Source organism: Meriones unguiculatus, chromosome X, assembly GCF_030254825.1.
Source record: "Meriones unguiculatus strain TT.TT164.6M chromosome X, Bangor_MerUng_6.1, whole genome shotgun sequence".
Classification (NCBI taxonomy): domain Eukaryota; kingdom Metazoa; phylum Chordata; class Mammalia; order Rodentia; family Muridae; genus Meriones; species Meriones unguiculatus.
The window spans coordinates 34,142,101-34,214,189 of NC_083369.1; the positions used below are offsets into that span (position 1 = coordinate 34,142,101).

The 72,089-nt window shown below is 38.6% G+C and overlaps 1 long non-coding RNA gene across 1 annotated transcript; it reads left to right on the forward strand.

Moving 5' to 3' along the window:
* The first annotated feature begins 25,107 nt into the window (after positions 1 to 25,107).
* On the forward strand, positions 25,108 to 52,081 carry LOC132650144 (uncharacterized). Its single transcript, XR_009588532.1, has 4 exons — positions 25,108 to 25,322; positions 26,262 to 26,398; positions 27,685 to 27,819; positions 51,843 to 52,081. It is a non-coding gene; the product is annotated as an uncharacterized LOC132650144 (long non-coding RNA).
* Positions 52,082 to 72,089: the final 20,008 nt, after the last annotated feature.

The window sequence follows — 72,089 nt, forward strand, 5'->3', positions numbered from 1 at the left end:
GAGAGAGTAGGCAGCCTTGACTTGTCCCTGCTTTCAGTGGGATTAATTTAAGTTTCTCTCCATTTAGTTTGATGTTGGCTATAGGCTTGCTATATATTGCCTTTACTATGTTTAGGTATGTGCCTTGAATCCCTGATCTCTCCAGGACTTTGAACATAAACGAGTGTTGGATTTCATCAAATTTTACAGCATCTAAGGAGATGGTCATGTGGGGTTTTTTTTCATTCAACTTGTTTTTATTGTGGATTACATTGATGGATTTGCTATCTTGAACCACCCATGCATGCCTGGGATGAAGCCTACTTGGTCATAGTGGATGATATCTTTATGTGTTCTTGGAATCAGTTTGCAAATATTTTGTTGAGTGTTTTTGCATCAATGTTCATAAAGGAGGTTGGCCCGAAATTCTCTTCCTTTGTTGGATCTTTGTGAGGTTTAGGTATCAAGGTGACTGTGGCTTCATAGAATGAGTTTGGGAATGTTCCTTCTGTTGGTAATTTGAGGAAGAGTTTGAAGAGTATTGGTGTTAGCTATTCTTTGAAAGTCTGGTGGAGTTCTTTGCTGAAACGATCTGGTCCTGGGCTTTTTTGTTTGGATGGGAGAATTTTGATGACAGTTTGTATTTCCTTAGGGGACATATGACTAGTTAATTTATTTTTCTGGTCTTGATTCAGCTTTCATAAGTGGAATTAATCAAGAAAATTGTCCAATTTAGATTTTCAAATTTTGTGATGTGTAGGCTTTTAAAATACAACCCAATGATTGCTTATGTTTCCTCAGTATCTGTTGTTATGTCCCCCTTTTCATTTGTGATTTTGTTGATTTGGATAGTGTCTCTCTGTCTTTTAGTTAATTTGGCTAAGGGTTTGTCTACCTTGTTGATTTTCTCAAAGAACCAGCTCTTGGATTCATTGATTCTTTGAATTGTTCTCTTTATTTCTAGTTTATTGATTTCAGCCCTGAGTTTGATTATTTCTGGCTGTCTACTCATTTTGGGTCTGTCTTTTTCTTTTTTTTTTTCCTAAGGCTTTCAGGTGAGCTGTTAAGTTGCTTGTATGAGCTGTTCCGAATTTCTTTATGAATGTACTTAGAACTATGAAATTTTCTCTTAACGCTGCTTTCATTGTGTCCCATAAGTTAGGGTATGTTGTGCCTTCATTTCTATTGAATTATAGGAAGTCTTTAATATCTTTCTTAATTCCTTCCTTGACCCAGTTGTCATTGAGTAGAGAGTTGTTTAGTTTCCATGTGTGTGTAGGCTTTTTGCTATTTCTGTTGTTAAGGTCCAGCTTTAGTCCACTGTTGTCTGATAAGATACAAGGGATTATTGCTGTCTTCTTATATCTGTTGAGACTTGCTTTGCGACCATCTATATAGTCTATTTTGGAGAAGGTTCCACGAGGTGCTGAGAAGAAGGTAAATTCTTTCATATTTGGATAAAAAGTTCTTTAGATGTCTGTTAGGTCCATTTATTCATGACATCTGTTAGAGTCATTGTTTCTTTTTTAATTTCTGTTTTGTTGACCTGTCCTTTGTTTAGAGTGGGGTGTTGAAGTCTCCTAATATTAATATCTGGGGATCTATGTGTGGTTTAAGTTTTATTGATATTAATTTTACAAATGTATTTGGGCATAAATGTTCAGAATTGTGAAGTCTTCTTGATGGAATTTTTGTTTGATATAAAGTAACCTTCCCCATCTCTTTCGATTAATTTTGATAAAAAGTCTCTTTTATTAGATATTAGAATGGCTACTCATGCTTGCTTCTTGGGTCCATTTGCTTGGAAAACTCTCTTACAGAACTTTACTCTCAGGTAATGTCTATTTGTGTGACTTGGGTGTGTCTCTTGTAAGCAACAGATTGTTGAGTCTTGTTTATGCATCCGTTCTGTTAGTCTGTGTCTTTTTATTGGAGTATTGAGTCCATTAATGTTGAGAGAGATTAATGACCAGTGGTTGTTAGATCCTTTGATTTCTATGTTGGTTGTGGTAGTGTGTTTGTGTGCTTGGCTAATTTTAGTTTTGCTATAGTGAAGTTATTTATTTCCTGTGTTTTCCTGAATGAAGTTAGCTTTCATGGGTTATATTTTCCTTCTAGTATCTTCTGAAATGCTGGATTTGTGGGTACGTATTGTTTAAATTTGTTTTTGTTGTTTAATATCTTGTTTTCTCCATCTATGATGATTGAGAGTTTTGCTGGGTATAGTAGCATGGGCTGATAAATGTCTTCTCTCATGAACTGCATTATATCCACCCAAGCCCTTTTGGCTTTCATAGTCTCTGTTGAGAAATCAGGTGTGATTCTGATGGGTTTTCCATTATATATTACTTGACCTTTTTCCTTGCACCTTTTAGTATTTTTTGTTTGTTTGTTTCATATACTTACTATTTTGATTATTATGTGGCAGGAGGATTTTCTTTTCTGTTCTAATTTATTAGGTGATCTGTGGGGTGCTTGTATGCTTATAGGCCTCTCCTCTAAGTTGGGGAAATTTCCTTTTTTTATTTATTTTTTATTTTTTTAATTTTTCATCAATTACACTTTATTCATTCTGCATCCCCCCATAAACCGCTCCCTCCTCCCCTCCCAATCCCACCCTCCCTCCTCCCTCTGCATGCATGCCACTCCCCAAGTCCACTGATAGGGGAGGTTCTCCTCTCCTTTCTGATCTTAGTCTATCACTTCACATCAAAAGTGGCTGAATTGTCCTCTACTATGGCCTGGTAAGGCTGCTCCCCCCCCCCAAGGGGGAGGTGATCAAAGAGCAGGCCAATCAGATTATGTCAGAGGCAGTCCCTCTTCACATTACTATGTAACCCAATTGGACTCTGAACTGCCATGGGCTACATCTGTGCAGGGGTTCTGGGTTATCTCTATGAATAGTCCTTGGTTGGAGTATGAGTCTCTGGGAAGTTCCCTGTGTTCAAATTTTCTTGTTCTGTTGCTCTCCTTGTGGAGACCCTGTCCTCTCCAGCTCTTACTATTTCCCAGTTCTTACATAAAATTCCATTTCACTCTGCCCAACAGTTGCCCATCAGGCTCAGCATCTGCTTTGATAGTCTGTAGGGCAGAGGCTTTCAGAGACCCTCTGTGGTAGGTTCCTAGGTTGTTTCCTGTTTTCTTCATCTTCTGATGTCCATCCTCTTTGCCTTTCCAGATGGGGATTGGACATTTTAGTTAGGGTCCTCTCTCTTGCTTAGTTTCTTTAGATGCAAAGGTTTTAGTGGGTTTCTCCTATGTTGTATGTCTATATGAGTGAATATATACCATGTGTGTCCTTTTGCTTCTGGGACAACTCACTCAGGATGATCCTTTCCAGATCCCACCATTTACCTGCAAATTTCATGATTTCCTTATTTTTCATTGCTGAGTAATATTCAATTGTGTAGATGTACCACAATTTCTGCATCCATTCTTCAGTTGAGGGGCATCTGGGTTGTTTCCAGCTTCTGGCTATTACAAATAAAGCTGCTACAAACATGGTTGAGCAAATGTCCTTTTTGTGTACTTGAGCCTCTTTTGGATATATGCCCAGGAGTGGTATGGCTGGATCTTGAGGAAGCGCTATTCCTAGTTGTCTGAGAAAGCACCAGATTGATTTCCAGAGTGGTTGTAAAAGTTTACATTCCCACCAGCAGTGCAGAAGGGTTCCACTTTCTCCACAACCTCTCCAGCATGTGTTGTCACTTGAGTTTTTTATCTTGGCTATTCTCATGGATGTAAGGTGAAATCTCAGGGTTGTTTTGATTTGCATTTCCCTAATGGCTAGTGAGGTTGAGGATTTCTTTAAGTGCTTCTCTGCTATTCGGTTTTCCTCTACAGAGAATTCTCTGTTTAGCTCTGTTCCCCATTTTTTAAGTGGATTACATGGTTTGCTGCTTTTCAGCTTCTTTAGTTCTTTATATATACTGGATATGAGTCCTCTGTCAGATAAAGGGTTGGTGAAGATTCTTTCCCAATCTGTAGGCTGTTGCTTTGTTTTGATGACGGTGTCCTTTGCTTTGCAGAAGCTTTTCAGTTTCATGAGGTCCCATTTATTGATTGTTGCTCTTAGAGCCTGTGCTGTTGGTGTTCTGTTCAGGAAATTTTCTCCTGTACCAATAAGTTCTAGGGTATTTCCCACTTTTTTTCAAGCCGATTTAATGTGTCTGATTTTATGTTGAGGTCTTTGATCCACTTGGACTTCAGTTTTGTGCAGGGTGATAAGTATGGATCTATTTTCATTTTTCTACATGTAGACATCCAGTTGGACCAGCACCATTTGTTGAAGATGCTATCTTTTTTCCATTGAATGGTTTTGGCGTCTTTGTCAAAGATCAGGTGTTCATAAGTGTGTGGGTTTATTTCTGGGTCCTCTGTTCGGTTCCATTGATCCACCATTCTGTTTCTATGCCAGTACCATGCAGTTTTTAAAACTGTTGCTCTATAGTACAACTTAAGATCAGGGATGGAGATACCTCCAGAAGATCTTTTATTGTAGAGGATTGTTTTAGCAATTTTGGGTTTCTTGTTATTCCATATGAAGTTGAGAATTTTTCTTTCCAAGTCTGTGAAGAATTGTGTTGGTAATATGATGGGCATTGCATTGAATCTGTAGATTGCTTTTGGGAGGATGGCCATTTTTACTATGTTAATCTTGCCAAGCCATGAGCATGGGAGATCTTTCCATCTTCTCATATCTTCTTCTAATTCTTTCTTCAGAGATTTGAAATTTTTTTCATACAAGTCTTTGACTTCCTTGGTTAGGGTTACTCCAAGGTACCTTATGTCATTTGTGGCTATTGTGAAGGGTGCTGTTTCCCTAATTCTTTCTCAGCCCTTTTGTCTTTTGTATACAGGAGGGCTACTTATTTTTTTGAGTTAATTTTTTATCCGGCCACTTTGCTGAAGGTGTTTATTAGCTGTAGGAGTTCCCTGGTAGAGTTTTTGGGGTCACTCACGTATACTATCATATCATCTGCAAATAGTGATAATTTGACTTCTTCCTTTCCAATTTGTATCCCCTTGATCTCCTTCAACTGTCTTTTTGCTCTAGCAAGGACTTCCAGCACTATGTTGAAGAGATTTGGAGAGAGTGGGCAGCCTTTTCTTGTCCCTGATTTTAGTGGGATTGCTTTAAGTTTCTCTCCGTTCAGTTTGATGTTGGCTATAGGCTTGCTGTATACTGCCTTTACTATGTTTAGATATGTGCCTTGTATCCCTGATCTCTCCAATACTTTAAACATGAATGGATGTTGGATTTTGTCAAATGCTTTTTCAGCATCTAGGGAGATTATCGTGGTTTTTTTCTTTCAGTTTGTTAATATGGTGGATCACATTGATGGATTTCCGTATATTGAACCACCCCTGCATACCTAGGATGAAGCCTACTTGGTCATAGTGGATAATATCTTTGATGTGTCCTTGGATTCGGTTTGCAAGTATTTTATTAAGTATTTTTGCATCAATGTTCATAAGGGAGATTGGCCTGAAATTCTCTTTCTTTTTTGAGTCTTTGTGAGGTTTAGGTACCAAGGTGACTGTGGCTTCATGGAATGAGTTTGGCAATGTTGCTTCTGTTTCTATTTTGTGGAATAGTTTGAAGAGAATTGGTGTTAGCTCTTCTTTGAGGGTCTGGTAGAATTCTGTGCTGAAGCCATCTGGTCCTGGGCTTTTTTTGGATGGGAGACTTTTGATGACCGCTTCTATTTCTTTGGGGGATATAGGACTATTTAGTTGATTTACCTGGTCCTGATTCAGCTTTGGTAAGTCAAATCGATCAAGAAAATTGTCCATTTCATTTAGATTTTCAAATTTTGTGGCATATAGGCTTTTGAAGTAAGTCCTAATGATTGTTTGGATTTCCTCAGTGTCTGTAGTTATATCCCCCTTTTCATGTCTGATTTTGTTGATTTGGGTGGTGTCTCTCTGCCTTTTAGTTAGCTTGGCTAAGGGTTTGTCGATCTTGTTGATTTTCTCAAAGAATCAGCTCTTGGTTTCATTGATTCTTTGAATTGTTTTATTTGTTTCCAATTGATTGATTTCAGCCCTGAGTTTGATTATTTCCAGCCGTCTACTCCTTGGTGTGTCTGCTTCTTGTTTTTCTAGGGTTTTTAAGTGAGCCATTAAGGTGCTTGAATGAGCTGTCTCGAATTTCTTCTTGAAGGCACTTAGTGTTATGAACTTTCCTCTTAGCACTGCTTTCATTGTGTCCCACAAGTTTGGGTGTGTTGTGTCTTCATTTTCATTGATTTCTTGAAAAACTTTAATTTCTTTCTTTATTTCTTCCCTGACCCAGCTGTCATTTAGTAACAAGTTGTTCAGTTTCCATGTGTGTGTAGGCTTTTTGCTATTTCTGTTATTGTTGAGGTCCAGGTTTAATCCATGTTGATCAGACAAGATACAAGGGATTATTTCAATCTTCTTGTATCTGTTGAGGCTTGCTTTGTGACCCACTATATGGTCTATTTTGGAGAAGGTTCCATGAGGTGCTGAGAAGAAGGTAAATTCTTTTGTGTTTGGGTGTAAGGCTCTGTAAATGTCTGTTGGGTCCATTTGATTCATGACCTCTGTCAGACACATTGTTTCTTTGTTTAATTTCTGTTTTGTTGACCTGTCATTTGTTGGGAGTGGGGTGTTGAAGTCTCCCACTATGAATGTGTGGGGATCTATATGTGCTTTAAATTTTATCAATGTTTCTTTAACAAATGTGGGTGCTCTTGTATTTGGGGCATACATGTACAGGATTGTGATGTCTTCCTGGTGGAATTTTCCCTTGATGAGTATGAAGTGTCCTTCCCCATCTCTTTTGATTAATTTTGGTTGAAAGTCTATTTTATCAGATATTAGAATGGCTACTCCTGCTTGCTTCTTGGGTCCGTTTGCTTGGAAAGTCGTCTTCCAACCCTTTATCCTCAGGTAATGTCTATCTTTGTGTCTTAGGTGTGTTTCTTGTATGCAACAGATTGCTGGGTTTAGTTTACGTATCCATTCTGTTAATCTGTGTCTTTTTATTGGTGAGTTGAGTCCACTGATGTTGAGAGAGGTGAATGACCAGTGGCTGTTAGATCCCTTGATTTTGATGTTGGCTGTGGTCGTCAGGTTGTGTGCTTGGTTGCTTTTTGTTTTACTGAAGTGAGGTTATTTATTTCCTGTGCTTCCTTGAAAGTAGCTAGTTTTCTTGGGTTGTATTTTCCCTTCTAGTGTCTTCTGTAACACTGGATTTGTGTGTAGGTGTTGAAATTTGTTTTTGTCATTGAATATCTTGTTTTCTCCATCTATGAGGACTGAGAGTTTTGCGGGGTATAGTAGCCTGGTCTGACATCTGTGTTCTCTTAGGGTCTGCATGATATCCGTCCAGGCCCTTCTGGCTTTCATAGTCTCTGTTGAAAAGTCAGGTGTGATTCTAATGGGTTTGCCATTATATGTTACTTGGCCTTTTTCCCTTGCAGCTTTTAGTATTTTTTCTTTGTTCTGTATACTTACTGTTTTGATTATTATGTGGCGGGAGGATTTTCTTTTCTGGTCAAATTTGTTGGGTGTTCTGTAGGCCTCATGTATTCTAATTGGCCTCTCCTTTAGCTTGGGGAAATTTTCTTCAATGATTTTGTTGAAAATATTTTCTGGGCCTTGGAGAAGTGAGTCTTCTTTTTCCTCTATACCTATTATTCTCAGGTTTTGTCTTTTCATATTGTCTTGGATTTCTTGGACGGTCTGTGTCAGGAATTTTTCAGATTTAACATTTTCTTTGACAGATACATCGATTTCTTCCATTGTATCTTCTACACCTGAGATTCTTTCTTCCATCTCTTGTAGTCTGCTGGTTATGCTTACCTCTGTAGTTCCTGTTTTCTTCCATAGATTCTTTCTTTCCATTATTTCTTCCGTTTTTGTTTTCTTTAATTTTTCCAATTCTATCTTCAGGTCTTGAGTTGTTTTGTTTACTTCCTTCACCTGTCTGGTTGTACTTTCCTGTTTTTCTTTTAGTTCCTTCAACTCTGTTTCTTTTATTTCATTCAGTGCTTTAAGCATTTCCTTTCTAAAGGCCATAAACTCTTTGGCTGCAGCTTCCTCTATTTATTTATGGATGGCAATATTCTGTTTGAGTTTATCTTCCTCTATGTCTTTATGTATCTTATTTGTTTCCTCTGTTATCATCTTCATGAGCATAGTTGTTAGGTCATCTTCTTGGATTTCAGTTATGGTGGGGTGTCCAGGGCTACTTGCCCCTGGGTAACTGGGTTCTGGAGATGCCATATTGCTCTGTCTTTTGTTGCTTGAGCTTTTATGCTGGCCTCTACACATTGTGCTATCTTAGGTGTTTGGGGTTATTTTCTGGTGGTTCCTGGGGATCCTGTGGTGGAGAGAATCCCCTTTGCAGAAAGCTGGTTTTTCCTGAAGGATGTCTTCTCAGCTTCTTGGGTATAGTCCCTGGATGGCTGGTGTTTTTTCAGGAGTTGCTCACCTCAGGGATATAGACCTGAATGGTAACTGTGGTCTTTGTTAGTCGAGAGGGTTCTCCTCTCACCCAGGGAAGTCCTGAGGGCAGCTGCCCTGTTTCTGGGTTTCTTGTTGTAAATTTAATGATCAGCTTCTGTGACCCAGTTGGACATCAGGCGAACAGCAACTTGTTTGTGCCTGTGTCTGGAGCACAGCTGAGTGATCGCGCCTCGGCCCCACTGGTCTGCTAGACTTTTTCTAGGGAAGGATTGGGTGATTTAAGTCAGTACAGTTTCCTTCCTTCCCTGTGGATTCTTTGGAGACACGGACTCCCAGTGTCTTTTTTTGCCCTGGTGCACCCTGCTCAGTGTCTGCCAGCTGGCTGGCTGCAGAAACTGCCTGTGCCTGGAGCATAGCTGAATGATGGCGGCTCAGTCTCTGCCAGCTGTCTGGTGCGCAGAAACTGCCTGTGTCTGCCTTTGCGGCCTTTGGGAGCCTGGGTGCCTCCCTAAGGTGGGTAATTTTCTGGGGACCTTTTCAGGCTGGGGGTGTCGGCTGAGTGCTCTGAGATCAGACCAGCCTTTTCCCTCCCTGTGTGTTTGCACTGGACAATGAAACTCATTCGCTGGTGCCCTGGTGCCCACAGTTCTATCTCAGGCGGCGAATCAGGCGTGCAGGCAGGCAGGGCTCTGTGCCGGAGCCTGGGTCCCCGGCTTTGGCTCCGGGTTGGCTCCTGGGGTGCCCGTGGAACCCGAGTCTTTTCCAGGGGATGTCTGGGTGACCTAAGGCTGGTCCCAATCGTTTCCTGTACCCTGGGGTTATCTCTTGACTGAAAATTCCCGTCTCTGATAGTGTGGTGCGCATGGTGCAGTCTGGGACCATGACCAGAGACACTGGCTTGTGGCTCTGGGCTGGGGCTGGGGCTGGCGGCTGGCAGCCAAGTGTCTGGTGGAACCGGGATCTCTTCCGGGATTTAGCCGGGTGAGTTAAAAGCTGAATGAATCCCCCACCATGGGGTATCCTTTCACCTGGGAAACTCAATGACTGTGTTTTATGGCCGGGAGTTCTGATTACTGGTCACTATGCTGATCCTGCTGCTGCTGCTCAGAATGAGAGTCCTCCTGGCGCCGCCATCTTGCCCCTCCTCCTGCCCCTCCTCCGGGGAAATTTTCTTTTGTGATTTTGTTGAAAATATTTTCTTGGCCTTGGCGACAGGAATGTTCTTTTGCCTCTATTCCTATTATTCTTAGGTTCTGTCTTTTCATATTATTTTGGATTTCTTACATGGTTTGTGTCAGGAAATTTTTTTTTAGATTTATCTTTTTTTTTTTTGACGGATACCTTGATTTCTTCCATTGTATCATACACACCTGAGATTCTTTCTTCCATCTCTTGTAGTCTGTTGGTTATGCTTGCCTCTGTAGTTCCTGTTTTCTTCCCTAAGTTCTTCCTCTCCATAATTTCCTCCATTTTTTTTTTAAGTTTTCCAATTCTATTTTCAGATCTTGAAATGTTTTTTATTTTGAATTCCTTTATCTATCTGACTGTATTTTCCTGTTTTTTCTTCAATTCTTTCACATGTTTATTTGAACAATACTCTGTTTTTTTTTTTTTCTTTCAGTGATTTAATGATTTCCTCTCTGAAGGCCACAAACTGTTGGGCTGCATATTCCTGTATTTCTTTAAGATGGCCATAATCTGTTTGACTTTATCTTTCTGTTTCACTTTATCTTCCTCTATTTCTTTATGTATTTTATTTGTTTAATCCACTATCCTCTTCATAAGTGTAGATGTAAGGTCATCTTCTTGAATTTCATTATATTAGGTTGTCCAGGGCTACTTGCCCCTGGATAACTGGGTTCTGGAGATGCCATATTGATTTGCCTTTTGTTGGTTGTGGTTTTATGCTAGCCTCTACCCTTCTGGCTTTCTCATGTATTGGCTGTTAGTTTCTGGTGCCTGCTGAAATCCTGGGGTGGGGAAAATCCCCTTGGCAGGAAGATGGTTATTCCTGAAGGAGGTATCCTCTGCTCTTAAGGGATGGTCACCAAATGGCCAGTGCTTCTCAGGAAATTGCCACAGCTCACCTCAGGTGTATGGATCTGTGTGATAATTGTGATAGTTGGTAGTCATAGGGCTCTCCTCTCACCATGAGAACTCATGGAGACAGCTTCCCTGCCGCTGGGTCTCTTGCTCTGAATTTAGAGAGCTTCTGCTGCTGATCTTACACTGTGTTTGCTAGACTCAGCCCTCTTGAAGAACCTGGGAGGGCAGTGGTTAGGTCAGGTTAGGTAGGGAGACAGATTGCACCTTGGAGCAGTGTCTGGGGGCTGATCCTGTGGTCCCCAAGTTTCTGTAGGTCTCAGGTTGGAGCTCTGTGCCCCAGTACCCAAGTGGTAATCAGTGGCAGGAGGCGAGAACCCAGAGCCTTCTGGTACTCAGGAAATTTTCTGGGTATTAGCTGGTTGTCCTAAAGTTGGATCTGAGGTTTCCTTCACCATGGAGTTTTTTTCTGATAGGGAAACCCAGTTGCTGGTGTTGGGGGGCCCACAGTTCAGTCTGGGATGGTGATCAGAGCACTTAGGTGTGTGGCATTGGGCTGATATCTGAGAGTCTGCTGGACTGGGGAACTCTTCTGGGGTTTATCTGGGTAACCTGAGAATGGATCCAATTGCTTCTCACACCGTGGGGTTTCTCTCACCTCTGAAACAAAATCCCTGGTGTTTTAGGGCCCACAATTCAGTCTGTTGGTTGCTGTGCAGTCATTGCTGTCCTTCTCATCAGACACAATGATCACTCTTCACTGTCGTCTTGGATCCCCCCTAGCACTTGATTTTTTAAGTGCACTCATGGTAGACAGTGTAATCAATACTTTCTGCTATGAAATAATTTCTCGACCTCACTACCCCTTTACACTCTCCAGGTTATCAAGCCAGTATGATCAGATACACCTATAACAACAGGCTTCTTTGACATTATTATTATAACTTTAGAATGAATACCCTCCCTAGGCTAAAGAGCATTGAACCACAGAGAGGAAGAAGGCTATTGTCTTGCTAGAGTAGTACAGCCTGTGCTGGCTCTGTGGGAAGGATAGATAGTTAAAACAAGCTTTCAAATTTGCATGCTTCTCAGGTTAGTAGCAATTAAGGTAAACTAGTTTAAATTCATTCTGAAAGCAGGTGAGAAGAATGGAAACTGGAAGTTTAGGGCATAAGGAAAAACTGGGCTTCTCTGTATGAAGGCTTATCTTTTTAACTCCATCAAGATACATCTATACTTTTTGGGACCTGAACGGCTACAGTATTTTACATTGGACAGTGTGTACCCCTTAGTGGGCTGCCACCCCAGTGTGCAGAGTGGTAATAATAGGGGGTCATCCATGAAGAAAAAGACATGGTAAGACATATATTCAACTTCTAAGGCAGATATGAAAAGACAGTTCTTGAAATTAAGATTCTGTATACAGGCATACACACATTTAACACCTAAAGAGATATAGAAACACATAGTAGTGATTGACTGGAGAGGTTTCTGAATGGTGGCATTATAGATGATATTCTTCCCCATTTTTATGACCTTTTTATTATGGTTGGGGTTTGTTGTTGTGTGAATTAATAGCACATTTCATTATTTTGCTTTCATTTATACAAAAATTTCATGTAATTAAAAATCTAATAGCAAAACTATAAATTGTTATAAATAAAAATGAAAATCCTAACTGTTCTATTTTACCAATAAAGACTCAGGAGCCAGATTCTGGGGTGTAAACCTGCTAGCTCAAAGAGTCAGATAAACACACAGCTAAGAAGAGGGAGGGAGAGAGTGATTGGAAGGAGACGAGGGAAGGGGCTATAGTTGGGATACAAAGTGAATAAATTGTAATACATTTAAAATAAAATAAAATAAAATAAAATAAAATAAAATGAAGCAGAAAAAAGTTGCACACAGCTGACTTCCTTCTCAGCTCAGGTCTGGATGGAAAATCCCAAAAAGCTCACTAACTCAACTGACAGCCCAGGAGGAAGAGGCCAAAAAATTCCCAAAGCCAAAGGCTTGTTAGCTGAAAGTCCAAAAAGCCAGGATGCTGAGGAGCTGAAGTGGAAGATAAGCCAGAGCTTGAGCTAAAAGCCTTTTTTCTATATCTCCACACTATTTTAAATACCCCTCAACTCAAAGTCTCTCCTGCTCTTTAATCCCTGTCAGCTGGTTTCTTGCTCTGCCTCTTGATCTAGGGTTATCTTTATTAAATCTGGTGTACAGAAAGTTCTTGGATTAAAGGTGTGTGCTAAAGTGGGTGAACCCCTCCATAATCACCTGTTTATAAAAAAACAGAAAGTTCTTGAAGTAAAGATATGGGATAAGGCTCAACCACACCAAACAAGAAACAGAGACACCACCACTGCTAGTTCTAGAACTGACGCAGATGTTCCAACGAGGGGGTTAAGGCTTCTCATAATATTTCCTATAAGCCCACACCTGTTTGTTTATATCCCCTATTTTTATTCATTATTAGCCAGATAGAGCCAAGTAATTGTGGTAATGATACTTGCTTTTTTGCCCAATGCTGGAATGCTAGTAAATTTACTAGCTCGTTACTCGCATGCCTTGCTGGGTGCCTGTGCCCGTTGATGCCCCTCACGCTATGACTCTCTTCAGACAGAAAAGGGATCTTGGAATTACAGCCGCCATTGTTACTGCCATCTCATTGGCGGCTGTTGGAGCTACCACCGCGGCATTAGCCAGGAGTCATACTATGCAGACTGCTCAGACCCTAAATAATCTTTTACCCAATGTAGCTCATGCCTTAGATGTACAAATGCTCAACTAAAAGGAGGCTTGATGGTGTTCAATCAGAGGATTGACCTCGTGCAGGAGCAAATTAATACCTTATGGCAAATCGCTCAACTTGGCTGTCAATGAAAGTATGCTGGACTTTGAGTCACTAGCATACAACATGAGAATTTTCCCTGTGCTGCAAATCTGTCTAAACAATTGTCTAGCTATATTTTAGGTAATTGGACTGGAGAATTCAATACTACGGTGGAGCAGCTGAGAGTGACCATTGTCATGGCAAATTGTACCAGAGTGGACGCAGGACTAGCCACAGGATTATCATCATGGATTGCTGCAGCCATGAATCATCTGAAGGAATGGGCGGGCATGGGAGCATTAGCAGGCCTTCTGGTGTTGGTCTCCTTGGTTTGCCTGTGGTATATATGCAAGATTAGAGTCTCACAACAGCGTAATGCAGCCATGACCATTCAGGCCTTTACAGCCATTGAAGCAGGACAGTCTCCCCAAGCATGGTTGGCTACCATAAAAAGCTAAAATGTTATGCTCAGGATGCGAGGCTAAGCACTGCACTCAGGGTCAGCCGCTTTGGACCCAGAGAAGAGCATGTCTGATTGCATGTGGGTTGATGCCCCAGGTCCTGCCTCTGAGAAAAAGGTATCAGACGGGTCTGATGAACTTTGGGTGGATGACACCTAAATGAACATCAGTACAAAGTCCCAATTTATTTTTAATATCAGAGATCAGACCTCTACTCTTGCCTGATGCGTCTAAAACAAAAAGGGGGAACTGTAGAGAGCTGCGTAATGCCACGCCTTAAAGATGGAGCTGGTTTCTGCCTTCCACCGGATGGTGAGTGCTCTCTGTCATGAACAATTCCACATTTGGCTAAGGCTGAGGATCTGGCTTGCTTCCATGTATGTGGCCCTATCTGCATTGCCCACGTGGCATGCTGGGGTTGGCTACCCAGAGGCTATTTAAGCTGTGGTCTGGCTTTCCCCAGGGTCAGATGATTGTTCAAGGTTCCTGAATAAATTGCATTAAAAAAAAAAAAAAAAGAAACAGGGATTTAGAGTTCACAATTTTTGGATTCACAATGGAATTTCAAATATCCTGAAATAACTGTTGGCTCTAGTTTTCCCATCTGCCTCTAGGGAACTACGCTTTAATTGTCATTGTATACTTAGTGTACTAGTTTACTTCTCTGTTGTAGTATACAGTGGCCAAAAGCACTTTGGGGATGAAGAGGTGGTAGCCAGGCCTATGGTTGTGGTAAAAAGCCATTGGTTCTCTCTAGGGAGAGTCAGGAGACCATTGCCAGCTTATTACTCCCTCCCCCATCTACAAGTGATCTTGAGAGATGCTAGATATAAATAGGAAGTGAAAGGTTACTGAAAGTGTGACTCCATAATGCAGTTTTTATAAAGTCACATCCATTATGGGGTAGGACTTTGTGGTGATGTAGCTATTTGGGGATGACCTGTACTCATGTTACTACTCACCAGTGCTCTGTAAGAAAGCTAAATATACTCATTGATCTCACAAAGTTGGAGTTTTATGAAAACATACTTTTATTGTAAAAATCAGACTGTCAAGAAACTCAGAGAGTAGGAAAGCTCAGTTTTATTACATTTGTGGACCCAATTCAACTATCTATGAGAGGCTTGGCCCCAATCCATGTTTTTACATTTTTGGGCTCTTCACTCTAAGTTTCTGCCTTTCCTGTCACTGGTATGTTAGAATTTTAGCCTATGCAACTGAAGACCCTGAACAGAAGTTTCATTATGCCAAACATGTTTCAGAAGGAGAAACTGTTGGTTTAGAACATCTATTTTGTTTCTGTTTCTCAAAATAAGGAAAAATGGGTTTTAGCTAATCAAAACCAGCAGAAAAACAGAAGAGCACAGCACATAAAGTACATAGCAAATGTCACCTTGTTTCAGTCTTCATTATTACTTTAATCTGTCATTGGTACCCATTAGAGATACATGTGTGAGCGCATTACCAGAGAGAATTAGCTGGAGATGTTAACACATTAAGATTATTTCCTTCCACACTTACTTTTAATTTAAATTCACTCATCACATTAGAATCATGTTTCATTTTTTAGAATCTTGAGTGTCCTAGCTGTAATTCACTTTTTGTCAACTTGACACCAAATGGAGTCACCAGGAATTTAACACAACACTAGATAATTCTGTATCCAGTCAAGTAGAAAATGGAGATTACCCATCACACAAATCTAAGATAGAAACCTGTTCTTAATGTGAAACAAGCTCTCTGTGACATATTTATGGAATCAGATATATTGTTCCCACAGCAGCAAAATTATCTTTCCTCTTTCTACTGCCTATTATTTACTGTCCATTCAAGTTTCCATTTTCATTTCCATATACAAGGTTCCATTTCTTAGGAAGCCTTGCTAAATGAGGAAGGGACCTCAAGTTATGTATTATGTCCTAATTTCTTTTGTCACAGATATCATGCACACATGTTGTAATTCCTTTTATGTCTGTCTCTATTAACAGAATGAATTGTATTTATTTCTCCATCAGAGCACAATGCTGACAGGAACATTATGAAAATACTATCTTCTTGATCCCCAAAAGCTAACATAAAACTTTTCATGTAATATACATTAAAGTAGTTTTAAAAGCAGTAGAACAGTTGACATTTTACTTAATGAAAGATGAGGAGCATAAGCTAAGACTCAAAAAAAAGTTGTAAGCTGGGCATGGTGGTATATGCCTGTTATCCCAGCACTCGGGAGGCAGAGATCTGTGAGTATGTGGCCAGCCTGGTCTACAAAGTGATTTGCAGGACAGACAGGGCTACACAGAGGAAACATGTTTCAAAAAAAAATCCAGAGAGAAAGTGTTGTAAATCAAAAATCAAACATGTGGAGAGGAAACATCAGGACAGTGGTAACTTTTTTTTTTTTTTTTTTTTTTTTTACTAGCAGCTTTTTTCTTTTTCTTTTTTTTTTTTTTTCAATGCAGTTTATTCAGGAACATTGAACAATCCTCGGACCCCGGGGAAAGCCAGCCCACAGCTTAAATAGCCTCTGGGTAGCCAACCCAGGCGTGCCACGGGGGCAATGCAGATAGGTCCACATACATGGAAGCAAGCCAGATCCTCGGCCTTAGCCAAATGTGGAGTTGTTCGTGACAGAGAGCACTCACCATCGGGAAGGTGGAAGGCGGAAACCAGCTCCATCTTTAAGGTATAGCATTCCGCAGCTCTCTACAGTTCCCCCTTTTTGTTTTAGACGCATCAGGCAAGAGTAGAGGTCTGATCTCTGATATTAGAAATAAATTGGGACTTTGTACAGATGTTCATTTAGGTGTCATCCACCCAAAGAGCATCAGACCCGACCGATATCTTTTTCTCAGAGGCAGGACCTGGGGCATCAACCCGCATGCAATCAGACATGCTCTTCTCTGGGTCCAAAGCGGCTGACCCTGAGTGCAGTGCTTAGCCTCGCATCCTGAGCGTATCATTTTAGCTTTTTATGGTATCCAACCATGCTTGGGGAGAATGTCCTGCTTCAATGGCTGTAAAGGCCTGAATGATCATGGCTGCATCACACTGTTGTGAGACTCTAATCTTGCATATATACCACAGGCAAACCAAGGAGACCAACACCAGAAGGCCTGCTAACACTCCCATGCCCGCCCATTCCTTCAGATGATTCATGGCTGCAGCAATCCATGTTGATAATCCTGTGGCTAGTCCTGCGTCCACTCCGGTAGAATTTACTGTGACAATGGCCACTCTCAGCTGCTCCATCGTAGTATCGAATTCTCCAGTCCAATTACCTAAAATATAGCTCGACAATTGTTTAGACAGATTTGCAGCACAGGAAAAATTCTCATGTTGTATGCTAGTGACACAAAGTCCAGCATACTTTCATTGACAGCCAGGTTGAGCGATTTGCCATAGGGTATCAATTTGCTCCTGCGTGAGGTCAATCCTCTGATTGAACACCATCAAGCTTCCTTTTAGTTGAGCATTAATTCCTTTATGTACAACTAAGGCATGAGCTACATTGGCTAAATGATTATTCAGGGTCTGAGCAGTCTGCCCAGTATGACTTATGGCTAATGCCCTGGTGGTAGCTCCAACAGCCGTCAATGAGATGGTAGTAACAATGGTGGCTGTAGTTCCAAGATCCCTTTTCTGTCTGAAGAGAGTCATAGTGTGAGGGGCATCAATGGGCACAGGCACCCGGTGAGGCATGCGAGTAACCAGGGCATACCTAAATTTACTAGCATAAAATTGGAGGAAAACATGGAGTTAGTCAATTGGCATGGAGCACGTCTCGCCCCTGGGGGCAATGGTCTCCTGAACCTACTCAGACCTCGGACACCACCACTGCTAGTTCTAGAACTGACGCAGGATGTTCCAACGAGGGGTTAAGGCTTCTCATAATATTTCCTATAAGCCCACACCTGTTTGTCTATATCCCCCATTTTTATTCATTATTAGCCAGATAGAGCCAAGTAATTGTGGTAATGATACTTGCTTTTTTGCCCAATGCTGGAATGCTGGTAACTTGCTTCTTAAAAAAACAAAAAGGAGAGGAAAGCTGCCTTTTTTCTGCTAGATGAATTTGTGTCTGGAACACATTGCAGAGAGAAGCAATATAACACAAAGACTTTTGGTATCAGAAGTTTCTTTACATGACACTCAAGAGGAAGAAAGCAACTACCATACCATAGGGAACCTTTCCATTCTGAGGAGTACTCAGTCAAGAAATCAAGACTGCCTTCCTAAAGAAGCTATCCAAACTTGGATAGTTGTACACTAGAAGTATGGACTTAGAGCTGATATTGTTTGCTTTTGTCTCGTCACAGAAAAAGCAAAATGATGGTACTTACTGTATTTCCTCACAGCACAAATTTAATGTAACTTTAGGACTTTATTATGCAATTGGAAGTGAGGTGATAAAAGCAGCAATGATGGTGACACCAGCTGCATATCTCCTAGCCCTGACTTGTAAATAGGGTGGAAATCCAGTTTGTCCCTTCACACAGGTGTATTGTAAGACAGGCCCTGTGAGTCTGTTTTTCCTACAGTTTAGCATTGGTCCAGAAAGAGAGGGGGAGTATTACACCTTACTATAACATTCTTGTCAAGTGTATTGGGTCCAAATGATAATGACCTGTGTTTTTGTCCATGGCAAATAAGACCTATTTCTTCAGAGATAATGCTGGACTTCACTTCAAGAAATATGAGCTTGGAAATATCCAAATATGTCATTGTTATGAAAACCAGAAGAGATTCTCTCTAGTTGCCATTAGTTGCTAACAAATTAATAACACATTATTAAGCTATAAATGTGGGTATAGGTAAATCTAAAACTGTGCCCTGTGAAGCCATGTGTTAAGTATTGTTGATAATTGTAGAAATGACAATCACTAATATCAATAATTTCTCACTCACTAGGCACTGAGCTAAAGTCATTGTATCCAGTTGCATCATTGTATTGACACACAATTAGGAAAAGTTTATGAAAATTATCATAACCATTTTATAGATGAGAAAACCAAGTCCCAGCAAGGGATGTTAGAGTATACAAAGAACTCCTTAGAGATGCAGGGTTCCTGTTTACTCTTAACACCCTGTTCTTTCAACAGGTGGGTGTTCACCTTTCTTACCTTGTAGATTTACCTGCTTGGTGTTATGGATTGAATTTTCTTACTGAGTGCATTCCCAAAACCAAACACAGTGGCTGACAAATTGTCAAAATAAATCATGTGATATATGAATTGACAGAAGCTAGAGTTATTTAAGGAAAGGGAACCACAATATAGAAAATGTCTCCAAGAATACTGGCCCATATTCAAGTCTGTGGGGCATTTTCTTAGTTGACAAATAATGTGGGAAATTCCAGCCCAGTGTGAGCAGTACCACTCCTGAACAGAAGGTCCTGCACTGTATAAGAGAGCAGGTTGAGCAAGTCACGTGGAAAAATCCAGTGTCTTAGTTACAATTCTATTTCTGTAAAGAAATACTATGACCAAGGCAACTCTTATAAAAGAAATCATTTTACTGGAGGCTTGCTTAGAGTTTTAGAGGTTTGCTTCATGGTGGGAAGCATGATGGCATGCAAGCATGCACTGGAATAGTAGCTGAGAGCTATATCCTGATCCATAAGCAGAGAGATTCTTGGCTTGGCATGGGCTTTTGAAACTTTAAACTCCACTCTCAGTGAGAAATCCAACAAAGCCACACCTCCTAATCCCTTTAATCCTTTCATACAGTGCCACTTCCTGGTGACTGAACATTCAAATGTATGAGCCTTTGGGGCCAAGCTTACTCAAACAACCATATTCCATACTCTGGCACCTATTACCTTGTAGGCATATAACAATACAAAAAAAAAATGTTCGCTTTAACTTCAGAAGTCCCCATAGTCTACCATAGTCTCAACATTGCTTAAAAGCTTAAAGTTCAAAGTCATGGCAATCTCTTAAGTGTAATACCCTATAAAAATCAAAATAAAAAGGAGCCTTGATTGTCCTGGAACTTGCTATGTAGAGTGGGCTGGCATCAAACTCATAGAAACTGACATGGCTCTGACTCCCGAGGTTCCTGTGTATACCTTCATCATGGGGGAGCTGGTAAGGAAGCATGCCTAGGCTGAATAAAAAAAAAAGTGCTTGAAATTGCAGCTGGATCCAGTAAGAAAAGTTTTGTCTGTCTGTCTGTCTCTCTCTCTCTCTCTCTATATATATATATATATATAGCCATTACATGCTTGTTTCTGAAGGATCTTAAATGGTTAATATGCTCTGTATGTCTTGATTATAGACTAAGAGTTATTGGATATGCTTAACGGTTAGATTCAAACTCTTGTTTAGACCATATATATGTGCATATGTGTTGATAAGGTCTTAAGAAGGATAAATGTTTTTAAATAGCAACCATGTGGTTTGCCATGCCATATGATGTGACTTTACCATCTTGAGATTGCCATGTGGTATGGGGCAGAGCAAAGAAAGATTACAGAACCTCTTAGTAAAAATGAATTTTGTCTATCATCCTATTTTCTTTTAGACTAAGAAGACAAGTCTAATTTTAAATTGGTATTGATTTTAGAGATTGAATTGTTTGCACTGGTAAAATTTGGTTTTAAAATTTGATTTTGACTTTTAAAATTATGGTTATGTTTTGTGACTTCACTTAAGGAGTGAAGTCTTTTAAGGAAAGAGTACTTTATTTTGATATTGCAAAAACAGATTTTGGAAAATGTTTAAATGTTTAAGGCTATGAAACATTTTAAAGTTTATCAGGGATTTTAAATAATGACTTTGGGCAATCTAACAAAGAATTTGGAACAGTTTCTTAATCCTTAGGGGGAGGACAAAAGACTTTGGTATTTATTTTATTAATTTTATCAAATGAAACCAAACCATAGTGTTTGAGCCAATTAAGAAAATTGAAAATTTTAATGAAGCTTCTTATGTTGTCTGAAAAGCAAGAGACTGGGGTATTAAAGGAAAAATATAGCTTGTCTAAAGTAAGAATGTCTGGTTAAACCGAAAGAACGGAGCTAGGAAAAGCTAACCTAAAGGTATATAGAATGTTACAGAAGGTCAGAGTGTGTATGGAAAGCCAGAGGGCATATGCACTGTATTTGCTTTGGTTCTTCATACCTGCAAATATGATTTGAGAAAAAAAAACTGTAAGATATGTTTCTTTTCATTTAAAAGGCTGGTGATTCTTCAGTGTAAAATGTTTTCTTATACTCTTTATAGAGGGAAGAAGACTGAAGCTCCATGTTAATCCAAGGTTATACAGGATTGTATTCAAGTCATTGTTAACTATTATATGATATATATTCCTGACTACCAGTTCCTGATTGAATGGATTAATACTGTTTCTTTCTGGCTGATAGGTTTGGTACAGCCAGAATAGTCTAAGTACAGTTTTAAAATTTTTATTCAGTTGGTTCTAAAACTTATTTGATTACAATGTTTGGACTTTTGGTTACAGGAAACTGTAAATGTTCCACAGTGCTTGCTATACCGTGGGAGGTAGCATTACCATCAGCAACACCTAATGGCTATGTTTTGAATTGCTGGCCTCTGCCTATAGCAATATGTAGCTAGCTGCCATAATGGTTCAGAGATGAAGGTGGAGCCATGGTTTTGCCGCTATCTTTGTTTAGGGATGCCAGCTGTGTTCAGTTCCCTTGTTAGTGCTAAGTACAACTTTTGTCCTTTAAGTTTTTTGCTGTTCAGTTTTACTGCAACGTGGTAGGATCAGCAAGATTTGCTAGCTCTTCTATGTACAGTATCTGATTGAAAGTTTTGCTTTGATCTTAGTTCAGAAAGAGCAGATTTAAAGTTATGCTAACAACTGCAATTGAGTACAAAATTGAACTTTATCTAGTCTTTTGTTTATTTTTAAGGTTAAGCCTAGGATGGGTAACTATGAAGTTTGCCTGTGTAGATGCACTTGAAATGTAGTCCTAAAACTAGAAAACCAGCCCATATGACCAGGCCAGAACTGATTGTAGTCTTGGCCTAAAGTGGACCAATCATTTCAAAAGTCAATTTCCTTTACCCAATCATGTAACTCAAAGGCACGTAAGTCCCTACTTGTGGTTTTGTCTTTTAAAAACCTTGTTTGCCTAGACCATGGGGCCATATTCCTTGTGAACTGTGTTCTAACATGTATACAATTAAAAAACAACAACAAAAATAAAACGCATGTATTTACAGTGGAGTCTACTCCTGGTCTTTTGGGGTCTCATGAACTGGGCACAACAGAATAAGCTCTCAGTGATACAACCCAAACTTAAAACCTGAAAACTCCCAGGTCAATTACTGTCCCTTTAGGAGAGACTCTTAAACAGGCCCAGGAGCAAAAAACAGCTGACTGGGGGCTGACCTGAAACTTAACATAACAAAACTGGCTGCCACTACAGTCTAACAGAGGGGTACACAAGCATGACTTCCTTGTACTATGGCTGGCTCAACTAAGCTCAGAGCAAAAACAGCAACCATGGCTGGAAATACAGGAACTGGAGGGAGACAGACCTCTAGACAGAGTTTGGCCAAAAACTGCATCTAAAATAAAATTGCCACTGCAGAGGGTGTTTTAATCCCTTTTGCCTTGTTTTGGTTGTCATAGTAATGGACCTGGTTGCAATATGTTTAGTGGTGATGGCTTTTCTCCATGCCTTCTCCAAAAAAGTTCAAGGAGAAAATGGGGAAAAGGCCAAGGAACAGAATACTAAGTTACAGACAGTAGAAAGGGCACTCTTCCTAATAAAATTAGATTAATAGTGGCTAAAATTCAAAGCTCTCTAGATGCAAGATAATTGTCAGCTCTTTCTGGTAAGTGTCAGCCAATTCACTGTAACAACTAAACTCCAAAAAATAACCAACTGGGCTTTGCTTGTGACAACCTAAATTGGCACAACTGACCCAAAACTTAATATTTTTTCTTGTCTCTTTACTTGATTTTCATTTAAAGGCTTTGAGTTAAAATAATATGGATTTGAGAAAAAAATATTTGAACAAGTTGGTGAAGGCACATGCCTTTAATCCCAACCCAAAGCAGAAAGAAACAGGCAGATAAATCTCTGAGTTCCAGATCAGCCTAATTTACATAAGAAAAGCCATAGTTGCAACTCCTGCTGTTTAGTCACAAGCAGAGATAGGTTACTATCTATGTAAGCTCTTTTTCTTAATAATAGATGTTATGTCCTTACTCATCTAAAGGTTGGAGTCACATCAATTTTAAGTTTATGTAAGGAGAGATGATATCACACTGCTCTAAAAAGGGAAACCAATCTCAAAAACTGGTACTTCCACAGCACTGGTATAAAAGGGCATTTTGGCTTAAGAAATATGTTCTGTTGGGTAATGTAAAGACTCAAAATTAGGCTGGAAGACAAACATGCAAGCTGCATGCCTCCCACATCAAGAAACTTTTAAATGCTGACTAGATGTAGGGTGTCACACTGCTCTGGAAACCTGCTTATCCTTTCAAATATAATACATTTTTACCTGGGGGGAAGGCAGGGGCAAGTGTCAGTCATGCCAGAGGCAAAAAAAAAAAAAAGACACAGGGGGCTTACAGATGGCAAAGTAGATGACAGCCTATTTAAGTCCTAGAAACTCAAATATTACAATTCATGTGTCTAAAAGGATGAACCATCCATCCCATATCAAAACAGGGGAAAGCCAAATAATAGCCACAACCAATGTAAAAATCCAGGTACAAGAAGCCTAGGGTATGCTTAAATGCTAAAGGTAAAAGGGAGTTTATATAAAGTCTGGCTATAAAGGCATAACTGCCCATTCCTTATACAAAAGGGGATAAGACAAAAATAGCTACAACATATATAAAAACCTAGGTCTAAACTTTGAAACAGGTACAAGATGCCTAAGATATACTTAAACTCTAAATTAAAAAGGAGTTTATATGATGTTTACTTAAAATATGCCTTTTCCACTGCTCAAGGCAACCAGCTTGTCTCTAATGGGAAGCCTTCTCTCAGGAGATTCGCTTGGCCTAATACAACAGTTGCCCAAGAGTCCAAAAATATATATTTTGCTCTACACAACCTTGTTTTGATTTCAACATGATAATGATTGTATGTTCAATAATAATGGTAACTTATATTGCTGTTCCCTTTACGTGGGAACAACTCTGAAACTGACTGAGACATAAAAATGTCTCCAGCCAGAACTTCAGCAATACATGGCCAATAAATCCTTGACTACAATCTCTTCAAATTTTATTATGCCACTCTTTTAATTCGCATAGATAAAATTGGTTACGGTTTGGTTTCATCCTGCACTTATTTTACATTTATAATTTTAGGACTGTATAATGTTTTTGAGAAGTTATATGATTGCTGTACAAAAGGACCGGACACCAGAGATACTGGATCAGTGCTGACAGAATTCATCCATCCAGCATGCTGAGATGTACAAACATCTGTTACACCATCTTGCATGTTCTAGCATTCTGTTTGTTCCTGCCTCAACTGCTTCAATTGCTGTTTCTTACTAAATTTTGCTCCCAAGAAAGCTATGAAGAAAGCTACTAATCTCAATTAGTCCAGCATTTTAGACTGTTACAAATAGGACTTCTATTAAGCTTGAAATTTCTCATCATTCAGAGATTGAACCACAAATATTAATGCTTGTTTAATTAACCATTTTCCCCAATTTCCATTGGGCCCCCTACAGGATTTCTGCATGTCCAAAGAAGAAATTCATGAAAATTAAGTCCAGTTTTCTTTAAGGGAGGGGGGGTAGGTTTTTGGTAGTTTTCTGTGACTATGAATGTTCATTGTCATTGGGAGATGGTTATCACTTTTTTAAAATGGTCTTATTTAGAAAGAAAAATTTAGACTCAGGGATTTCTATCTTTTCATTTTTCTTTTCTTTTTCTTTCTTAGATAAGGAGTAAAAGTGTTGAAAAGAAAGAAAGGGGAATACAGGGATATCTTACAGGAATGATAAGACAAAGGGTCGATTATTGAATCTACTCAAGTTAAGGTTTTATTTGTTATTCTCAAATAAGGTTAATTTTAACTCTGGTATAAGATTTTGGATATTGATGTAAAAATAAGTCTACTTTCAATACATTGGTAAATTTTATTATATTGATACAAATTCAAGGTTAGTTTCAATACTTTTAAACTGTTATTACAATATGTTTAGGGTATTAGGTAATAGTTAATTGTTAGTTAATCAACTCACAGTCATGTCAGACAGTAGTCTAATTTATCACAGGAGTCTGCATCCTAGATTTAATATGATTTTGTAGACAGGTCGATTACATAATGATAGGTATGTCTTCAAAAACTTTAGAAACCTACAGAATATGGCATTTAAAAAGTCTTTATTATTTTTACAGATTCTTAGACAATGAGACAAGTCATCTCCTGATAGTACCCTTCCTACCTCAAAGAAGATGATGAGCATCGAAGAATCTCCATATGGAGATGGCTTTAAATGTGGCAAATGAGCCAACCGAGCAAAAAGAAAATGCCCTCATTTCATGACAGACAGAATTCTGCCAAAAATGTGCAAGCCTAAATGCAGGACAAGTCGACTGCCGAACTCTGCCAAGACAGGGTAAGCAAGTCCTGAATGGTTCCTGCTTCACAAATATGTATGTCAAATATTCTGAGCCAGAAGGCTGAAGATGATGCTCCAACATTATAGAGTTATGGGTGACTGTTCAGGCAGCAAACTATCTTTGTCAATTTTTTAGTTTTTGGAATCTGCTAACATGCACTTGCTATTTACTCCAGTAACTAATTTTATTTCTTCTCAAGTCTCTGGTAGGGTCGAAGACCAAATAGTTACAGTTCATCAATTAAGCTTAAGTTGTTTAGAATTTAAGAAAATGTTTTCATATAGGTAATACCAATAAGGATAAAAGTTAATTTAGATATAGAACTCTAAACTTGTCAAGATAGGATAGATAATCAAATATTTTCTCCTGAGTTGCCAAATGCACATGAACTGGACATTGCACATGTAAATCTTACCTAACGTTTCCATAAAGTTTATAATTATTATTATATTGAAAGAAAAGAAACCTTTTATTGGACTTAAAGGGGGAAATGTTGTCATAATGCTCTTTTGGATGTATACAATTTACACTTGTTCATTCAAATGGTGATTTCTCTACCCCCTATCTGGCTTCAATCTAATAGTAATGACATTCTATTTTCTTACTCCAGACTAACCTTTGAGGTTAGGCATAACTATCATGAGGAGATAGTTACCTAATTATATTCCTTTTTAATATATAACAAGCCTTTTAATAGTGAGAAGTTGTACTGACATTAGACTGTATTTACATGGGGAAACACCTGGGACTCTGAGACTAATGGGTTTCTTAAAAGATACAGAGTCATTCTAGTAAGGAGTCAAGTTCAATCCCAATTACTCTGACCACTGAATGTAAGAAATATCAAGGGCTGCATTTCTAAGTGTTTGACAGGTACCACTGACTCAATATTCAGGGTTATATAATTTGTATTAAAAAGTACAGATCTCTTCCAGGCATGCAAGGATCTGCATGACAAATTCCAAATCCCAGGCAGGGGAGACAGCTCAGCGAATAAAGAACAAGAATGAAGAGCTGAAATACTACCCTAGAACCTGCACAAAGACTGTTCTGTAATTCCAGTGATCCTAAGGTAAGACGGGAAGCAAAGACCTCAAATGCTTGTAGGACAACTGTCTTGGGGTATGCAGTAGAAAACAAAACCAAAACAACAAAAACAAAGAGAGTCTCCCTCAAACAAACTAGAGGGCAAGGGTCTTTAATCTCTATAAGCATGCCATGGCACACAGATAACCGCAATCAGCCACACATATGCACACAAATACACACACAAGATTTTTTAAAAAACCAAATTCAGAAACATTGACATTTCATAATGCCCAAATGGGTGGTATAGAGATCAGTTTCTGCATCAACCCATTAGAGCTCATAAATTAAATTATATGAACTTTCAATGAAAGAAATTATACTAACAAATATAAAAATATTCAAATGAATACTTAATTGTGTTATGACACTTTGCTATTACTTATGGAATTTCTTTCTTCTCTGTATGATTTGTAGGAATACTATTGGACAGCACACTACTACACTTCTTTTCCAGGTTTATTCTTGGTGACCTCCTACTATTAGCATGAAAGTAGGCCATGGTGTAAGAAATTACACTATACTATGGAAATCATGAAATCAGTATTTGATTAATTATTTTATTGATTTGCTAAAATTAATAAGTAGATATAAATTGTTATCAATACAGTTTAAAATTAAATGCAGTTTGTGTCTATAGCTCTTACATTGTAAATAGAATATAATACAAAATTGAAGAGACATCTGGTTTTTAGTTTACTTTTTTACTATTGTCTGATGTCATACAAAAGTCACTGGATTTACTGACAAACTAGCAAATTTCTGTTACACTCTTTCACTATTTGAGTTCTGTCTTACTTGTCAATATAACTAAATTAAAAATAAGAATTAACATCAAAACTGTTTTTCAAGAGATAATAGTTGGGTATTTGCCAGTAGAGCTGGCCAATACACTCAACCCTACCATGACCAAATGACCTGGTGTCCCAACACTGTTCAATGATCCAGAGAAATAGAGTGTTGCACGTGATATCAGAAGTGGTGGATAGAGAAGATGTGCCATAAAGCTTTGAGACACAGGGGGAGGGAGGGAGATGCAAAAAGGTAGAGGAAATTATGGGGAGAAAGATATAGGCCATTTATATGAATATATGTATGGAAGAAAAATATATCTATCTAATAATTCTGTTGGGGTTTTGCTGATAAACTTGAATGTATATTATATGCATATCCAGGGCCATGCATTTGTATGTGTGTTGTTAGACTATCTTGTGTATTCTATGGATGCAACACCTATCAACAAAAAAATCTGATGGCCTATTCCTTTGGCAGGAAATAGAAGCTGGGACACCTAGCAGGCAGAAAGTATTATGGGATAAAGCCAGGTGCATGAGAGATTCATCTGTCAAGACGTGAGGAGGACAAATGTACCTGGGCAGAGGTAACCAGCCACATGGCAGAATATTGGTTAGTATAAATGGGTTATTTTAAATTATTACCTAGTCAGATAAGAGCTTAGCTATATGGTCTAGGTATTTGTAAATATTAATTTGGATCTGAGTCTTTATCCTGGGATCTTGGGACTGAAAGGAAAAACCACCACTACATATGTGCACATATAAATAGATTTTTGAAACATAAAAACAATATAAAGTTGATCAATTTTATTTATTCATTTTTAGATAATATAATACATAGAGATTGTAATAACATGTACCTAAATGAAAGTTCAAGAAAAAATTTAAACTGCTGGTAAGGTTTTTGTCCATTTTGTGTTAATCAAAAGGTAAATATACCTTTCCGCATTTCTTATTTCAGCAGTGTTAGGTCTCAAGAAATTTCTTTTCCCAAAGTCTGGCATTTAGACAAAAGTCACCATTTCTTCAGGGACTTAAGAAGATAGTTCCTATTTGCTAAAAGGAATCATTCTCCTTATTTCAGGCAAAAGTGATATATGTCTCTTCCATTAACTGTGGTACATATTAACATATTGAGGTCTCTACTAGCCTCTAGGCCTCTTCATTCCCTATACACAAGTACCTGTTACAGAGTCATCCTGGCTAGCATACTCATACTATAAACCTCTTCAGCCCCTGAGTGTCCTTCCCCTTCCTTTCCCATAGGTTCTCTTTTCTCCTATATGACCCAGCCATTTGGGGCTCTTGATCTCTTGGTTCCCATCTGTTTTCTTGGACCTCTTGGCTTTTTAGTTCCTCTTTCTTCCTCTCTGGCTTTCCCTTCTATCTTTTCTCTCATGGCCTGATCCATTCTACTGGCCTGGTTCAATCTGGACTCTTGCAGATGCCTCTGGCTGTGCTCTTCCTCATATCTACAATAAAAAACCTTCCCTTCAACCATATCTCGGATTGGCCATGTCTTCATTTTCATTCAAACAAAAATTAGCTGTGTTTTATATAATTTTCTTAATAAGTCTTAAATGTATGAAAAGACAATCACAGTTGAATTTCAATGTTTGACAGATAGGAGGTACTTTGGCTTATGCATTTTCCTTTACTTTATATTTTTGAAGTGATGAAATTTGAACATGAGGCCTCATCTTTGCCAGGCAAGGGATCTGCCATTATGTTATACCTGTAATTCATCTCAATAAATGTACATATTTAGATATAAATATATATAGATACAATATAAATATAGATATAAATATATATAGATACAAATAAACAGATACAAATATTTGCTGAATTCTGAGCATTTGAAATTCAGAATAAATTGGATAGGATTCTTTACTCAAAATTTGCAAAGAAATCAACAACTAAATTAAGTAGTCTATTTTTTGAAATTGGGCCTAAAGCAGAAGTCTAACATGTGCACCATACTCTAAGACCTCCTGTATGTCATTACCACTTGGTAGAAAATCCCAAGTCAGCTTCTAACCTCATAGCCTATATTGTTTGTTTTGTTCACAGTTGTGTGTATCATCCTTTCAAAGATTATATAGTTTGGATATTATTTATTCATTGAAGATTTATGCTGAAAATTTTGTTTCTGGCTGTGATGATATTAAGAGATGAAGCCTGGGAAAAGTAACTCAATTTATCAATAAATATTACACTTTGAAAGAGATTTAAGGTAGTTCTCACAGGACTACAATTTGTCTCTTGAGAACAGTTTTTTAAGAAAAAAGCAAAATGGGCTCCTTTCCAGTCTTTGGTTTCATATCTTCCCATCCAATCACTTGCTGCCACCATTATGATGATATGGAGCATGATTATGGTTCTCAGGTCATAACAGTGAAGCCATTTAATCTTTGATTTTCTGTCTTCAAACCTTTGAGGTTAATAAGCATATTTGTTTTTTATAAGTATTCATCTTGATGTTACTTGTCACAGTCACAGAAAACAGACTGTGATAATTCATATCTAGATATGAATGCTCAAAATATTTCAAATGCCCCCTTTTCTCTGAATACTTCCATTTTGGCGTAGTCTCCTATTTTGCTGTTTCTTATAACACATAGAAATCCACAAGAACTCAGTTCAAAATGATTTTTTTTTCATTTCTATATGTACAAACCTACTTCACCACCTAGTAGTAAGGAAGAAGGGTTCACAGTATGAGGACAAACTGTAGTAAGTCACACTACACTCACATACTTTTCCTACTCTTATGTCACACTCAAATCTGTATAAATAGATATAACAAAAGATTTCAAGTTCTTGTTTTCCTTTCATCCTTTCTTTTATGATGTATTGTTGCTGCTGTTGCTATTTAGGTGGGTCTTGCTAGATATCTTTGCTACTCTTGGGATTCTAGACTCAAGCAATCCTCCTGTTTCAGTTTACTAAGGAGCTGAAATTACAGACTCAAAAGAGGTTCCTTTTTTCTTTTACCTTTTGCTTTATTATTATTTAACAATCACACACAGAGACAGACAGACATACACACACACACACACACACACACACATACACACACTCACTCATCTAAATAATGCATTTTGGTTACTGTCACCCTGACCCTCCCTCAACTGTTGCTGAACACCTTTCTCTTTCTAATAAGTCCCCTTGTATTTTCAGGTTATTTGTTTGCATGACCAACTGAGTTTAATTAAGGTTGTCTGCATGGTAATGAATGGAACATTATTTACTAGGACATGCCCAGCTTATCAGTGGTTACACCAGTGAAGAAAATGATTATGCCTCATCAGCCATTAACTACCAACAGCTCTTCAGGGAGGTGTAGGACCTCATGAACCCCTCCTCAATCCATGCTAGAATATTTAAGAGCATAGTTTTATGCAGTTCTTCCATAGGTCAAACCACAGCTGCTGTGAGGTTATGAGTACTACAGCCATTCATGCCCAGAAGACAATGTTTCACAGCATTCTACCTTATTATCCCTATGTGATTTTAACACACTAAACACAGTTATACTTCACTTAGCACAAAAAAAGTAGATCCTGGGCTTTTTGGTATAAAAGGCTTGTTGTTTTAGTCTAGCAAAACAATCCAAAGAAACAAAGAAAAAGAGAAAGGTCTTTGCTGTTTCATTCTATTCCTGTTCGTTATAATTCTTGAAATGTATAGAGAACTGGCTACTAACAGTATTTCCAAAAGACTCCAAAGATGCCAGCATCACCCAGCTCATCTGTATCTCCTTTGTTAGAAAAAAAAGTCAATAATATTATGTTTTTCATGATATCTACTGGACGGTTATATGCTACTTCTGGTGTCACCTTGTGTAGTCTAACCTGAGAAGACTTCAGTTGCTTGAAGTCCCTAGTTATGTAGTCCTAATAAATAAAGAAGCTCCAGAAATAGATGTAAAAAGAGAAAAAAAGGCAACAATGCTGCCTCTGCCTCCTATTTCCCTACTTATAAGCAGACAGGGAAGATGGGAATCCCAGGGTTCCTAGGAGCTCCCCTCTCCACACTGGCATGTAACTAATTCAGGGCACAGTATTAATGCTTTTTCAAAACAAACCTTATGCCTTTGGGTTCCTGAGAATTTCATGATGGAGGAAGAATTAGATTAGAACATGAAGTTATTATCAGAACCATTTCAGGCATAAGTGCACTCAAGAAAAATCCTGCAATTTATTAGCTAATCTAAGAATGGGGGCCTCACAGAGATGAGGTGACATGTGTCAGTGATGTGCTGCTAGCAGGCAGAAGCAGAAAGATATTTTGAGCTTGGAACTTGCATTGTGTAAGTTTTTCCTAAGCAGAAGAACAAATACAGTATCAGCCCAAATACAGTATCAATGACGAAACAAAGTGATTATGTTCGAGTCTATACTAGAAAACAGGGACTTTAACTGAGGTTACTTTTAATATCATGAGCAATTTATAGGTAGCTATACCACTGAAGAAAAATATCTCTACCTGTAACTATTAATAGTGTGCATATCTAGGGAGGGGCGTGACCACATGAACCATTAACCCCTCTTGGGCAGGGATGGAGACTTGTCATTCTTCTTCCCTGTAACCCTTAATGGTTTATAGACTTGGTGAGGGGCAATGTCTTGTAAGCTTTCTCAAAACACACAACCAGGACAGAAAGGCCCAGTCTTATGCATGTCTCTCTCTAGGAATCATAGTACTGACAGTCCAAGTTCAATGGCTATGTCATGCTGAAAGGAGAGCATTCAACAATAACTTGGGAGCAGGACCTGTCAACATCACCAAACTTGTTTCAAAAAGTAATTAAGAAAATAGGGGTCCTTTCTCTATATTACCACAGTCATGTGATAATGGTATATGTTGAGGTCTGACGCTATTATGCACAAGATTGAAAATGGCCCAGAAAGTGGATTTTGTCAAATTTTCTCTTAGTATGAAGAGCAGTGCTGGAAATGAAAAGAGACAGTATGAAGAGGGAAGAGAGTACAAGGTGAGGAAAGATGGTGTTATATTTGTCAACATTCCCCTTACCATATGGGATGAATGATGACAGGCCTATCTGGGAAGACAGAAAAGAAACTGTGCATATTGTCTGATGGATTATTTAAAGCAAAGAGCATGAAGAATTCTATGGACTTGTAGCCTATTAGTCTTTGTACTCTGTCACCAAATTACTCCTGTTCCTGTTTTAAGTGTCCCCAAATGGCAACTAATAGGATGTACATGAAAGTGTCTAAATTCTAGAACTGAGGGCCATCAGGGCCCTTTGATCTTTCCATTGATGTCAAGATCTAATAAGAGTGACAATTATAGAAAGCTCTTATTGAGTACTTGTTGCGACTCAGAAGATCATACATATGAGTTATGAGCTATATTTGTCCCAACAATGAAGTATTTTTACAGGTTTTATAAAGCTAATAGAAATCCAAATGTCAAGTCCTTACTCTTTCCTTTAAGTAAGAAATGCCTAAAGCATGGCACACAGATCATTTTCATCATTAAAATGGTAAATGCTATGCAGATAATTTTTTTTCAAGTTTAGAAGATATTTATTGGCATTTGAGCTGCTATAACAAATTGTTGTTGACTGGGTAACTTCTTTTTTTAATTTTTTATTAATTACACTTTATTCATTTTGTATTCCCCCCATAAGCCCCTCCCTCCTCCCCTGCCGATCCCACCCTCCCTCCCTTTCTGCATGCATGCCACTCCCCAAGTCCACAATAGGGGAGGTTCTCCTCTCCTTTCTGATCTTAGTCTATCAGTTCTCATCAAAAGTGGCTGCATTGTCGTCTACTGTGGCCTGGTAAGGCTGTTCCCCCCTCATGGGGAGGTGATCAAAGAGCAGGCCAATCAGATTATGTCAGAGGCAGTCCCTCTTCCCATTACTATGAAACCCACTTGGACACTGAACTGCCATGGGCTACATCTGTGCAGGGGTTCTAGGTTATCTCCATGAATAGTCCTTGGTTGGAGTATGAGTCTCTGGGAAGTTCCCTGTGTTCAAATTTTCTTGTTCTGTTGCTCTCCTTGTGGAGACCCTGTCTTCTCCAGCTCTTACTATTTCCCACTTCTTACATAAAATTCCATTCACTCTGCCCAACACTTGGCCATCAGGCTCAGCATCTGCTTTGATAGGCTACAGGAAAGAGGCTTTCAGAGGTCCTCTATGGTAGGTTCCTAGTTTGTTTCCTGTTTTCTTCTTCTGGCTTTCAGAAGCCCTCTGTAGAAGGTTCCTAGGTTGTTTCCTGTTTTCTTCTTCTTCTGATGTCTATCCTTTTTGCCTTTCAGGATGGGGATTGACCGTTTTAGTTAGGGTCCTCTCTCTTGCTTAGTTTCTTTAGATGCACAGATTTTAGTGGGTTTGTCCTATGTTGTATGTCTATATGAGTGAGTATATACCATGTGTGTCTTTTTGCTTCTGGGACAACTCACTCAGGATGATCCTTTCCAGGTCCCACCATTCACCTGCAAATTTCATGATTTCCTTATTTTTCATTGCTGAGTAATATTCCATTGTGTAGATGTACCACAATTTCTGCATCCATTCTTCAGTTGAGGGGCATCTGGGCTGTTTCCAGCTTCTGGCTATTACAAATAAAGCTGCTACAAACATGGTTGAGCAAATGTCCTTTTTGTGTACTTGAGCCTCTTTTGGATATATGCCTAGGAGTGGTATGGCTGGATCTTGGGGAAGCACTATTCCTAGTTGTCTGAGAAAGTGCCAGATTGATTTCCAGAGTGGTTGTACAAGTCTACATTCCCACCAGCAGTGGAGAAGGGTTCCCTTTCTCCACAACCTCTCCAGCATGTGTTGTCACTTGAGTTTTTGATCTTGGCCATTCTCATGGGTATAAGGTGAAATCTCAGGATTGTTTTGGTTTGCATTTCCCTAAAGGCTAATGAGGTTGAACATTTCTTTAAGTGCTTCTTTGCCATCCGATATTCCTCTGTCGAGAATTCTCTGTTTAGCTCTGTTCCCCATTTTTTAAGTGGATTACTTGGTTTGCTGCTTTTCAGCTTCTTTAGTTCTTTATATATACTGGATATGAGTCCTCTGTCAGATAAAGGGTTGGGGAAGATTCTTTCCCAATCTGTAGGCAGTCGCTTTGTTTTGATGACGGTGTCCTTTGCTTTGCAGAAGCTTTTCAGTATCATGAGGTCCCATTTATTGATTGTTGCTCTTAGAGCCTGTGCTGTTGGTGTTCTGTTCAGGAAGTTTTCTCCTGTACCAATGAGTTCTAGGGTATTTCCCACTTTTTTTTCAAGCTGATTTAATGTGTCTGGTTTTATGTTGAGGTCTTTGATCCACTTGGACTTCAGTTTTGTGCAGGGTGATAAGTATGAATCTATTTTCATTTTTCTACATGTAGACATCCAGTTAGACCAGCACCATTTGTTGAAGATGCTATCTTTTTTCCATTGAATGGTTTTGGCGTCTTTGTCAAAGATCAGGTGTCCATAAGTGTGTGGGTTTATTTCTGGGTCCTCTGTTCGGTTCCATTGATCCACCATTCTGTTTCTATGCCAGTACCATGCAGTTTTTAAAACTGTTGCTCTATAGTACAGCTTAAGATCAGGGATGGAGATACCTCCAGAAGATCTTTTATTGTAGAGGATTGTTTTAGCAATTCTGGGTTTCTTGTTATTCCATATGAAGTTGAGAATTTAGTGTATAGCCGTCAACTGTGGTGGGGCACACCTTTAATCCCAGGACTCTAAGAGGCAGAGGCAGGAGGAACTCTGTGAATTTGAGGCCAGCCTGCTCTACAAAGGGCGTCCAGGACAGCCAAGTCTATGCAGAAAAACCTTGTCTCCAAAAACCAAAAAGAAAAGAAAAAATATTTTAAATTGTAATACTTAAATTTGACCAGTAAAAATAGCTAGCATATGAAAGAAATGTTATGGCCTTACATAGAAATAAAAGGACAAATTGTGACATGATACAACCTGTGGCAATGCTTCTCGAGATCCCCTTAAATAGTTCTTCCTTTCCCCAATGACTTACTGTGTAAATACTGTGATGGCTAGTCTTGGTTGTTAGTTTGACTACATCTGGAATTAACTACAATCCAGAAATGGGGGGCACACCTGTGAGGATTTATTCTTCCTTGGTTTGAAGTGAGTGAATTCACTCTAGTATGGACTTTTGAGGTAGGAAGACACATACCTATAATCCAGATCTTGAGGCTGGAAGAGCTACCTTTAATCCGAACCACAACTTCTGCTGGGAGCTATATATGGGCATGGAAGACAGATGCTTTTGCTCTTTGCCTGCTTGCTTTCAACTTGCTAGCAAGTCTATTCTTTCACTGGCATTAGTCTACTATTTCCAAATTCCAACATATACTACTTCTGGGTTCTTGGACTTTCTCTTCACAGCCAACCATTTTTGGGTTAGCAGGATCACAGCTAGTAAGTCATTAAATCATTCTAATAAATTCTTCCCTCTGTGTGTGTGTGTGGGAGAGAGAGAGAGAGAGAGAGAGAGAGAGAGAGAGAGAGAGAGAGAGAGAGAGAGAGAGAAATTCATTTTATAGGTTCTGTTTCTCTAGAGAACCTTTACTAACAACAGAAATTTTGTGTTATGGCACATCCATGTTATTTCTCATGAACATTGAAACATCTATTTAATTTATTTGCTTTCAGTTGGTAAATTGTTACAGCCACTTGAACAATGCAATTAATAGTGCATTCACATGGAATAAAGGTAGGGAACAGAGAGGAGATTGATAAGGAAGGCTCACATGGAAAAAACATTCAGACTCTTATTCAAGTAGTGGACAGCACACATCTTTATTTACATTTTGATTATTTAAAGTATCACTTTAGTGGAAAGCTAGAAATACCCTACACATCCAGCACAGGTGCTGAGTTATGTAATTTATGGAAAATCAACATCTTTTAATTCTACATAACCATTAAATATTGATATGTATTCATGGACATGAAAAGATATACACTTCCTGTTGTTTTGTTAAAATTTCAGGTATTATATCTGGGTGTAGTGGCACACACTACAAACACCTTTAATCCCAGCACTCAGGAGGCAGAGGCAGGAGGCAGGAGAGACACAGAGGCAGAGAGGCAGAGAGGCAGAGGCCAAGAGGGTGGATCTCTGTGTGTTTGAGGCGAGTCTGGTTTACAGAGCAAGTTCCAGTACAGCCAAGGTTACACAGAGAAACCCTGTCTCAAAAAAAAAAAATCTAGGCATCAAGAAATACATCGATTAAAGGATTAATTAAAACACAGTATTGATTCTCTAAATTATTCAGTTGTTTCCTAGACTTATTATAACCAGAATATAAAAATATATAGCTTTTTTCTTTCTTAAAGATAGATGTTCACTTTTATGTTCTGTTGGAATATAATGTATTTTAAATTTTTAATACCCAGTACTCTTTATTTTACTGATTGATGTAAGAACTTCAGTGTTCTGAGGTAGTATTTGGGTTTCCATTGCAAATTTCCTTTCTTAGAAATGATGGCTGACTTTCACACAGCAGCTTCCTCTGCTCTTCTCAAATACTATTTCTGGGATTTGAGCACTATTCTCGATCATCACCCAATTTGATAAATAAAATCAGAAGTGAAAAAAACAACAACACAGTATTGAAGGGTTAATGCTGATTTTGAAATCTACAAAATAGAAATATATACTTATAAGTTTCTGAAACTTAGCATGTGGAAGAGCATATCCAGAGCCTAGATAATTCTTCTCATTTCCCAGAGACACTAAAACAACACCAAACAGAACACTAACATCATTTGACATATATAAGAAGTAAGGAATGCTATATTAAAAGCTTTGGGAGGAGAGGGGACAAAATATTCTGTAACTATCAAATTCATAGTTGAGAATGTATGACCTTGAATTCCTGGTCTTCCTGCCTCATGAGTGTTGATATTACAGCATATACCACTCTTTCTGGTTTATGCGGTTCTGGGGCTCAATCTGAAGACTTCATGCACAGCAAGCAAGAAATTTGCCAAGTAAGCTACATACAAATTCCTGTTAACAACTCTTAAGACACATCATTCAAAAATACAATAAATGAACAATAGATACAACAAGCTGTTGAAGACAGTTCTGTTCTCAGTAGCATCCCACACCATGAAGAATTTGATGCCAGCCTGGGATACATGATATCTTTGTCCCCTTTCCTCACAAATCTCTTGAAGATTACTCCTATGTCTTTATTAGATCTTAAGGATTATTTTCTATTCAGACATATCACATATTTAAAATTTTTAATATTTAATCATTGTATATGTTTGTGTGTGTGTGTGTGTGTGTGTGTTTATTGATATGAGTCCTGGAACTTGAACTCCAGCCCTCATACTTATCAGCAAGCATCTATACTGCTGAGCTATCTCTTCAGTCCTTTAAAAAAATCAACTATTATAAAAGTACTTCTGGGGCTGCCTAGAGAGGAACTTACACATGTTTAGGTGTATCTGCTATACTGTAGTTGCTCCTTTTTTTGAATACAGGCAGGAATCTTCTCAGTGGGCCTGTTCTAGGTACTGTGTTGTCTGGAAACTGCACATTACATCTACTGCAGAATCTGTGCAGTATGTTGGCTGCATGTTGGATGCCTAAGTGACCATGCTGCCCTGGAGCTTTATGAATCTGGAGGCCGAGACCAAAAAGAATCTATGCTGTTTCTGCTTCTCTAAGTGTAATTTTTATTTTTATTTTTATTTATGTGTTGGTCTACATCTGTGTGAGTGCATGTGAGTATGCACAGAGGATAGAGGAGAGCATCAGATCCCCTGTATCTGGAGTTATAAAAACTATAAAAATCTTCTAGGCTTTTTGCATTAGATTTGAGTTATTGAGGCATTCAGCATCACAGATTGAGTAGCTTCTGGGTTTTCCATTTCTCCAGTGTGTAGACAATCATTGTTGGAATATCCAGCCTTACTGTGTAAGCTGATCCAATAAATCCCCTTTGTAATATATACACTCGATTTCTTATATTCCTCTAGAGATCCCTGCTTAATAAAGCAAACTGTAAGATTAACTCTCTATTTTTAGCTATTGATTTATGGGATAAAGAGTTTGAATAATAAAAGCTATGATTATGAAAAATATTCTCTTTTATGGTTGTAACTTTAGCTCCTTGCATTTTTATTCAATAGCCAACAATCATCTAAGTTATTTTAAATTCAAATTGTCTCAGATTTTGACTGTAGAAACCATCTTTAAGTGGTTATTTGACTGTCTTTATTTTCTGATTAATCGTTGAACACTTGCTTGTGTCCAGGAACAGCTAGACGTTCCTTTACTTTTTTTGTCCCAAAACCTGGAACCAAATTTCTTCAAACAGCTCTGATTCCTGAACCATCATATTCAGAATCATGCATTGGCACACTACGCATGTTGTTATTACTGACATCTTAACTGAAATAATTGTAGATATTTGTGTGGTTGTGATCTTCTTATATACATTAAAGAGAGATCAGTTTTCTTTGGGTAGGTTCTCCCAAAGATACTGTTCTGCAAAACTATAATATGATAACTAAGAACTTTTTAATTGATAATATATCCCACTATTTTTTTTTCTTATTTAACCATAGTGAGATAACCTGATACTCACTATATAAATCAGACTGTCCTCAAATTGTCAGAGACCCAATTGCCCCTGCCTCCGAAGTTCTGAGATTCAAAGCATCTACCACATTTCTAACAATATGTTATATATCACAATCCAATTCCTCTAGTTTTACATATATTCATCTCTGTGTTTTTAATATTTTGTGCTTATAATACATGATATGTATAGATTCATATAGTATCATTTCAGTCACTAACCACTGGTACCACAAATCTAATAAATGTTTCTAATATTTTTATTTTTTAAAAATTATATAAAGGAAATAAGGGCTAGAGAAATGGAGTAGTAGTTAAGGGTACATACTTCCCTGGTAGAGGACCTGGGTTCAGTGCCTAACAGGCACATCAGGTGGTTCACAACTGCCTCTAACTCCAGTTCCATTGAATGCAACGTGCTCTTCTGGCCTCTGCAAACACTGAACATACTTCCAAATATCTATACACAGAAAAATGGATACATAGAATTGGAAATAGAAAATATTTTGGGGCTGGGGTGGTGGCTTACTGATTGAGAACACTAGCTGTTTTATTTTTTTCCCCCAGAGGACCAGGGTTCAATTGCCAGCACCCACATGGTAGCTCACACTTCTCTAAATTCATTTCCTGAGGATCCAGTATCCACTCTGGCCTCTGAGAGGCACTGAAAATATGTGGTGCATACATGCAGGTAATGCACCCACAAATATAACGAAATATAAAAATTTAAGATATCTAAAATTAGAAATGACATCTTTCTTTAGGGTCTAGCCAGAGGAGTCCACCTGACCCTATCTTCCATGAACCTTCCCCAACCTCCAAATTTTCTCCACCATAAACTCCAGGCTTGGACCAGGACACATTGTCTCCATACCAGCTCAGTTCCCTGTGTCCACCGAATTAATTCCATCTAAGACATATCCAATCTCTAGATACAACCCAAGCTGCACATTCTCTCTTCTGCCCTAACATGATCTGTCTATATCTGACTCAGAACTAACAAAAGAAGTTCACATGCCCAGACCTCCTTGCAAAAATACAAACTATCAAAAATCAAGGTAGTATCCCGTCAAAAATATTCCTCACCAATCCTGTAGACATGATTGCCAACAAGAATAACCTAGATGTTCTGCAGGACACAGATTTAAAAGAATATTCATAAATTTCATCAAGGAATTCAAAGATTAAGGAAGACACAAAGAAACAGCTTAATGAACTTAAAGAGAGGAAATACCTGAATGATATCCAAGAAGACACAAATATAAGGCTGTTGGGAAAAAAGACAATTTAGGATTTGAAAACAGAATTTAATAAAGAAATAGAAACATTGAAGAGAAACAAAGTTGTATTAAAAATAGAAATGGGGAAAGCCAGCCCACAGCTTAAACTTTAAGCTGTGGCTTTCCCCAGGGTCAGATGATTGTTCAAGGTTCCTGAATAAACTGCATTGAAAAAAAAAAAAAAGAATACTATAGTGAATTGAATTTATGTAAAAATTAGGTGACAATAAAAATAAGTTTACAGCAAAAAAAAAAGAATAAATGCAAAAATTGTCAATAAAATACTTCCAAACTGAAAAAAAAAATAGAAATGGGAAATAGTAAGAGCTGGAGAGGATGGGAACCACACAAGGAGAACAACAGAACCAGAAAATTTGAACACAAGGAACTTCCCAGAGACTCATACTCCAACCAAGGACTATTCATGGAGATAAGCTAGAACCCCTGCACAGATGTAGCACATGACAGTTCAGTGTCCAAGTGGGTTACATAGTAATGGAAAGAGGGACTGCCTCTGACATAATCTGACTGGCCTGCTCTTTGGTCACCTCCTCCTGAGGGGGGAGCAGCCTTACCAAGCCACAGAAGATGACAATGCAGCCACTCCTGATGTGATCTGATAGACTTAGATCAGAAGGAAGGAGAAGATGATCTCCCCTATCAGTGGACTTGGAGAGGGGCATGCATGAAGAAGGGGGAGGGAGGGTGGGATCGGGAGGGGAGGAGGGAGGGGCTTATGGGGGGATTCAAAGTGAATAAAATATAATTAATAATAATAAAAAATTTGTATGTGAAAAAATAGGACTGAAAAATTCAATAACCCAACTAGAAAAAAGTTAAGGAAAAGCCTTACATGTAGAACAAATCAAGTAGGAAATACACTATAGGGACTTAAAGATAGAGCAGAGGCTCTATCTTATTAAAGAATATTAACTCATTAAAAAAGAACATAAGAAAGGAACCTGCAAGAAATGTGAGATACCATGAAAAGACTAAACTTTCAAATTGTAGGAAAATATGAGATAGAAGAATCCAAGGTTAGTGGTATAAATCATAGAAATTTTCCCCAAACTAAGGGAAAACCTAGTTATACAGATACAAGAAGCACATAGGAACATCAAATAGACAAGTTGAGAAAAGAATATTGCTATTGCATATCAAAGTTAAGCCACTGAGTATATGTAACAAAGAAAGTATATTGAAAGGTACAAAAAAAGAAAAATAAAAGACCCATCAAATAAATAAAGAAAATCTATCAAAATAATACTTAACTTCTCAATGGAACTCATTGAAAATCAGAAGATCTGGCATATGCATCCTAGGTCCTGAAAGACTGTGACTGTCAACCTAGATTAATATAGCTACCAAAAATATCCCCCATTATTGAAGGATAAAAAAAAAAAACAAAAACCTCTCCATGATATAAACAACCTTACAATATATATCCAACAAACCCAAATGGAAAGAAAATTCAAGAAGCAATATTTAAGGGTAGACAAAGAAATGAACATAGCCAAAAAACTGTGAAAAGAACTCAGACTCCATAATTACTAAAACAAAGTACCACTGAGAAAACACACACACAAACACACACACAAACCCTAAAATCAGCAACTCAGTGACTGCAGTCAACGCACAACTTTCAATATCTTTAAATATTAATGGTTTCATTTCTTCAATAAAAAGACACAGGGTGGCTGAATGCATCACAAAGCAAATTCAATCTATCTAATATCTATAAGAAATACATCGTAGCTTTAAATTGGCACCACCTCACAATAAAAGATAAACCAAAGTACTCCAATCAAATTGGACCATGAAGCAAGGAGGCACCAATACCCTAAAATCTAACAAAACTGGTTTCAAATTAGCTTATTAGAGAAGACAAAATGGGATACTTTATTCTAATTAAAGGAACAATTAACCAAGAAGACATTGCTATCCTAAATATATATATGCATCAAACTCTAGAGCACTCAATTTCATTTTTAAAAGAAAGGGTTTGTGGCATAGTTATTCTGTACTATATGACTAATATTCACTTATAAAGAAGTATGTACTATGTATATCTTTCTGGGTATGGGTGACTCACTCAGGATGATCTTTTCTAGTTCCTTCAATTCGCCTGAAAATTGCACGGTTTCCTCATTTTTAAAAGCAGAGTAGTAGTCCATTGTGTAAATGTGGTACCCATGGGGACCTCGCCTTTTTCTGGGAAGGAGGGGGGTTAATGCGGGAAGAGTGTGCAAGGACAGAGTCTGGGAGGAGAGGAAGGGGGCTGCAATCAGGATGCAAAATGAATAAATAAATAAATTTTAAATGAAAGGGGAAAAAAGTACTAAATAAGAGATGTTTACTATTTCCACGCCTTTTCAATATTGTGCTCAAAGCATTCACTGTAGCAAGAAGAGAAGGGCATTAAAGGGATAGGAATAGGAAAAGAAGTCAAACTAGCTGTATAAATAACATGATATTACACATAAGGGATCCCAAAATTCTAGATGGATGCTTCTAGAAATAATAAATTTACCATTGTGTCAGGATATAGAATTAACTTTCACAAATCAATGTCCTTTCTGTACACTAAAAACAGAGAAAGAGATCATGTATACACTCTTATTCACAATTGCCTCAAAGAAATGGGAATAAATCTAACCAAGGGTGTGAAATCCTTTCACAATCTCTAAACTTTAATCTCTAAAGAAAGAGCTAAAGACACTAGAAAATGGAAAGACATTGCATGCTCATGTAATAATAGAACTAATATAGTGGAAAATGAGCATTCTTCCACAAGCCATTTATAGATTTAATGTAATCCTAATTAAAATCCCTATCTCATTCATCACATGAATAAAAAGCAAAGCAAAAACAAACAAACAAACAAAAAACAAAAAAGAAAACCACACCTAGTCTAAAATTCAAATGGAGCCTGTCAGGTGTGTCACTCCCTGGTGACCAAGCCTTCAAATCTATGAGCCTATGGAGGCCATTCTTATTCAAACCACCACAAATCCCTTGAATAAAATTAACTCCAAATAGATCAAAGATTTTAAAATGAAACCTGAAACAATGAACCTGTTAGGTTAGATGAAAACATAGGTGGTACCTACATGATTTCCTGAATAAGTATCCATTTGCCCCCAAAATTAAGGCCAACAATAGACAAGTGGGGCTTCATAAAACTAAAAGCTTCTGCACAGTTAAAGAAACAATCAGTTGAGTGAAGAAGCCCACAGAATGGGAGAGTATTTGTCACCTACACATCAGACAGGGGATTTAAATCCAGAATACATAAAATATTCAAAAAACAAAGAGTCAGGAGAAATGACACATTAAAAAATAGGTCTGGGAGGCTGGAAATAATCAAACTCAGGGCTGAAATCAATCAATTAGAAAGAAATAAAACTGTTCAAAGAATCAATGAAACAAAAAGCTGGTTCTTTGAGAAAATCAACAAGATAGACAAACCCTTAGCCAAACTAACTAAAAAGCAGAGAGAATCTACCCAAATCAACAAAATCAGAGATGAAAAGGGTGACATAACTACAGACACTGAGGAAATTCAAACAATCATTAGGTCATACTACAAAAACCTATATGCCACAAAATTTAAAAACCTAAATGAAATGGACAATTTTCTTGATAGATTCCATCTTCCAACATTAAGTCAACATCAGGTAGAAAGACTGAATAGCCCTATATCCCCCAAGGAAATTGAAGCAGTCATTCACAGTCTCCCCTCCAAAAAAAGCCCTGGGCTAGATGGTTTTAGTGCAGAATTCTACCAGACCTTCAAAGAAGTGCTAACACCAATTCTCCTCAAAGTATTCCACAAAATAGAAACAGAAGGTACATTACCAAACTCATTCTATGAAGCGACAGTCACCCTGATACCTAAACCACACAAAGACCCAACAAAAAAAGAGAACTTCAGACCTATCTCTCTTATGAACATTGACACCAAAATACTCAATAAAATACTTGCAAACTGAATCCAAGAACATATCAAAGATATCATCCACCACGACCAAGTAGGCTTCATCCCAGGCATGCAAGGGTGGTTCAACATACAGAAATCCATCAATGTAATCCACCACATAAACAAACTGAAGGAGAAAAACCACATGATCATCTCCTTAGATGCTGAAAAAGCATTTGACAAAGTCCAACACCCATTCATGTTTAAAGTCTTGGAGAGATCAGGGATACAAGGCACATATCTAAACATAGTAAAGGCAATACAGCAAGCCAATAGCCAACATCAAACTCAATGGAGAGAAACTGAAATCAATCCCACTGAAATCAGGGACAAGACAAGGCTGCCCATTGTCTCCATATCTCTTCAACATAGTACTTGAAGTCCTAGCCAGAGCAATAAGACAACTAAAGGAGATCAAGGGGATACAAATCAGAAAAGGAAGAGGTCAAAGTGTCACTATTCGCAGATGATATGATAGTATATATGAGCGACCCCAAAAATTCAACCAGAGAACTCCTCCAGCTGATAAACACCGTCAGCAAAGTGACAGGATACATAATCAACTCAAAAAAATCAGAAGCCCTCCTGTATACCAAAGACAAAAGGGCCGAGAAAGAAATTAGGGAAACAACACCCTTCATAATAGCCACTAATAACATAAAATACCTTGGGGTGACACTAACCAAGCAAGTGAAAGACCTGTTTAGGAAAAACTTCAAGTCTCTGAAGAAAGAAATTGAAGAAGATATCAGAAGATGGAAAGATCTCCCGTGCTCATGGATTGGTAGGATTAACATTGTGAAAATGGCCATACTGCCAAAAGCAATATACAGATTCAATGCAATTCCCATCAAAATACCAACTCAATTCTTTACAGACCTTGAAAAAAAAGATTCTCAGATTCATATGGAGAAACAAAAAACCCAGAATCTCCAAAACAATCCTATACAACAACAGAGCATCTGGAGGTATCTCCATCCCCGATCTCAAGTTGTACTACAGAGCAAAGTAATAAAAACTGCATGGTACTGGCATAAAAACAGAAAGGAGGATCAATGGAACCAAATAGAAGACCCAGAAATTAACCCACACACCTATGAATACTCAATTTTTGACAAAGAAGCCAAAACCATTCAATGAAAAAAAGACAGCATCTTGAACAAATGGTGCTGGTCCAACTGGATGTCCACATGCAGAAAAATGAAAATAGATCTATATTTATCACCCTGCAAGTCCAAGTGGATCAAAGACCTCAGCATAAAACCAGATACTCTAAATCTGTTAGAAGACAAAGTGGGGAACAGCCTAGAACTCATTGGCACAGGAGACAACTTCCTGAACAGAACACCAACAGCACAGGCTCTAAGAGCAACAATCAATAAATGGGACCTCATGAAACTGAAAAGCTTCTGTAAAGCAAAGGACACCTTCATCAAAACAAAACGACTGCCTACAGATTGGGAAAGAATTTTCACTAACCCTGATCTGACAGAGGACTAATATCCAGTATATACAAAGAACTAAAGTAGCTGAAAAGCAGCAAACCAAGTAATCCAATTAAAAAATGGGGAACAGAGCTAAACAAAGAATTCTCAACAGAGGAATATTGAAAGGCAGAGAAACACTTAAATAAATGCTCAACTGTATTAGCCATCAGGGAAATGCAAATCAAAACGACCCTGAGATATCACCTTACACCCATCAGAATGGCCAAGATGAAAAACTCAAGTGACAACACATGCTGGAGAGGTTGTGGAGAAAGGGGAACCCTCCTCTACTGCTGGTGGGAATGTAAACTTGTACAACCACTCTGGTAATCTATCTGGCGCTTTCTAAGATAATTAGGAATAGTGCTTCCTCAAGACCCAGCTATACCACTGCTAGGTATATACCCAAAGTTTGCTCAAGTACACAAAAGGGATACTTGCTCAACCATGTTTATAGCAGCTTTATTTGTAATAGCCAGAACCTGAAAACAACCCAGATGTCCATCAACGGAGGAATGGGTACAGAAATTATGGTATTTTTATACAATGGAATACTACTCAGCAATCAAAAAGGAGGAAATCATGAAATTTGCAGGCAAATGGTGGGATCTAGAAAAGATCATTCTGAGTGAAATATCCCAGAAGGAGAAAGACAAACACGGTATATACTCACTTATATAGACCTATAAGATATGATAAACATAATGAAATCTATACACCTAAAAAAGATAATCAAGAGAGTGGACATGGGGTAAGATGATCAATCCTCGTTTAGAAAGACAGATGGGATGTGCATTGAACGTATGACAGGAGTCTACTGAGCGCATCTGAAAGACTCTAACTAGCAGTGTTTTCAAAGCAAAGACTCATGACCAAACCTTTGGCAGAGTACAGGGAATCATAAGAAAGAAGGGGAGTTAGTCTGATGGGGAAAGGATAGGAGCTCCACAAGGACCAAATATATCTGGGCACAGGGTCTTTTCTGAGACTGACATTCCCTAGAACCTCTGCTCAGATGTAGCCTGTGGTAGCTCAGTAACCACTTTTCCCAAAGTGAGGGGAACAAGGACTATTTCTAACAGGAACTCAATGACTGGCTCTTTGGCCTCCCCACCCCCCAAGGAAAGAGTAATCCTGTTAGGCCACAGAGGAGGGCTTTGCAGCCAGTCCTGAGGATACCTGATAAAACAGGATCAGATGAATGGGGAGGAGGTCCCACCCATCAGTGGACTTGGAAAGGGGCATGGTGGAGATGAGGGAGGGAGGGAGGGACAGGGAGGGAATGAAGGGGAGGGACACGGCTGGGATACAGAGTTAATAAAATGTAACATATAAGAAAAAAATAAAATTCAAAACAAAATATAGGTCTGGGATGTGAACTGAGAGTACTGAAAAGAAGAAATAAAGATGGCTAAAAATATCTCAACAAATGTTCACCATTCGTAGTAATTAGGGAAATGCAACTCCAAACAACGTTGATATTTCTTACCCAATCAGAATGGAGAAGATAAACAAAACAACCAACAATAAATGCTTGGGGGGGAATGGGGGGAAGGGAACCCTAATTCACTGTTGGTGGGATTGCAAACTGGTTTAGTTATTGGGGAAGACATTGTGACAAAACAAACAAATAGCTAAAAATAAATCTACTATATGACTCAGCTTTATCATTCCTTGCACATGCTCAAAGGATAGCCCACTACTCCACAGAGTACTCTGCCATGTTCAGTGCTTTTCTATTCACAATATCTAGGACATGGAAACAACATCAACTGAGGAGTGGGTAATGAAAATGTGGTACATATATACCTTGAAATAGTATTCATCTCTAAAGAAAAATGAAATTATCAGCTTTGCAGATAAATGGTAGGAACTAAAAAAGGTCATATTGAATGAGGTGACCCAGATCAAGAAAGACAAATATCACCTATTCTCTCTTATCTGAGGTTCCCAGATTCGAATCTTCAGATGTGAGTATATAACTTAGAGTAACTACAGAAACAAGGAAGTTAAGATGGTATATTTGTGGGAAAGAATACAGAAAGAAATAGCAGGATACAAATGATATGAAAGTGAAAATGGGAAAAACAAGATGGGAGACTCTAAGGGGTGCATAAATACAGGAGAAGGAGGGTAAAAGAATAGTAATGAGATCTGAAAAAGCCAAAGGGCATAGAGTGGAATAGCCCAGGAGCAATCACCCTATGCAAAAAACTACAGGCAACTCAAAAGCGTTGAAAGTCTTCCACATGGAAGAGCACCCAAAGGTTTATGCAGTACCAAACAGTCACCCCTGAAAATACACTTATTCAAGTAACATTTCAGCATGTATTTGTATGTTAATGAATACACATACACATAGACACACACAGACACACAGGTATGCACACACACACATGCATACACACACTTAAAGAAAAAGTGGCCAACAGTTTGAAAGAGCAAGGTGGGTTACATGGGAGGGTTTAGAGAGAGGAAAAGAAAAAAATAATGTAATTATTTTATATTCTCAAAAATGTCTTAAAATATTTTTATAAAAGATTGAATTCTGAAAAGGAATTCCTGAAGTGTGCACTGATTATTTTTTGTTTTGTTTTTGCTGGTTTTTTTTTTTTTTTTTTTTTTTTGAGACAGGGTTTCCCTGTGTAGCCTCAGCTGTTCAGGACTGTTTTTTAAGCTGTTAAGGCTGGCCTTGAACTCAAAAAGATTCACCTCCCTCTGCCTCTGCCTCTGCCTTCCTGAGTGCTGAGATTAAACGCATGTGCCACCAATGCCCAGCTACTAATTTTTAAGGAATATCATACATTGGCAAAAGTTGTGTCTGTGTGGAAAAAACAAAAAGAAAACAAGGACCATGCATAGAGATAACTTAGAACCCCTGCACAGAAGTAGCCCATGTCAGTTGAGTGTCCAAGAGGGTTCTCCAATAATAGGACCAGGGACCATCTCTGACATGAACTCATGGGCTGGCTCTTTGATCACCACCTCCACCTGAGCAGGCAGCAGCCTTACCAGGCCACAGAGGCAAACAATGCAGCCAGTTCTAATGAGACCTGATAGGCTAAGGTCAGAGGGAAGTGGAGGAGGACCCACCCCCTACTGTTGGACTAGGGGAGGGCATAGGACAAGAGGAGGGAGGGAGAATGGGATTGGGAGGGGTTGGGGGAAAGGGCTACAGCTGGAATACAAAGTAAATTAACTAATTAATAAAAATAAAAAAAAACTAAAAACAAAACAAAACCCTCTATTATTATCATTTAAAATAAAAATAGCTGGAGTTGGAGAATGGTTCTTCAATTAAGAACACTCACTGATTTTAAAAGAGTAGGTTTTGGTTCCCAACATCCACATCAGGCAGCTTACAACCACTTAGGTGACTCAGCTCCAGCTCCAAGGTAATCTGCTGCCCTCTTGCACATGGTACCTATGCAGACAGACACACATAAAAAAAAACATATAAAATAAATCTTAAAATTTTCACAGAAGGTAAATGGTCATTAACTGTCTAGACTAGTAGTTTTTATTCAGCATAGTAGTCTAGTCACCATCCAAGTTGTTGCTCATGTCAATAATTTATTCTTTTTTTATTATTAAATAACATCCTACAGTGTGTTAGAACTAGTTTGTTTAAATATTTACCTTTGAAGGTTATGTAGGTTAATTTCTAATTTCTAAGCATGACAAGTAAAATAATGCAAATATTTGTATACAATTTATTTGTTTTAATACAAGTTTTCAAGATTAAACTCAAGATAAAATAAATAGTACAATTCTAAAACATGTAGTTACTTAATGCTTAGTTTTGTAAGAAACAGCTAAACAATTTTCTAAAGTAACTGTATGTCTTTACCTTATTACACATAATGCATGGATAATCTAATTTCTCTATGTACTGCTTTGCATTTGATGTTATCACTAATTTTTACTTGGCTGGTCTGATAAATTTGTACTAATAATCTCATTGTGGTTTTAATTTGTGTGTTCCTTATCACAAATGCCAGAAATTTTTCCTGTGTTTATATGCAATTTGTGCAACCTATGCCTTTTCCTATATTCAAGTGGAACCTTTGTTGGCTTTTGTTTTATATTTTTTACTGTTGTTCTGAGAGTCATTTATACATTTTATTATTAATTTTTTTGATGTTTGATTTGTTAACATTTTATCTTATTTTTTACTTAGTTACTAATCCTTTTCCACAGTTGATTTTGTAGGGCAAAAGTGTTTTTATAAAATATATCAGGCTTTTATCTTATTGATGAATCATATTTTTGCTACTCACACTAAGAACTTTCTTTTCTTAATTTAAATACTAAGGATTTAAAATTTTTTTCTTTCCTAAAAGTTTTGAAGTGGTACATTTCAGCTAATTTTATGTAAGGATTTAGTTTAATCTCTCTCTTTCTCTCCTTCCCTCTTTACCCATCTCTCCCTTCCTCTCTCCTTCTCAATTGTATGTCCTGTTGCCTCCAAACACCATTTTATTGAAAGGGCTATTTCTCCATTAAATTGCCTGAACTATTGTCAAAATTCAGTTGAATATATTAGAGTATATTTCTGAGTGCTCTACTGAATTCCATTAACGCAGGTGTCTATACTCATAGCAATATCACACCGTCTTGAGCACAGTATCAATATTCTAAGTTTCATTGTATCAACCAGAATTATTCTTAACATTTTACTTAGGCTTTAGATTTAGTTATTTTATTTTAGGATTATATTTTTGGTTGCTTTTCTTTCAAGTATATCTTTAGATCATATGTATGCTAGTTAAACGTAGAGGCCAAAAGAGGTCATTGGATCTGGAACTTGATTTACAGAAGATTATAAAATGGAATGTGGGTTCTAGGAAAAGAACCCAGGTGAGCCATATCTCAGTCCACCTCTTTACAATTTATTTGCTTTAAAGTGTGCTTAAACTAGTCTAGCACCTGTGCTTTCCCTTATAGTATTTCAGACCAAGCCTATATTTTAGGAATTTAATAAGAATTTCATTACACTTAAGGTCAAAATGCAGAGAATTGTTGTTTTTATTATATTGGATTTCTCAATCCCTGAACATGAATGCTTATATGTGTATTTAGTTCTTTGTTGATATATTGAACTGTGCAGCCTGCAAATACAAAATATGTTTTGTTAAGTACATGCCCCAGTTCCCTTAATTTTCTCAAGCTGCCATAACCAAACTGTCATAGACTGGGTGGCTTCAACAGGATTAACTTAAGTTCTCATAATCCTGAAAACTAGGTTCAGTGAGACACCCTGTTTTAAAAAATAAAGTGGACCATGGTAGAAAGAGAAACATTCAACATCAACCTCACACACACACACACACACACACACACACACAGAGAGAGAGAGAGAGAGAGAGAGAGAGAGAGAGAGAGAGAGAGAGAGAAAACATAAACACATATAGAACAGAAACACACAGAATGTGGGGGAGTCAATCAAAAGGCAGGAGGTGCACACATGTTAAGGTAACTTAAAGGTAAGGTGTCAAAAGTACTATCTCTTCTTGGGAGGTAAATTTCTCCTCTGACTGGCACCAGAACCTTGGCACTTCCTTTCCTCCACCATGGCTTCCTTAGGAAATCTTAATTCTATTGAGCCCCTTGTTTCAGTGATCTGATAGCAGAATAGAGGAGCACATGTGTCTCTCTTTAGACTATCTCCTTTTGCTAGGGTTGTAGGATAGAATCACGATTGTATCATGAGATCAGGAATGTAATGCTGTAGTTTCTTATTCTTTAAAGACTATTCTTTAAAAATAAAGACTAAAGAATAGTCTTTAAAGGCGTTAGAAAAAGTTCAGTGTCCTATGATTCTATATTAATTGTGTTTAAAAATTCTATGGAAGCCTACGCAGAGGGTGTTAAAAAATGGCATTACCACTGACTAGGGCCATATGTGAATGCTTTGTTGGCCAGGTACCTAGAATGATGGCAAATTGAAATAGAACACTTTCTCCACTCCCAAATTAAAATAAAAAGAGGGAGAAAACAGGGAACAAGACAGGAGCCTATCACCGAGGGGCTCTGAAAGATTCTACCTAGCAGGGTATCAAAACATATGTTGAGATTCATAGCCAACTTTTTGCAGAGTGCAGGGAATCTTATGAAAGAAGGGGGAGATAGAAAGACCTGGATGAGACAGGAGCTCCACAAGGAGAGCAACAGAAACAAAAAATCTGGGCCCAGGGCCCTAGTCAGTGGTAATGCCATTTTTTAACACCCTCTGTGTAGGCTTCCATCAGGATGTGACACATGTCCCATCTTGTGTTTCAGACAGGGGCAGGTGATACAGCTTTACCATCTGCCGGAGGGAGAACTGAAAATATTGATGAAGATATTACTACCTATCTGGTAGTCAGCATCTTGAAAGAGGCTGCAGAGAAGAAAGAAGATCCAGGCAACAATGACTGAGTCAACATAGGGACGAGAAGAACTTGAATGAGGTGTGACTGAAGTGAAAGGAAGAATGACAAAGATTACAAGGACCTTAGTTTAAGCAATGGGGTGCATGATTGGGAAACTCCTTGGATTCAATGAGGAAATGAAAAAATAAAACTGTAATATAAAAAAAAATTCTATGGAAAACGTCACATGAAATTTGACAAGAATTACATTTGAATATTGGATTTCCTCAGGTAGTATGAATACTTTAATGATATTAAGTCTTCTGAAGTGTGAACATGTCCATTTATATGTTTCTTTCATTGAAGTTTTCTAGTTTTCAGGAAAAAAAGTCTTCCCCCTTCTTAGGTAATTCAATCTTGTGTAATTTAGCCTGTTTGGTATTCTTATAAATGACATTGTTTTCATGATTTCTTTTCTAGATAGTTTCTTGCTAGTGCATAGAAACTCATGGTGTGTGTGTGTATGTGTGCGTTAGACACAGTTTCACTGTATAGCTATAGATGGCCTGAAAATTATTATGTAGGCCAGGTTGGCCTTTAAGTAACAGAGCATAGCATCTCCTGACTCTACCTCCCAAGTGTTGAGATTAAAGGTGTGCACCACTATGAGTGAACCACATAGATTTTTATATGTTGATTTTGTATTTTGCAAGATTACTGAATTTGTTTATCACTAACAGTTTGATTAAGGAGTTGTCAGGATGGTTTTCTATACATCACACCATATAACCTTGAAATAGGGAAATTTTTATTTAATTTTTTATTTTTATTTATTTTATGTGTATGAATGTTTTGCTGACATAAGTGTGGCACATGCATGCATCAGATTGCTTGGAACTGGAACTATAGATAGCTATGAGTCACCAAATGGGTGCTGGAAATCAGACTAGGTCCTCTGCAAGAGCAAAAGGTGTTCTTGACCACTGAGCTATCTCTTCAACTCTCTATTTTATTTCTCAAATTTCAATTTTATAAACTTAGTTTCTGTTTTGGTCTTCAAACATTGTGTTGAGTAAAAGTGGAGAAAGTGCTCATCTTTGTGTTGTTCCTCATCTAAAAGAAAAAGCTCTTAGTATTTCATTGTTTAGCATCCTAGCTGTGAACTTTTCATGCAGGCTTAGATTTTTCACCTATTCTACTTTATTTAGGGTTTGTAAGCAACTCCTCCTGTCTAACTTCCACAACCTTAGGCAGGAGATTAATAGGAAAAAGGCTATAGACCCGTTTTATTTACTTACTGCTTCTTAGGGTCAATGGGTCTTTAGGGGATTGCCAGTCTCAGTTGTCAGGATACCAGCAGTCTAATCCAAAGGCCAACACCAAGCGGCAACATGATTCAGAAGATCGGGACAAGTCAGTGAAAGCCACAAGACTCAGTTGGATTTCCCTGAGAAGGTCTCTGGAATATTTCTTTCTGTGAAGTCAAGTATTGAAGCATGAAGATCAATGCAGTGATGACAATCCAAAAAGCCATACCTCTCTGTGAGTGAGCCTCTTAATATCTCCTCTACTCAAAGTCTACCCATGGATGTTCTCAGCTGGCCAAAAACACTTTCTTTACACAAGAGAACTCACAGCAAAACATCATGTGCCCTCTCATAAGCCAACCTCTAGCAAAACGTCAAGTGTCCACCTTGTAGCAAAGCATCATATGACAAAACTGAGTCTTCAAAGAAACCAGAATCTTCCACTTCATTTTCAAGCATGGCCTTTATTGTATTCAGGTGATTTTTTTCCTGGAATTCCAATGATGCATGTTTTGGTTTACTTTGTCATGCCCTTAAATTTTCTTCACACCATTCTATTGTTCTTTTGCCTCTGTTTGAGCTCTTGTTGGTACTGTTGCAAGAAAGATGCTTCATTTTACTTTCCAGTATCATTAAGTGGGTTGTGTAGACCTTAAAGCAAGGATACCAAGGCTTTTTATATGGTCTGTTTTCCAGATATGCAGTGCAAGTAGGCTTTGCACTCTATCTCTACCTATATTGGTTGGGATAGGTTGTCTTATGTCATTAAGTACAGGAACAGGATACACAAGTCTGGGCCAAAAGGCCTAGACTTAGATCACCTTCTGCCTCTGAGTACAGAGAGAGGCAGGAGACACCAAACAAGGTTTGCCAGGATCCACTGAATCTAAGAGTCTGTCTCACACTGGGTGGATGATCGTAAGATACTGGGCATCCTTGGGCTGCCTTTTGCAATTAAGCAGAGGGTTGTAAGCAACTGAGCCAGTTGGAACTTCCAGTGCAGTTAGAATGACTTCTTTGTGGCTCCCTTGAAGGGGACAGTAAACGTATTAATGTACCTGAGTTTTTTCTGTTATAGCTGTGTGTAGATTATTTCTTTTTTATTTTATTTTATTTTATTTTACTTTTTTTTAGATTATTTCTTATTACTTGCAGTTCGGCAGTGTAAGTATAAAATACAGATTTGTCTCCTTCCTCTACTTTGCTTATTCAGTGACACAGTTAAACCACCTGGTTGTAGATACTAGATATGTATCTCCCTGCTCAGGTTTTCATTTCTTAGACATTTGCCGTACAGAGAGGTTTCTGTGTGCATTTGTGTGTATCTGTTTCTCCCTCTGTCTGTTTCTGTCTCTCTCTGTCTCTGTTTCTCTGTCTCTGTGTCTCTCATTCTCTCTGTTTGTGTTTTTGTGTTCCCTGTTGATAATTTCCTAAATGCATGCATCTGAGGTACTCAGCCTGTGATGCATAGATGATATAAAGAAATTCCCAGGAAGATAAGTATTATCATTTTCAGGTCCTGAGGATCTTAGCTTATCTGTGTTATCTCTTTATTTTGGCATCTCCTAAATCATTTCTAGGATATTCAGTGGAAAAAAAGCAAGGGAAAGTGTGTGTATGCTATTGTTCTGTAACTACACTAAAACAACTAATTTTTGACATACCACACTCTAAATACATTTTTCCCTTTTTCTCTTGACTACATTTCTGGATCCAAGCCAAAAACTTGTTTTTTAGATAAAATAAGTCCCTTTTTTATGAAGAGAAATCACTTCTAAAATGCAAGCAGGAACCAGTGTAAGGTCAAGCAAAAAATATCTAAAGACATCTTTTCTGATACAATAGACAGAACTCAGGGTTACATGAATGCTAGGCAAGCACTCTAGAACTATACCATAGCTCCAGCTGTAAAAACACTCTAGCATTTGTTGTACAAGATTTGCTCCGCTGTGTCAAAACTGAAAACTACCCTTTTACTACTTTTTTTTTTTCTTTTTCTTTTTCCGAGAAAGGGTTTCTTTGTGTAGCCCTGGCTGTCCTGACTGGATTTGTAGACCAGGCTGGACTTGAACTCACAGAGATCTGCCTGCTTATGCTTCCCTGGAGCACTGAGATTAAAGATGTGTACCACCAAGCCTGTCTGATTCTACTAATTTTTAAATATTGAATTAGAGCTAATGTTTTCATGAAAACACTTGTATATCTAGGACATAAAAAGCCAACAAACAGAGATTGTAATAAAGATATGTTTATTTCCGTTGCAATAAGAACACCTAGAACTCGAAAGATGTCTCAGTGATTAAAAACATTTTCTGTCTGACCCTAACTTATCAGGTCTCATCAAGGCTGGCTGCATCATCTTCATCTGTGGGTGGGTGGGACTGGGAGGAGATGAGGGAGGGTGCTGCAGAGGGGATACAAATTGAATAAATTGTAATAAATAAATAAATAAATTAATTAATTAATTTTAAAAAGAACATTTTCTGTTCTAGCAGAGGATCCAAGGTCAGTTCCCAGGAAACACAATAGGTTGCTTAACCACTTGTCCCTTCAACTCCAGGGGATCTGACACCCTCCTTTGTTAATTTTGTTTACCCAGCCACCTACATGAATGTGCATATCCGTTAGCTAAGGAGCAGGCACACATGTAAATCTTTAACATTTTTTTAAAGACTAACTAAAACCCACATTATTCATCATTGTCTCTGATTTTTTTTCCCCTTCTTTCTTTTTCCCCCCTTGGATCGAGCTCATGGTCTTGAACATGTGAAATAAATGTTATACCACTGAGCCATGCATCTAGTTCAGACCATTGTTTCTAAAACTATTTCCTAGTAAAAACTACCCAGAGCTTTTTGATAAACTGTTGATTTCAGTAATGGACTGCAGAAAACATATTATTAATATTGAATATATTAAAGGAACTGTCAAAAGGACAGAGAAACTGGCTTGAATGGAGCAAATATTGCATAAATTTGGGCAATTTGAACATTAGAACAAATAATGATATTAATAAGTTGAATGAATAAAATAAAAATCAAGAATCTTTATCCTGAGTAACTAAAGAAAATTACCTTTTTACATTAGAATGCTGTTTAATAGAAATAAATGATACGATTAGAAAGGTATATACTCACTCACATAGATATATAATATATGATAAACCTACTAAAATCTGTACACCTAAAAAAACTAATCAAGAGGAAGGACTCTTGCTAAAATGCTCAATCCCTATCCAGAAAGGCAAAGAGGATGGACATCAGAAGAAGGAGAAAACAGGGAACAAGTTAGGAGCCTGACACAGAGGACCTCTGAAAGGCTCTGCCCTGCAGACTATCAAAGCAGATGCTGAGACTTATGGCCAAACCTTGGGCAGAGTTCAGGGAATCTTATGAAAGAAGTGGGAAATAGTAGGATCTGGAGAGTACAGAAACTCCACAAGGAGAGCAACAGAACCCAAAAATCTGAACACAGGGGTCTTTCCTGAGAATCATACTCCAACCAAGGACCATTCATGGATTTAACCTAGGACCCCTGCACAGGTGTAGCCCATGGCAGTTCAGTCTCCTAGTGGGTTCCATAGTAATGGGAACAAGGACTGTCTCTGACATGAACTGATTGGCCTGTTCCTTAATCAGAGCAGGGGAGCAGCCTTACTAGGCCACAGAGGAAGACAATGCACCCACTCCTGATGAGACCTAATAGTCTAGGATCAGAAGGAAGGAAAAGAAGACTTCCCCTATCAGTGGACTTGGGGAAGGCCATGCATGCAGAAGGGGGAGGAAGGGAGGGATTTGGGAGGGGAGAAGGGAGGGACCTACAGGCGGGATACAAATGAATAAAGTATAATATTAATTATAAAAAATTTAAAGAAAGAAAGGCATAATTTTGAAATTATATGACAATAATTATTTAAGAGACAATAGTGCAAAAATTAGTTTATAGGATTATATGATCATTGATACATTTATACATTCTTAAAATATGTACTCACAAGGAATAAGTAAGTTTTGGGTGGAATAACCTGTGTTATCATTTCAACTAAGTTTTAAAATCAGTATGGGGAAAAACAGATCATTTGGCTGGCTTTATGATATTATAAGAAAGACAACGTAATATCAATATCATTGTCAATGCATTGTGTGTGCATACATGCATTATATGGTGGTACATATAATATGCATGCATGTGCATATGCATGCCATAAATCAGCCTTGGGTGTGGTTCCTCTTGGAATCACTTTGCTTTTTAAGACAGGATCTTTCACTGCCCTGAAGGCTAGCTAGCTAGTTAGCCCCAGAAATAATCTACTTGTCAATATCTCTCTCTCTCTCTGGTTCTAGGATTGATTAAAATCATGTGCCACCACACCTATCTTTTCTTTTCCTAAAAGCAGAAAATTTTGTATTTATTCTTTCAGAACTTAACACAGGTATATAATGTGTTTTGAAAAAAATCCATCCCACTTGCTCCCTTCCAGCTCCTACCATACCTACCATACCACTCCAACTTCATGTACTCTCCAAGTTCATGTACTCGCTTTTTGTAACCCTCTGTATCCAATTAGTGCTACCAATGTGTGCTCAGGCATGGGACATCTACTCAAGTATGGTCAGCCTACCCAGTTTCACATTCCAGAAGTGAACTGACTCTCCTTCCTCAGCAGTCATCAGCTGCTAATGGCCCTTCAGCCATGGGTAAGACTTCATGAGGCCTTCTCTGTCCACACTACAAGCTTGACTGGCTTGATTTTGTGCTGGTCTTGTGGAGGCAACCATAGCCACTGTGAATTCCACTGTGTTACAGCAGTGTTATGGACCCAATCCCAATTTTACAGCAGTCCTCTCCAACCTCTGGCTCTTACAATCTTTCCACCCCCTCTTCCTTAATGCTCTTTGAGAGATGGGTGTGCTGTATCTTAAGTAGTGCTTGTCACTACATAGTCATTTACACTTTGCATTTTGACGAATTGTCTAAGTGTTAGCCAGTACTTTGCCATTTAGTAAAGCTCCTCCAATTTGGCTGACCTGTGACAATTCCATTATAGAAATTTGGTTTGGAGCTGGAGAGATGGCTCAGAGGTTAAGAACACTGGCTGTTCTTTCAAAGGTCCTGAGTTTAACTCCTAGCAACCACATGATGGCTCACAACCATCTATAATGAGATCTGGTGTCCTCTTCTGGTGCACAGGACCACATGCAGGCAGAAGACTTTATAAATAAATAATAAGTAAATAAATCTAAAAAAAGAAAGAAAAAGAATGAGAGAAAGAAGGAAAGAAAGAAAGAAAGAAAGAAAGAAAGAAAGAAAGAAAGAAAGAAAGAAAGAAAGAAAGAAAGAAAGAAAAGAGAAACAATTTCTCTGGATATCCTGCTCCATGGACTTCAGCAAAGGCAGGCGGCCAGCCAGGAAAGATCCAGCTAGGACAGATCCTTAGGGTCTGGAATATGCTGAAAGAACAACCACCTGGTGATGACCTGAGGGGAGTTGAAAGCCCCTTTTAGAGCCAGAGAGGGGAATTCCTATTGTGGATACCTAACCTCAATTGGGATTGTTTGGTGCCCATGGAGACTATGGGACTTCAATCAGCTCTTAGGGTCTTCTCAGACCAGTAGCTAAGCAACCTTGTCTCCTTATGGCTGATTGTCCTGGCCAAGCTGGTTTCTGTGGTTTTTCCTGCAACTGAAGTTTCTTTATCTGAGGAACGGAAAACTCAGGCCTGCTCTAGTTAAGCAAGAAAATGAAGCCTTGTCACAAAGTTGATTTGGTCAAGTTTATTTGGTCAGGCTCTCTCAAGATGTTATGGATCATCTAATATGCTTTAACTGACTACTCACTGGTTACCCCTAGCAATGGTCAACTGCAGGCCCCAAATGGAAACCTTTTGACCTTTCTCCCCTACACCTTTTCCCCCTATTACTAATTCAGCTTATGAAGGGACAGTGAACTCTGATTCTAACAGAGACTCTCTAAAGGTTTTTCCTGCAGATAAAAATCTGCACTGTTTTAAACCACTTGTTCCTTTGCCTGTTTTTACTTCTCACTGACCTTTCATTTAGTGGCCCTTATAGGCAGTCATTGTGTATGAGTTCTCCATCCCCCAGTCCTTTTCCTGTTTTTACCTCCAACCCTTCAGCCTGCCTGTGCTGGGATTGTAGGCATGTGCTACCTTGCCCAGCTTTTCCTCCAACTCTTCCTCCCTGCTTGCCCTCCACCCCATCTCCAGAGCCACTGCAGCACAGATCGTATGTGCATGGCATTCCTTGAATCCACCACTGGCTCATCTGACCTTGTGTAAGTTTTGAAGGGTTGTTTTATTTGTTTGTTTGTTTCTTTACCTTCTCCAGAATTGTTTTCCCACCACATACCAGAGAGGCATCTCAGAAACACTGGTAGAGAATTTCCCCTAGACTGAACTGTTGGTCTTCCTAGTGAGGGGCTGTGGAGAAATCTCTCCCCCCTAGATGGGCCCTCATATTGAACAGAGCCAATGGTTGTGGGGTATTTTCAGGGTGCAGGGATTTCTTTTCTTAACCCTTCTCTGTCACACATCAATCTTCTAACCACCTAGAGCATCTTTTGGTGTGTCTCTTTTTGTTTTCTACAAAACACAATCTGGCCACAGTATTGCTTACAATGGCTACACTGGCCAGAGGGTAAGCATTTAACTTCCATACTTAAAATGACCTTACATGGGATAGCCTTATATCAATGCATGGAATATGGAATGAGTTTCCTACATTCGAGGTGTTATTCTGTTTCTGCTTTTCTCTCTGTGTATCCTGCTCTGCTCTTTAGGTTTGCATTATACATAAAATCTCCTGGCCAGTCCTCTGAATCTTATCCCCTGTGGTGGGTAGTTTTTATGCCAACTTGACAGACACCAGAGTCATTTTAGACAAGTGAACTTCAATAGGAAAAAAAATGTCCACATTATATTAGCCTTTGGGCAAGCCTGTGGTACATTTTTTATTGATGTGGGAAAGCTCAGAACACTGTGGGTAGTAACACCCCTGGGCTGGTGGTTCTGGTTGTTAGAAAAAAGCAGGTTGAGCAAGCCATGGGAGCAAGCCAGTAAGCCTTCCATGGCTTCTGCATCAGCTCCTGCCTCCTCCAGGAATTTGTTCTTTTTGAGTTCCTGCTCTGAAATCTCTCAGTGATGAAGTGAGACCTGACAGTTGTAAAAAAAAAAAAAAAAATCTTCTCCCTAAATTACTTTTTGTCATGCTATTTTATCTCAATAGAGATCTTAACAAAAACACCACTCCTAGTTTTTCCTGCACATGTTCTTCCTATCACCAGAAAAATTTTTTGTTCTGTCAATTGTATGCTGATTTCCAAAACCTGTTACTAAAGATATACTTCTCCAGAAATCCATCTTTTGTCCTGCTGACTGAGAGACAACTGCCTAGCAAAACCTTCTTTCTAACTCTAATTAGGTAAAGTGACTCAGGCTCTCTTTCATTGTATTCTTACTGCTACTCCCACTCTGGTGCACAAGGTAGCTTATAACTACTACTCAACTCCCCTCTGAAAGCTTCTCTATCAAATCTCCCCTTTTTTTTTTTCTGCTTAGAAATCTTGCTTTCCCTAGCCTGGTCTAACACTGTAACAGCCATTCTGCTGTGTGGGCTCCTGGGTCAGAACTTGCCTCCAAGTGATCTGCAAGAAACCAATCAGCATTCACCTGCAAATTCTCTTCATGTTCTAGGTTGTCATGGTAAAGTGAGTGCACAGGGATTCTGTCATTGTTGACCCCGTAAATTATATTTTAAAACTAATCTGTGTTCAATCTGCAGACTTCTAAACTACATCTCCAGCCTACAGGGTTACCTTCAGCCACATCTCTGTCTTTTTGACCTTATCCTTGACTGGCTACCCCAATATCCAACATCATGCAATACAATATTGTATATATGGAATACACACAATAAATAAGGTGTTCTTTGAGGGGGAGCTCTTAAACTGACCAAATTTTCTAGCTGTGATATATATATATAGTGAAACATTTGTGAAAGTCCTACAAACTGTTGAGACAGTTTCATGCTACCTTGCCCCCTTGCTGGTTAAATGTGACTGTGTTATTTTAATGTGTCATTGTTAAATATTACATGTATATAAATTGTCTTCATGGGGCTTTAATAATATCTGTGGCCACTGTTGTTAAGCTTATGGAGTGCTATATACCAGATTATAAGATATAAGCATGAGTATGGATATATAAGAATGGGTGTGTGGATATGGGTGTGTGTGTATGTGGGTGTATACCTTAACATTTTGAGATGATTTAATCTTTAAAATACTGCACATACAACTTTCTTTTACCCTCCAGATAAGAATGCCACTCTTGCCTAGAAAAACAAACAAACAAACAGTTCTGACTGTTGAGAAAGAGCAAAAGAAACTTACTCTAAGTACTCTGATTTTGTTTTCAGACTCCACTTAATCATAGGGGAAAACTAAACTCAAGGTCCTAGGCCATAACGGAGCTGTGACCTTTCTAATTGCTGAAAAGCTTCCTTTGTAAGGAAAGTTGTCTTGCTTGAGTCCAGCCGTCTCTAGGACAACTTCCTTGCTGGCAGGGTCAAACAAGTTCATGTTTCCAAGCCCAGAAATGAATTCCTATCCCACTTCTCTGAATACTTTTGTCAACCTGTAAAGTATATAGAAGTTGATGTTATTTAAACCAAGATATGTAAGTTACAAAAATATATAACCAATCTCCTGTTATGCCCTAATTAACTACATGCAGCTGATCTGATCCTTTGCACCAATATCAGTCTGAGCTCCAGAACCAGTGTCTAGGAGGATGAGTTAAAGGCCTTCAGGCCAGGTTTCTTGGATCAGGTCCAGTCTCCAACAATTACTCCCTTGCTTAACCCATAATGTCAAAATACAATTGGATAACACTGCAGTTCACTACAGCATTCCCCCACATACTTTGTGTTCCCATCCTTTAAAAAATGTTGTATGATCTCCCTTCTGGGATGTGGTTCAGATCCAGAACTGGCGGCCTCCCTAAGCTCAGAAAATAAAGCTTTCATTTTAAGCTTCTGTATCTGAAGTGAGTTTTCTTGGCTTTTACCTGGAAACAACTGACAACAACTACACCTCTTTTTCTCTTCTTTTGCTTGTTTGTTTTCTTTGTTTGAGGTACAGTTTCTTTGTATAACCATAGCTGTCCTGGACTCTCTTTGTAAACCAGGCTGGCCTCAAAGTCACAGAGATCCACTTGCCTCTGCCTCTCCAGTGCTGGGATTAAAGGCATGAACTTATTTTTCTACTTATTTAATAAAACAAAAGTTAAATCAGGGTACACAACTTTAAATTCAGCAATCAGGAGTCAAAGGCAGGTGGATCATTGTGGTGTTTAGGCCAGCCTGGTCTAGAGACAGTTCTAGGCCAACCAGGACTATACAGTGAGACCTTATCTCAAATAACAAATAAGCAAACACACAAACAGAGAAAGAAAGAGAGAGAGAGAGAGAAAGAGAAAGAGAGAGAGAGAGAGAGAGAGAGAAAGAAAGAAAGAAAGAGAAAAAAAGTCAGGGATGTTAGCTAGGTCCATGTCATTTAGTGAAACTTTTTCATTTTGATTGAACTATGCTCTCCCTCCTGTTAATGGCCAGCCAGGAAAGATGTTTGTGGATCATCTAACTTCTTTAACTGACTACTCATTGGTTACCCCTAGTAATGGCCAACTACAGGCCTAAAATGTAAATCAACTTCCTTCCCTGCCCTCTCACTTTCTTACCTACTATTAGGCTTGTATGCGGATGATGGATTCTAATTGTTACAGACACCCACTCTTCAGGTTTTCTCCCAAATGAAGGCTTCTTCTGTTTTAAATTGTATGTCTTTCCTTATTGTTGACCTCCCATAGAGTCTCTGTACTCACTGCTATTACTGCAAAAGGAAGTTGTGCTGGCTAGTTTTCTGTCACCTTTTCACAGGACTGCCTGTATCCTCTTCCTCTGTGGCCTGGCAAGCCCCTACCACCACCCTGGGGAAGTGATCAAAGAGCAAGGAACAGAGTCCATGTTAGAAACTCCTTACTAGGGAGCCAACATGGAGACTGAGCTGCCTATGGGCTACATCTGAGCAAGGGGCCTAGATCCTCTCCATGCATGGTCCTTAGTTGATGCATCAGTCTCTGCAAGACCCCTAGGACCAACAGCACCAATTGCAATTCTTATTTCCACTATACTTACCCCTGATGTACCCTCATAGCTCCTCTTAGCTCATTCCTGGAACTTCCTAACTTAACCCTAAGAGTGAGAGGACCAGGCCTCTCCCTGCCCTACCCCCCCAAAAGTCACCAATCCCAGGAACTAGGCCATAGGCCACCAATTCCAGGAACAAAAAAATAAAGTCCCCTTCCCAAGGAATAGCCTGGAGATAGCACACAAAAATGTGCTTCAACTACTCACCCCTCCTAATGTTTACCCATCACCCCTAGCAAAGGCTAATCAGTGAATATCTGGAATTTACCCAGGTGTTCTTTAAAATAGGTTGAGAAAAAAAATACTATTTGGCCCTTTAGGCAATCAATCAATCATAGAACTGCCAAGCTGAAATTTCCAGAACCTTGATGTAATCCTAATTAAAAACCCCTCTCTCCCTGAGCTAGGGTCTCTACACTTGAGAACCACTGTGTAAGTAACAGTGTGGGCCCGAGGTCAAGAGTGTAATAAATACCCTTCTATGTTTGCATTGGAATTGGCTCCTTGGTGGTTTTGGGGGTCCATGAGTGTTGGGCATAACAGGAGTTCCCTACATGCTGCAGGGTCTAAGATCTTTCCTTGCTCCCTTCCCCTCCCCTTGGAACTACCTGCTCTATCTCTCCCTGTGCCCTCCAGGTCTGCACATTGTGAGTTTCTTTGCCTGCCCCTCACAGCTTCCTGCTAAGTCTAGCAGCTTCTCCAAGCTCTTGTGTTTTTTTGATATTGGAACCCTCCCTCAGGTAGAGTTCCTGTTTGTTCCTCTTTGTCCCTTAGGACTACACTGCTGTCTCTTAGCTGCCTAACCCTCCCTATGATGGAGTTCATTTTACTACTTTTCCTCCTTTTCTCCTCAGACTAAATTCTTTTCTTGGACTCAGATTTTTCTTAAAGACTTGGTAACTTACTGATAATGGCTTGGCCTCAATATAGCTGGATGGCCAAAGATGGGACACTCAAGTTCCAAATTCTCAAAGATTGTAACAACTTTTGCCACTGCACAAGCAAATGGTTCCAAAGTCTCTTATCTCTAAGGTTCTACAACTTTCTACTCTTTTTTTTTTCTTTTTTTGAGAAAGGGTTTCTGTTTGTAGCCTTGGCTGTCCTGGGCTCACTTTGGAGACTCCCTTTGTGGCCTTGAGCATTTCCTCTGCCTCCCCGAGTGCTGCGATTACAGGCATGTGCCACCCACCACCATGCCAGGCTCAACTTTCCATTCTTAAGTCTTTTATCTTTATGATTTCTTTATGCTCTGCTCTCAAGAAATTTTGTAAGAGTATTGCATAAACAGTCTTTATCTCAGGATTGATCTGTAAATTCATTGGATATGATTAAAGAATCTATAAAATCTGTAACGAACTTTGGCTTAATCTTATAACAAAAGTCTTATAATCAAAATCTATACACAGGAATTTTAATTTGTCACAACATCCTATATATGTGATTCAACTCCTATCTAGAATATATTGTATATGATGATAAACTTTTAAGATTATAAAGCTCTATTCAGATTAACAAATATGATATAAGATATATGTCTAACTACTTATGTCTTTGCTAACTGTTTAACATCAAGCTGTTAGAAAAGTTAGAGAAGCAATAACATATGTTTGATTAATGAGTTATATTTGATAAGTAATATATATTTGATAACCAAGATTTATAAATTCCTAAGGTTTACTCAGGTTCACAATAATATTAGCTTTTCTATCTTTGCTCAGTTTAAGCTTTAGATGTTTGGATAAACTAAGCCATAGCAACAAAACAAAACAAAACAAAAAAACCCTACAATATTTTATAATGGTGTGTCTAGTCCCAGAAGAGAGTCTTTTTCTCAAGGTCAGACATTTAGATGAAAGGCCCCATTCCCTGAGGCGATTGAATAAAGTTCCTGCTTGCTGAAAAGGGAGTCATTCTCCTTATCTAGCAGCTTCTCCAAGCTCTTTTCCTCCTTTTCTCCTCTGACTCAATTCCGTTCTTGGACTCGGCTTTTTCTTAAAGCCTTGATATCTTACTGATAATGGCTTGGCCTCAATATAGCTGGAAGGAAGTGGAGAGGGACTTGTGGGCCTTCTATTAACATGACTGTGGTGCTTATTAATTTACCAAGGTCAATGCTAGCCTCTAGGCTCTCTGCCTTGCTCCAAATTCTCACAAGCCTCCCGAGCTCTTAAATCTCCTTTTTCCTGGTCCCATTCAACCCTGAAAACCTTTCTCCTGTCATTTCACCTTGCTTTCCCAGGAGACAACCATAGAAGTTTGAATTAAACTTTTTGCCTTTTCACCCATGGAGTGGCTATTTTGGTTTTTTTACTGGGTCCATTTTTATTCATGGTGCACTATAAAAGTATAAGTAAAGTTTCAAGCCTCCCTATGGATTCTATATATGATTAAAAGTTTTATTTAGATAGTAAAATATCTTTGAAGAGTTTAAGTCAGCTTGGGTGACTCCATTTTGAAATGAGAAGCTATCTTGACTGGAAGCTGAACTCAGGTACCAAGAAATAACACAGAATGTGCACTTGGCAGAAAACAAAGTTAACCCTCCTAGCAAGAGCCTCCAGGAAATAGCACAGAATAAACGCTTGGTAGAAAATAGAGACATATTCCTTGGCAACAATCAATGAAAATCAGTTGGGAAATTTCTAACATTCCAGATGTAGTTTAGAAAAATGGCAATGGTGATTATGTGCCTCAGCTAGAAGGTCACCTTATCCCTATGACTTTTACTCAATCCTGTGATGCCAAGGCATGAACTCCCTGCTTGCTGTCATGGAAACTCCCTGCTTGCAGTTTTTCCCTTTAAAAACCCTCCTCACCCAGGGCTCAAAGTCCCACTTCTCTATTGCTGCATCAGTGAGACTTGGGTCCCGAGTTTAATCACTCTTGTAATAAAGCTCTCTTGCTCTTGCATAGAGTCATTTCCTGGTGGTCTCTGAGGGTCTTGTGATCCTGGTATAACAGCTTCAATTCAAAAATTGTTATTTTTAAGACTCAAACTTTAACAGGGATAGAGATGGAAAATTGTAACCTTATATAAGCTACCAACTATCAAGGATAATTAAGATATGCAAGTTAATGGTCAGTCACCTAATAAATGATCAAATTTTTCAATGTATTCAGAACTAAACTTGTAGTTATACTAAGTGATAATAGAATTAATTACAGTAATAAGTTTTATTTAGCCTTCTGTGTATATTTTCGAAACTGTAAAGTTTTACTACACATAAAACAAGTAACTAGAAACAAAGTTTGTCTATTTAGATATACTTAATAGATGTTCCTCAAAAGTTTCAGAGACCTACAGAATATGGCATTTAAAATGTTTAATAAAAAAGCTTTACATCATAGAGAGACAAGTCAGCTCCTGGCAGCATGCCTAATCTCTAAAGAAGATGATGAGGCACAAATCTCCACCTGGAGCTTGATTTACATGTAACAAAGCTGGACACTGGATGAAAAACTGCCCTTCCACCTTGTCCACTTCTAGGACTATGTCCAAACTCTGGACAAACAAGACACTGTGTTAATCCTAAATCTCATGAACCCCAAAGTCCACCAAGGAGCTGATTCTGATGCAAACACAATAGGATCTTTATTATAAGCTTGATCTTGGGTTTACACCATCACCAATGCAGTGGATCTCAAGTGTAGAGCCCCAAGCTCAGGGAGATAGGGGTTTTTATTTAGGATCACATCAAGGTTCTAGAAATTCCAGCTTGGCAGTTATATGATTGATTGCCCAGAGAGCCAAACAGTAATGGTTTTACTCAACCTATTTTAAAGAACACCTGGGTAAACTCCAGATATTCAATGATTAGCCTTTGCTAGGGGTGATGGGTAAATATTAGGAAGGGTGAGTAGTTGAAGCACGTTTTTGTGGGTTATTTCCAGGCTATTCTTTGGGTAGGGGACTTTATTGTCTTATTCCTGGAAATGGTGGCCTATGGCCTAGTTCCTAGAACTGGTGACTTTTGGGGTGGGTCAGACCTGGTCCTTTCATTCCCCCTTCTTCTCATGGTCATTTGAAGGCTCAATCATGGGTCTTCCAGGTGTGATCCCTTGGTGTTCTCCAGATGTACCCTTCCATAATGGGATCTGAGTACCATTAACTGTATTTCTCCCAAGAATTCCTTCAAAAAAATCTACCAAGCAATTTAAAATGCAAGGCCCAAAGGTTGGGGACTTGATAGTGAGACAGAGCAGACTGCCAGGGGAAACAAAGTACATACAATCAGTAGGCTCAATATTGTTTAAACTTTAACTTGAGTGGATTACCAGAGTCCCTTGTGGCCTTCCATCCTGGAGCCAGGGCCATATGTCGGCAGGCCGGTCATGAATGTAATGTACCCAAGACACCACTCTGTTCACCATCAAGGCTGTGAGGGTGGTTAGCAACACACCATAGGGAACCTTCCATTGAGGCTCCAGGGACCCCTGCCAATGCCTCTTGAGGAAGACCCGATCACCAGCCTCGTACTGATGAGGTTATGGGGGAGAACCTGTCTCATAAAGAGTATGCAGTTCAGGCCAGACATACTTGTGGAACTATTGGACTCTCTGAAGGTCGTCCAGTAGGTCTCTTTCCTCCATGGTGAACAACACCTGCAATAACTGTTGACAGACATCCCAAGTGGGCTGGTGGATAAACAAGACAGTTCCTAATAAACTAATGAGGTCTTTGGGGTTCTCAGAGAAGTGAGTTTACTGAGACCTCCAATTATAAAGATCACTAGTGGCAAAGGGCCAATTTTCTGGTATGTCAATTGACATTATAGGAACCCATTCCTTATGCCAGAGAGCCACTTTTGACTTAGCACTTCAGCCTGTTAGGTAAGATAATGGCCAACAAATTTCTCTTCTTTTTTAGCTTTCTTCAGGCTGACAGTAGGATGAAGATATTGTAGGCCCAGGAAGACTGAAAGGCTAGTCAAAACCTAGACAATGGGACACTTATCAAAACCACTTAACTAGTGATCCTGTTGAAAAGGCAAAGAGCCATCACATGGGTTGGACTGGTTTACTTCAGCTTTCAACAACTCCAGATCTCAGCTCACAGTCCAAAGCTGATACCTGAATGGAGTCTATCAGCTAGTTTAAAATCTGCTGAGACAAATTTAGACTACAGGCAGAAGTTAAGTGTAGTAATTGGGGAAAGTGAGGAATCCTAAGAAAGGGAAAAAAATCTCAATTTAAAATCAGGCAGGTGTATTCAACTGGTGTCTAGGTCTCATGACCTTTTAATTTTCTGAAGCTCATATGATTTTTGTTTACAAAAAGAATTATATTGTGTTGAGATCCATACTTAAAAAAAAAAACAAAACAAAACCAGGTAACAGGTGTCTGCAAGAGAGTTGGAGTAGACTCGTGCCAGTAAGACCTAGTAAAAGCTATGGCTTTGCGTGAGAGTTACACACATTAGAAAGAGATGTTTTTAGCATGATGAGAAGCACCTTTAAGTCTATCTCCACAAGACAACCAATGGGAAATTAAAATATCAAGCTTGTGACTGAATAGTAAGCAGTCAGTGCTCCATCAGCTTATCAGAACTCTATCGCGCACTATGAAAACTCTGAATGTTTGCAATCTTATAACAATATAAGTACAGCAATAGCATAGAGGAGGGAGAGAAATCTGAAATACTTTTCACTTTTGATATGCCTTAAATCAGTTTCTTATAGCGTAACAACTTGTGTTCACATACCTTAAATAACTTAGACCCACAAACACTTTACAACTTTCATTTACCAACTTAAAATACCTTCTTAGATCCTCCAATCTTCTTGGCATTTACCAACTTTGAAACTCTGTCTTAAAGCAGATTTCCTTCATAAACTTCATTTGTCAACCTTGAAACATCTTCCTAGACCTTCAAACATTTTTTTAGATGCTCATAACTTAAATTTTCATATCCTCAGACTTTACATAAAGTTTACATCTTTCTATCCAGTTATTTACTATAAGATACACAGTTAACACAATGCCTATGAGCAAGGTAAATCTTGTTTGCCTTTCTAAATAAGAGATCTAGTGCCTAGTAGTTTTAACAGGTCAATGAATCAACTAATAAACTGACAGTGGATCTAACTGTCTGTTCTTTAGGTGCAAGGTTAGCATTCCCTTAGCTTAGCCATCAGTGTGATCAGAGACCTGAGAAGGATAAATTGTAACCTAAATGAATATATATACTAATCAAAATGACATAGATGACTAGTCAGACAACCACCTAGGCCGTTGTACCTGGTTCCTGTTGTTTCATGGCATCACAAGCAGAGGCAGTCCAGCTATCAGGTCCAGAAAATGAGAGACTGTTTATGGGGAAAAGAAGAACATGATGGAATGGCCTCATCTTGCTTTCAGCAATGTGAACCAGTGACTCTCTAGGTGTCCATAGTTTTGTCAACAGTTTAGGCTGGGCCCTAGAGGTAGGCCAGTTGGTACAATCTTGCCCAGTGGTTAGCGTACTACAATCCAGAGTTGAAGGCCTCTGTGCCCAGATCTTCTCAGAGGCCTTTGGGACTTACTGCCAGGATTTTGGGACTCTTTGTCTGTCATAAAAAAGCTTATACATGTTAAAATGCCATAGTCCACAGAATGCTTACAAGCTTGAGTGCCAGAATATGAGTTACTCTTTGTCTTGAGAGAACAAAGAATTAAAAAAATTGGATTTTTGGGTATTGGTTTGGAGTTTGGAGCACAAGCCTGAACAAAGGCCAACCAGGTAGAGACATGCCCAGTCACCTGCAGGGATGAACTAGGCTTACTGCATTCTTTTCTTGCCCACTAAAGATACAGTTGCTAGGAAACTGGCCCAGATGGCTAGGCCAGAACCATTTATGATCTTGGTGCCTTAAGTAAACCAATCATTTCAAAAGTCAGTCTCCTTTACCCAATCATATAACACCAAGGCATGTAATCTGCCACTTGCGGTTTTGCCCTTTAAAAACCTTGTTCTCCTAGACCACAGGGCTGCACTCCTCTTCTTCAACCAGGGAGGTTGCTGCAACCCTGGCTTGAGCTTGTAATAAAAAAGATCCTCATGTGTTTTGCAATGGACTCTACTTCTGGTGGCCTTTTGGGGTCTCAGAATCTGGGTACAACACTATCTTTAGTTAGGTGTTCTAAACTGCATTCTCTACAACAGAATGCTATAACCTCTAATTTTGGCACACTCCATAATTAAGTGTTTTAGGACCATATTTATTTCTAGTAGATCTACATGAGCAAACTGTGTAGTTACCCATCATAGGCTTAACCTTAAAAACATAAACAAGAGACTGGATAAAGCTCAATCTTGTAATCAACTGCAGTCATTAGCATAACTCATAAATATATTTCTGAACTAAAATGAAAGCAAAACTTTCAGTCATAGCTACAGTTCATAGAGGGACTATCAAATCTTGCTGATCCTACCACAATGCTTTATTAAGACTGAACAACAAAAGTTTAAAGAACAAAAGTTGCACTTAGAACTAAATAAGGAACTGAACATATTTGGCAGCCATCAGCAAAGATGGCAGCAGACCATGACTATCCCACAACCAAAATGGTTGCCAGTCTTGTGACTGCTCTTAGTGGAGATGTCAGTAAAACCACAGCTCTACCTTCTTTATCTCTGAAGAAAATTGGTGGCCAGCCACATGTTATTACAGGCCACAACAGGCAATTTAAAACATAGCCATCAGATGTTGCTGGTGGTGTTGCTGCCTACCATGGTATAGCACTGTGGAGCATTTACAGTTTCCTTTCACCAGGTTCTATTGTTGTAATCAAATAAGGTTTAGAAACAACTGCATACTAGAAGAGAATAGAACAATTTTAAAACTGTACTTGAACTATTCTGGCCATACCAAACTTATCAGCCAGGAACAAACAGCATTAATCCATTCATTCAGGAACTGGTAGGCAGACACAAACTTCAAATCTGAATAGACCTTCACAGGGTTCAATAGATTAACCAGGGTTCAATCACAAAGCAGGCCTCAAAAATACAACACCCGAATATATATATTCCATAAAGATATTTTTATACAATACCTCATAAGCTTCAAAATGTTTCATTGCCTTAACCACATTTTTAAAATAAATCTGTTTTTGCAATATCAAAAAAAAGTACCCATTTTTGGGGACTCCAAGATGGAGGCTACCAGCTCAAACAGTATCTGAGGGGCCGATGATCCAAAACTTCAAAACTGGTGAGTGGATGGGCAGATGAAGCCAGAGCATTGAGTTTGAGGCTTCCTGGGCTAGAGAGAACAACCTGTGAGTTGGGGCAGATTAGATTCCCCCCCCCTTCCCGTGGACATCTCCAGGTCTGAGAATGGCAAACTATTAACCCCTTGCACTTTCTGCTACACTTTCTCTGGCTCCATTGGCAGTGGCGGGGAATGAATAACCCCAGGTACGGAGCCTCCTTACTCTAAGGGCCAAACAGGGGACCCAAATCTGAGAGTAGGAAACTGTGGGTCCTCTGAGCTTACCTCATATGCTTGCAAGTGAGTTTGTGGGCCCTCGGCCCTTTTCACACATGCCTACTAGTGAGTGAGTCTGTACATACAGAGCCCCAGATCTGAGGACCCTCTAAGCTAGTCTCCAGATATTGGATCCCTCCCACCCACACCCCCACTGTGAACAACAAAGGGATCACTG